This window comes from Macrobrachium nipponense, chromosome 15 (assembly GCF_015104395.2).
Source record: "Macrobrachium nipponense isolate FS-2020 chromosome 15, ASM1510439v2, whole genome shotgun sequence".
NCBI classification, from domain to species: Eukaryota; Metazoa; Arthropoda; class Malacostraca; order Decapoda; family Palaemonidae; genus Macrobrachium; species Macrobrachium nipponense.
Window position 1 is genome coordinate 70,177,084 of NC_087208.1, and position 54,188 is coordinate 70,231,271.

Sequence of the window (54,188 nt, forward strand, 5' to 3'; positions counted from 1 at the left end):
GACGAACGTGGGTGAATTTGTTGATAATCTTAGAGGAAAAACTTTCTATCGCCTGGAAGTTTGCTTGAGAAAATTTGCTAGCTCGCGGCTGCTATGAAGATTAATTATGACAAGAAAACTCGAGCACGGTTGTTTGAGCCTGGGGAATTAGTTTTGGTGGGTTGGGTACTGATTCGGATAACTTCCTTGAACCAAGGTATAGGGGCCTTGGAAGGTGTTGAGGAAGTTATCCGATCTTAATTATGAAATAGAAGCTCCCGGGACCAAACGAAATGTCCGAATGTTTTTCACATTAACAGCTGAAACCTTATGTGTCTAGTAGATCTGATCCTTTGGAAACAGGGTATGAATCGGTTTCTTTGGTGGCAGAGGTGCTTCCTGATGGGTCTGAGGAAATAATTAATCAAATACCTTCAGATGCTCTATCCAAGAATGTGCAATGTTTGGATGGGTTAGATGAGCATCTGAAGCATCTTGATCTAAATCAAAGAAGGGAAATGGAAGGCTTAATTAATTCTTTTTCAGATTTGGTTAGAGACTCTCCCGGATTGACTAGTTTAATTGAACATGATGTGGTAGTAGGAGAAGCTTCACCAATTAAACAAAGCCCTTATAGACTAAATCCCACTAAAATGGATATAGTCAATAAGGAAATAGAATATATGTTGAAGCATGATTTAATACAACCTTCTGTTAGTCCTTGGAGCTCCCCTATAGTATTGGTGAAGAAATCCGATGGACAGTACCGGATGTGTGTGTACTATCATAAAGTTAATACACTTACTAAAAATGATTCCTTTCCTCTTCCTACAATTGACGACTGCATAGACCGCATTGGTTCAGCAAAGTATATTACAAAGTTGGATTTGCTCAGGGCTATGGCAAGTCCTTTGTCGGATCGAGCAAGAGAAATTTCAGCATTTGTCACCCCATTCGGCTTGTATGAATGCAAGGTCATGCCTTTTGGGATGAGGAATGCTGCTTGTACTTTTCAAAGATTAATGAACCGTGTGGTCTGTGGATTAGAAGGTACCGAGATCTACATAGATGATCTTGTTGTTCACAGTAATGATTGGAAAACTCATTTACTCAGGTTGGGTAAGTTTTTTGAAGCTCTCCGTGCTACGGGCTTAGTCATTAACCTCGCTAAATGTGAATTTGGTAAGGCCACAGTTGTGTATCTGGGTCATGAGGTTGGTCTGGGTCATATAGCCCCGAAACAGGCTAATGTCGAGGCTATAACTAATCTAAAGAGACCGTGCAATGTCCGAGAAGTTCGAAGGGTGCTAGGTATGATGGGCTACTATAGGAGGTTCGTTAGGAACTTTTCTGACATTGCTCGTCCCTTGAATGATCTTTTGCTAAAAAATAGGACATTTATTTGGACTAGCGAGTGTGAAGAAGCATTCATTAAAATTAAGACTATTCTTATGTCTAAACCTATTTTGATTTCTCCGAATTTTCAAGCTCCCTTTATAATTGCTGTTGACGCTAGCGATGTAGGCATTGGAGGCGTTCTCTTTCAAAAGGGTGGGGACGAGGAGGTGTACCCAATATCCTACTACAGCAAAAAGTTGTTAATGGCAGAGCGTAAGTATTCAACTATTGAGAAAGAGGCTCTCGCCCTGATCCTTACCATATCTCTTTTTTTAAACCATACTTAACTAATCTTTCTTTTCCGTGGAGGTATGGACGGATCATAATCCGTTAGTGTTTATTGAACGGATGAAAGGGTCCTAACCAAAGGATTTTACGTTGGGCCTTGCAACTGCAAGAGCTCAACTTGGTAATTAAACATATTAAAGGATCTGATAATAAGATCCCGGACACCTTGTCTAGGATGTAAAGTGTTTATTTTTGTTGGTCTTTCACTGCCTCTTTCGCCTTGCTCGTTTCTCTTTGTGTTCATTTAGAGTGAAAGCAAGTGCTAACTTTATGGTTTGTTCCGACGTTGTTCAGTTGTTTCGTTTATTTATATGATAATTTTTTTTGCCAGTGTTGTTATTTAGTTTAAGTGTTAGTTGTAAGAAATATTCAGTTCTATATCAGTCATAGTTTCTTATTAGCTGATAGGTAGGTCTTTGTGCCATTTGCTATGACTTTAATTTTTAGCAAGAACTTTTGGAATTTCAGAACTTTATCATTTTCTGTGATTTAGTACATTTTGTTCTTGGCTTTAGAATTATGTTAGATTAATTTTTTTTTATTTCTTATTTCCAGGCTTTGTATTTAATTAGACTGTTTATATATTTGTATGTTTAATTGAGGTATATTTAATGCCGACCGTAATGCACAATTGTGTGTGCATGTTTACATTAAGGTTATCTTTACTTTTAAGATTGATGCTATTTTAAGATTTAATTGATTCTTTAGGTTATATAAAAAAATTTACTCTATTTGATAAAAAAAATTTTGTAGGGGGAGAAAGGTATTAGATTAAAGTAAATTCATTATAATTTTATTATAAGTTGTTAATACTTTTCCAACCTTTTGATCTTTTTTTTTTTTAAGTTTTAAGTTTATTAATAAGCTAGCGTCGTTTTTCGTATATTTAAGCTTTTCTTAGTTTGATGAACTCTGTAAGGGAGTCATATGACTTCGCAGTTTTGCTTTGTTTACCACCTTCTCCCCCAGTATTGGTGAACCACTGAAGTGCCTTATTAACGATCGTTGTTTTTCTCTCCTATGAGCTGTGTTGACTCGAGCTGAAGGCTTGATCGTAAGGGTGGTGATACGTGACAGGGTTAGTTCGAGTTCCTCCTCACAGCCTGACGCTTTGCCACTTAATCTTTGGTCACTTCTGCAGTTTTGTACGGAGATTTGGAGATTTGGATCACGGCTTCTTTAATCCTTCGCTGCCTTGTGTGTGGTCGCTGGTGTTTGTCACCCGCGGCATTCATCAGCCACGCCCCTTCCCTCGTTCGTCGGAAGGATTCCGAACGAGTTGGCCCGTATCTACTGGGAACGGTGCAGTTTGTGGCGTGCGAGATCCGTTGACGTCCCGGATTCTCGGAGGCTACCACCCTTAGTATTCCCGTGTTATTTTGGATTGCCTGCAGGCATTGCAGTTTGACCCAGTTGACCTGCTCATCGGCGTCAGTGAGTTCTTGGAACTCGTGGAGACAAGTAGGGCAGCTTTCTACAGGTATGAGATATTTTTATAACTATTAAGGACGAGCGTGGATCACTGGGTACCTGTAGATTTGCACGGCCCTGTTTGCAGCACGGTCTTCTGGATCTTGTATGACCTGAGGAGATGATTCTCTAAGCCTCTTGTGATTATTACTTTGCATCAATTTGTAAGATTATTTTTTCGTAATTCATTGTTTATTTACTTAAGTTCAGTTTAGCATTTAAGTTAGTTTGTCTGTGTTCGGTAGACATAATATTAAGTTTCCCATTTATTTTCTCTTGCTTCCTTCTACCTAACTTAGTTTATTAGGTTAGATTTTTCTGGCCAGTAATTTGACAGGTACCTGCCTGAAGTGTCACATTTAAAATTTCCTATTTCTTATGTTGGGGTTTAATTTAGCTGTAGGTGATCTTTTAAAGATCTTAAGGTTGGTTTTCCCTTGATTTATACATTCATTTATTTTGGTTATTATCGTTACCAACCATTACCTTTTTTTGTGTGTTTGTAAATAAATATTGTAACTTTTGTTGAGGTGTTTGTTCTTTTGTTCCTAAGTTGCTGTGTTACATTTTTACTGACCGCAAATTCTGAGTAGAGACAAGAACCCTTGAAATTACGGCCGTAAATAAGGTCGTAACATACATATATTTGTATATATATATATATATATATATATATATATATATATATATATATATATATATATATATATATAATCTAAGATCTTTTGCATTCATGTCAACTGTGGAGTCTCCATGCCCTCCTGTCTTTACCAAAATGGATTCATCCCCGAATTCTGTAGCTTTTTGTGTATAGAATGCTGCATATGAAAAGAACTTATTAAGACAGGTGCATGCTTACCTTTTGAATCACGACTCTTTCCACAAATAAAACAGCAAGTTTTACTTTAACGATGTTGGTAAGGTTGTGCGACTCGTTACACAACCAGACTTATTCTATGAAACACTACTGCTGGGTTCTCCTTCTTCTTGTTCATGTCTGCCTTTAAGAGCTTAATCTTATTTCTGTCTGTAAATACACTTTAACATTCTTTGTAACATTTAGGACCAGTGTTGAGGAAATCCTGTTCACCATCAATGTTTTAAAATAAACTATGGTAAGCATCATCCTACCTGGTAAGCAGCGCAGATCTAAAACTTGGAAATCCTCTTGCTGTTAGTTTTCTGAGAGGTTTTGTAGAAATGTGAAGTTCATACTAGTTTGACGTGTTTCAGCTTTTCAAAGAGGATCCATTTCTAAATGCCTTCTCTTCTTCTATCGTGAACTTGATTTGTTCATTTAGTTTATTTATGTTTTCTAGGAACTTGCGCAGTCCTTCCCTTTTTCCTTTATAAATATTCAAGATGTCATCCACGTATCTTACCCATTTGATGATGTTTAAGTTCCCTTTATATAATTTACTTACCTCTTCCACTTCATACCATTCCATAAAAATGTTAGCCAAGATCGGTGAAAGACTCGAATTCACAGCCACGCCATTTTAGGTTTTTGGACCACTTAAACACATTGACATTGAGGGCCGCTGACAAAAATTGTAGCAAAACGTCATGATCTAAGTTACATGTGTAAACACCTTCATCTAAGTTATTTTTTATTACTTCCATTGTCTGCTTGACAAGTACATTGGTAAACAGGCAAGTTACATTGAAACTTTTAAATTGACAATCTTTTATATTAATTTTAGATAATTCATCTATAAAGTTTTATATTTGAGGATACCCTTCAAATACTAAACCCACCCATTTTTCCTTTGTGTTGGAAAGAAATTTTTCCAGCCACCTCTACCGTGATCTAGTTACCACGATCGCTCTTAGCGGGTACCCCTCCTTGTGTATCTTTGGCTTATCATAAATATATGGGATCTCTGCGCTTTCACCTGATTGTACTCTGTTCTAAATCTTTTCTTTTAAGTTTTGTCCTGGATTTTTGTCAAAGCATCCCTTAATTTTTTTTTATTAAAATTGCATTGTACCCCCCCATACGTCCATTTTTATATCAGTTCCTGACAACTATATGCGGTTCCCATGCAAAAGTCCACAGCAGTGTTTTGCAAGGGCTGCAGGATTCCGAAGATTCGCGAGAACTCGTCTACATCATTGCCTTTGGAAGGATCGCAGTTGTATGATGGAAGATGCAAAAAAGTTTCTACACAGTTTACAGTTCTTATCAGAGGGATTTGTAATTCAATGACAGTCTCGTTTTCAAAACACACTCATCTTCGTCATGGATTGGTGGAATTACCGGATGCAGAAGAGATTACCAGCGTTGAAAGAAGAGGAAGAAATTAACTATATAGACCTCATTAATAAGTATGAGTTGGTGTTACCAGGTTTTCTACCTGTGTTGCTGATGATTCTTGTAATAATGAGTGTTGACATATTTCTGAGGTGGGCTCATTTGTGTTGCTTCAGGTGGAAGCAGTCTCCAAGTGTGGAGATGAGTGACACATGGGATGGCAGAATGAATGTGAATAGCATAATTTGTGTCTGGGTCGACACCAGGTGATGGCTGACCTATGTTTTATAAACGTTATAATGTAGTTGCTTGTGACATTCAGTGCAGAGGTGAAGGGTTGGTCCTTTTCAGATTCAGTGCTACTCAGCGCACTTCAGAACATTCAGCGCAATTCAGCATCGGCCGCTTGATCGAAAGTCCCTTGGATTACTGGCCGGAATATGGGTGTGCCGTGGGCGTGGTCCGAAAGTTCCACGCACGAAAATTCCACCCATGGAGAATTCCACCCACGAAAATTCCACCCTTCGAAAATTCTATTTAATAAAATTTTCTCTTCCTCAGTCTCTTTCCCCCTCTTTCTGTTTAATTAACTTAAACAACCATCATCGTTAAACAACCACCATCTTTACATAATGGTAATTACTTTAAAGAACCATCTTCATTAAAAAACCACTATCTTTACAGAAATGCAATTGAAATTTTGTTTACTTAATTTAAATACTTGTCTTCATTAAGGTTTTCCTTGGTGAGACCTTCATAAAATAACTAGAGCCATTTCTTGTTTAGTATATTTATTGAAGCCATTTTATGTTTTGAATATTTACAATGGCCTTAAATTTATTACAAGTGAAAAGAGAAAGAAGAAATGTGTGACGAGGAAAACTATGTTACGAGAAGCACCGAGATAATCCCGCATAAACGGAAACATATTGGCGATGCGAACTATTTTATCAAGGCTGCAAGGCTCGTATTCACGCGCCTTGCAATTGTAATGAGCCTACATTGCTGTATAGTTCGGGTAAACATACTCATGCCGCTTCACAAGCAGCTTCAATTTGAAGCACGAGTTGCTGTGAGTGCAATGCGTGATACAGTTGATGGAGAATGTGGATCATCTACCACAAATATAATGGCAGGTGCCACTCAGCCACTAGACGAGAATGGAAAATCACGGCTCCAAAATGTGTACTGCCTTTCCGTAATATTCAGAACTGGAGACAAACTACTTTAGGGATTCCTGCTCCTCCGACATCTCGCACAGGATATAAAATTCCAGATTCTTATAAATATCTTCTTGATGGATCACTTTCTTTAGCGTAGTATTTTAATATTTGCAATGGAACCGGGATTGGATGATCTATCAGCAAATAACATATGGTTCTGTGATGTAATATTTAAAGCTTCTCCAAGTCTCTGAAACCAGCTATTCACGATCCATTTCGTTGTTAAAGGAAGGTGTTTCCCTCGGGTTTTAGTAGTGCTCTAAGAGCGTCGCTAACAAGCATCCATCCAAATTTGTGGGCACTTTGCTCTTCACTCCAAAAAGAGGAGGTTCTTACCCAAACTAAAATTATTCATTCAAGACGTGGAGACGCGACTAAAAAAAGAAAAAAATACAAGTCTGTAGAAAATGATGAACCATCACGCATTATCGAATTTCAAAAGGTATAGCATATAACTTGCATGAATAAAATTTTATGTTTGTGTTTCTTTATATTATCATCTGATATAGGTTGAATTAAGAACTGATTTTAACTCATTAAAATGCATTAATATGTTTAAATATAATTTTGTGTTTTTTATATTTTCAACTCATTCAAAGATTAAAAATGTTTTATTTACATTGTGTTTTTATATTTTAACCAGATTCAAAGATAATTTTTTTACATTATCTGTTTTCTATTTCCCATATTTCCCATTTATAAAATAAATCTGTTTTTGGGGGGTGGAAATTTCGTGGGTGGAATTTTACATGGGTAAAATTTTCGTGGGTGGAATTTTACATGGGTAAAATTTTCGTAGGTGGAATTTTCTGGGAGACATTTTCGTGGGCGGAATTTACATGGCACCGCCGTGGGAACGGCGTTCGTAATTTTGTGTGCAGTGTAAGCGGCTTGTAAGACAAGTGTTAAGAGCTTTTGAGAAATGTGCTCTATTGCTGTTGAGGAAGCTGAAGTGAATAGACAACAGAAATTCCAAGTTCTAATTTCCTGCTGTATGGGTGAGTTAAGACATTAATTAACATTTAGTAACTTGCCATTTCTTTTAAAATTTTGAGGGATTTATTATTTGTTGTCATTTTTATTATCAGATTTTTAATACTAATGAGAGGTGTTTTACTCTCAACAGATGTTTCATGGGTAAGCATGTGTAGTCTGGTTAGACATCTGTTAGAAAATACGGCTTCTTAATTGAACTGGTGACATTTAGACATATCCTATAATGAGGGTTATGTAAGCTTTCTTGCGCGAAATTGGAAATATCTCTCTTATAGTTTTTGTGACTACTAAAATGTTCGGGAGACAGTCATTTACCCTTTTTATCTCTCTCTTTGGAATTTTGCTTCATTACCATTATTTTATACCTGTAATGTTAGGCTTGCACAATAGATTATTTTTTGTAAACAGTTTGATTTCCACACACTGGGTTAAGGTGTTTCAGTCGATGTGAGAGAGAGAGAGAGAGAGAGAGACCTCGGCCAACGCTACCAGACACTGTGGCTTTTTGGGTCAATCATATGCAAACATCAAGCTATAAATGTCGTTTAATATCTAATTTCACTACTTCGAGAATAGCTTAATGGTTAGCGACGTCCTCTAGAGGTCGTTACTTGTACAGTCCAGAGTTCGAGTCGTTTAAGGACCAAACCATTTATCACTTATTATTCCCCTTCAGTGATATTCCCGAAGTAGCGCGAATTGGATATTGAGTGGACATTTGTAGCTCAATGTTTGTATGTAAATCACGGTGATGTGTATATATACATACATACCTCTATATATATATATATATATATATATATATATATATATATATATATATATATATATATAATATATATATAAACGAATTTTGTCACATAAGTTGTGACATTCATAAATGACACGCTGCATATGTCGTTCAATATCCAATTAACTGTCTCGGAAATATCAGTTATTATTCCCTTTGGATGTGTGCTATTCTCGACGCATAGTATACTGGTTATCAAACGAATTATGTGTCTTAATATTTATGAATGATATATATATAAGATATTATATATATAATATATCTGTTTACTGTGATACAGCGGTGTAATATGAAGATAAAAGGCCCATAAAACACTATTTTAACGTTCTAACCATATATTTCGAGCACTTCCTTCTGTGCTCATGATCACTGGTAAAATATGGACATAGGATGTCTTACAACAGTATACATACAAAAACATGTTGGTGTAGTATCTGCTGGTGACCCAGGAAGGATGGAAATTAAACTATCCCCTGGTGATTTCTGGTCTCGTTAACTCCCGGCTGGCGACTCGTCGGTGGTTGGATGTTCTTGGAACACCTGCTTGAGGAGGGGCCTAACGAATAGTTGGTCGATGTCGTCTGATTTCCATTGTCCTCCTGACAGGTTCATATTGTTAGTTTGATTGATGATAGCAGATTCCAGCATTCTCCTTTTATATGGACAGCTACTTTTGGAAATCAGCTCCGCCCCACTCCAGTAAATATTAGGCCTTTGTCCCTGAATTTTAACCAAATGATTTTTGAAAGCCACTCCTACCTTAACACCTCCCTGAGGGTGGATCTGCAGTCTCAAACAGTTGTGTGTATGTTCGTCAGGACTTGTTTCAGTGTGGCATCTAATACTGTCTCAGTCCTACGTCAATGACTTGGAAATAAAGTTGAAACCGGTCATGACCTGCACCCTGCCTCTTATTTTTCCCCTGTGGATATATATATATATATAGATATATATTATATATATTATATATATATATATATATATATATATATATATATATATATATCCACAGGGGAAAAATAAGAAGCAGGGTGTAGGTCATGACCGGTTTCAATTTTATTTCCAAGCCATTGATAAAGGACTGAGGCATAGTGTCAGAAGTCACAAATATATATATTACAGAAACAGTACAGACGAACATACAGACAACCGTTTGAGACTGCAGATCCACCCACAGGCAGGTGTCAAGGTAGGAATGGCTTTCAAAAATCATTTGGCTAAAATTCACAATAAATTCTCAAGGGACGCTACCGCTTGATAAACGTACCCACCGTAGGAGACAACAACTCCAAACCTGACAGGTGTCAGGGAGGCGGGGTTGGAAATCTCATTACCACTACTGCCCCCTTACTGTGTTTACAAATATAATAATCCTAGTTCCATACATCTCTACTCCCACCTTAAAATTTTAACAATTTACAAATTTCTTTTGATATTAAAGGACCAAGTTTATATATTCCTTGACTGATGTTCATATTATTGTTGTAACTTTCTTTTATAAAGCTAGTCTCAATGGCATTCCTTTCCATTACATTATTAGAACACACAATCTATTTTGCCCCTTCCCAAGTAATAGCATGATTATTTTAACTAACATGTACAGTAAGTTCCAAAACTGAAGCGACAAATTTCAGAGAATTTCGTTCGAAATTCACTAACTAGCAACAACAACTCGTAGCTGAAAAATATATTTTTTTTCTACAGTGAAAGCTCTATCAAGCAAAATAAAGCTAACATATGATGCACAAATATCAAATCTATGATATTTATAACAATCATAAGAAAAAATTACGGTAATAGTAATTATTTTAAAGTATAGCAATTACTTCAAACTATAGAAACGAAACAATTTGAAATTCTCGTTCAACACAGGATTACCAACATTACCAATGTATATTTCGAGCAATGTGGAAACAAATATTTAATATTATAGTGTATTATCAATTATTTTAGCGAAGATGCATAAAACCACACAAGTATCAATAGAATGTGAAGGGAAAATCTCCGCGACGTTAAACATAATCAACCATGAATGCACCTAGATTCAAGGGAGAAGTTGGGGATGGTTGGTAGTTCTGATTCTAGCTTCTAGGACCGAGCATAAAACACCATCTTCGAGAAAGGCTCTAACCTCTGCTGCTACCTTCAGGTGACTAGGCCTAGTTCCGGGGATTGCAAGGCTTACAATGCAGGGCCACTGTCTGTTATTTAGGCAAAGATAGAACCTTCAGGACCGACACCAGGACCTGTCCTTGCACCTGGGAAACAGACTCGCTATATAAAAAATAAGAAAGTCGGTCGCAAGCAACCAGAACACCCGTAAAATCACCATCTGGTTAAGTAGGGAGACACAGACCCCAACCACCCCTTCCCCCCTCTAACTCTACCTCTACCTACAATACTAACTCCACCTTTTTCACTTCAACCTATTACCTCGAATCTTCGAATCATATCCCAACCGTGAAATTTAAGACTGAATTTGCGTAAGTGGGCGTATCATAAGGGAGTGATATCACCCAAATTCATATTTCCACTGACAACCAGTAATCAGTTCGATCCAGTCAAGTATTATTTCATAACAGAAATTTATGAGCTTTTTGAGGATATATATATATATACATATATATATATATATATATATATATATATATTATATATATATATACACATATATATATATATAAAGAAGCACCCGAGCATGACCAATAGGCCTAGTGCTCGATTCTTAAAACAGACCTCTGGTTATTCCTGATAGATAAAAACGTCCTGAGAGAGAGAGAGAGAGAGAGAGAGAGAGAGAGAGCAGACAGATACGTATAGTATTAAAATAATGCTCGCCAAGCATATTCACACTCCGGATCGTATGGACAAGAATAGTCTCACTTATGCACTGAAAAAAAAAAAAGGTGGAAACCTACGAAAATACTTGTTAGGTGTGACCCTGAACGCAATTCCGCATGAAAAAATTTGCACAATCGAGAAATTCCATGAAATTATTAACTAACAAGCTGGAAATATATTTCCTTGATTCTTGAAATAGGCTAAACGCGCACATAACTTGGATTTCGTTTTTTTTTTTTTTTTTTTTTTTTTTTACACCAACTTGTCTTATTTATATTTCATTTAATCAGATACTAAACTTCTCTGTGCTTTATCAAAAGAAATCATAATAACTTTCGATATAACGCTATAAAAGTAGACAGTTAATTTACAAATATTAGGCCAATTCTTATGCACACGGTTCCTACTGCCACCCTATGGTGAACACTTCATATCACACTTTGAAAGCCCCAGATGTTTCTTTGGGGAAATTTTTTTTTTTCTATTAATAAACAATTACTGAACTAACATTGATCATTCACTGGGGAAATACTTTGTGCGATTATACAGTTAATCACTGATACGTATTATCAGATAAATAGGATGACAATAATTGGAATAGAATATACTAACTGGCAACCCCATGAGTTTCTATAGAAGTACGATCAATTCTGAGATTTGTCGCTTCACTTCTGGAACTTACTGTACAAAGATACCACTATTTCCCTGTGCATATCTCACACATTTTTTATGTTGTTCTATTCTCTTTTCCAGTGCTCTACCCGTTTCACCAACGTAAAAGTTGTCACAAGACTTACATATAATTTTATATACACATCCTTTAGTATTGTCGGGGGAGTTCTTGATAAGTACATGTTTCATTGGTTTATTGTTTTTAAAAGCGATATTAACACCAAAATTCTTCAAGAGATGGGGGATATTTTTCATATTATTATTAGAAGGTGGTACGGGTAAATTTTCTGTGTTGTAAGGTTCTTTCTGGTTTTGATACATGTATATATATTTGTGACTTCTAACTATGTCTCAGTCCTTCGTCAATGGCTTGTAAATAAAGTCGAAACCGGTCATGACCTATTATCTCTTGTAACTTCTTTCAAAAGCTGAACATCAAATAGGCTTGTTCCACATGAATAGGGGTTCATTTTCAGAATATTCATAATAATAACAAAAGTAATACGTCTTTGCCACAAGTCGACATTAACTGATGATATAATTATTCAAGAGCTTGGTTGCGAGTCAACACCGAAAGACCACACTGGAGAACATAGCTCCAAACATTTCTGCAAGATACAAACTTTTTTAGAAACAGAGGAAGCAGTTTTGCGTATTTGCTTCTCAAGAGTCAATTTCTTATCGAAAGTTATGCCTAAAATCTGAAGATTCGTGACATTTAAAACCATACTATTTCAATATAAATTATGATGTAAAGGCAAAAGTGTTTTGCATCGACTACCATACTTTGAGATTTAAAAGGGTTAAGCTTCATTCCTCAAAGCCGACTCAACCTGTGAATACGTGCCAAATCTTTATGCAAAGATTCTGTAACCACAAACCTAAGGCGCGGAGAAGGAAAAACAACTAGAAAAGTAGCATCATTGGTGTATGCAGTGTTTTTGTTCCCCAAACCTTGCCACAAGTCACTCGTGTAGATAATAAATAGCACATGCCCAAAAACAATATCTTAAGGGACCCCTAATATGGCATTACTAAAGCTACTATACTGGCCATCAACAAACAAAAAAGTCATTCAAAATGTTGATAAAAGATCCACTAATAATCTTAGTTTGTAGATAAGTGCTTCATGATTCGGTGTTTGAAGCAAGTTGGCAATTATATTCAATTTTTTGTTAATTTAAGAAAACTAACAGTAAATTTTTTATCAGTGAAACATTACCCGTTAAGCAATCAAGAGGTCAGTGCAATCTATTCATATTCCCAGACTTCTCAAATTATTTGATAATATTCGGTCTTCCTCCTCGTCATATAGTATTTGTAACGGCTCTTTACTATTATGTGTTTTTCTCGTGCAGTTGAAGTCTTTAATCTTTGAAATTTGTCATCGTTTTGTAATGGGAAAAATATTCCTTTAATTATTAGTGATTTATTTAGGAACTGATTCATCATCCTCCTCTAATATCTTTACACTGCTATAGTAAGTGATTGGAACTGTGAAATGTTTTCGTTTTTGTTGTGGACACGAGTGTGTGGCAGTGTAGCCAGTCCCTTGTTTTGTTTGTCTTTCACTTTGAGTATGGGAACGCTGCCCTGAATCTTTCGTCTGTATTTTGGTAACACTAGCAACACATGTAAGAATCACGAATGCTTTCATGTGAGAACGACGTCAGCCGGTCCATTCTTCATTTTGGCTATTTTACCAAATTAATAATGCAAATTATTATCTATCCCTTGCAAGGTAAGCTTTTAAAGTTGTAATATTACCATTAGTTCATTATTTGGAACAGGTCACTATCCTGGAAGAACAGTAGTAGACGAGAATTCAAATGCAGAGTTGCCTGCCCAGTCAAACATGTTGCAATGCCTTAATGAGGAAAATTTTCATTATCATGAAAGATACTTCACGTTCATTAGTTGTCATGAAATTTTGCTGTGTTAGTTTGAGTTGTAACTTAGCGTTTGATGGTGTTGTAAAACGTTTAAAAAAAGTAGTTATAAGTTTTGTTTTGTATAAAGTTTTTGCAAATACCAGTGCCAAAGGGTACCACAACATGGCCATCCTGCAGGGCATCTTGGGGTTACCCCTACTTCTCTCATGGAAAATTCCACGCCGATCATGATCTTAGACTAGGCTATACAGTAATTTAAGGCGGCCTACCCTAGACTAATCCTGTTTGAATGAGGAATTATGACTATTTTTGATAAATATAGTTAGGCTATAGGGTAGAATATCACAGCAGGCCAAGCAGGCCACCTACAATCAACGCTAGCCACCCTCCGAAAAAGTACATTATAACGCGTCCTGACACCCGAGATGGGCATCAGTCGCGACTTGTTGTTGGTGAGAAACGGAGCTAAAGACCTCTACTCTCCTTTCGAAGTAAGTATTTTCTCCAAAGTTAGAAATTAAGGCCAAATTTTAAGATTTAAACAAGAGGGTACTGAAATGGCGCCCACGGCAATGGAAATCTCACCAAACACGCTTTAGAAATTTTTACTTACAACTAAAAATGTTTCGAAGATTGACGCCATCTCGATGTTTACGGAGTCGCTTGTGTCAACAAAACTTTCCATTTCCTGTGATAAATCCGCACACCACTTGTACCCACAGACGCTGGAGCACTTTTATCACAACAATCGAAACACGATTTCTCACCAACAACAAGCCAGGAGTAAACAGCTGTTTTGGTAGAAGATGACGAGAAGCGTGCTCTTAGCTAATTTTTAAATAGTAGTAAAACATCAATATTTTACATATTTATGATGATTAATTTGAAAATATTCGTTATTGAAAAAGTAACTCGACTCTGACTCAAATTTAAGTAATTATTTTTCTGAATTAGAACGTATTTAAGTTCTGTATTATGACGTCATGACATCTTGACTTTCGTACCTATTGTAAATAATTGCTATACTCAACTGTCATTGCAGAACAGTTTACCAGTTATTCATGCAGATTGTTATCAGCTATACATGTAATTGTTATAATCGTAATGCGCATATATATCTTTATTATTTACTTTTTGGATATAAGATGTTTTACTGCTGGATTATCGCCGTAGTGTGACGCAATCGTTTTCGGTCCATGGGCCTTTGTCTGTTTTCGCACCATAAGAAATTATGGGGCCGGGAATTTGCAATGACCAGAAAGTCGTTAAAAGAGGAAAGTTAGCATTGAGGGGCATATGTTTTGACTGAGAAAAATAAAAATTTATTCAATAGCTAGCTTGTAAAAATACCTTGGTTATAAACAAAAACTTGATTGACAACTAAGCAGCATGTCTACTATGGGTTTCAGAGACAGTGCAAGCACGTTTTTTGGGCTATACCTATTTCTGTAACGAACACTCGTAACAGAACGAGATTTTGCTATAGTGCATTACACCCAGTGCAGTAATTTATAAGGGTATCGTGAATCACTAATCGTAAAGAAGAACGCCACTTGGTTCCTTGTACCAAGAGACAAAAAAAATAAAACTCCATATGCGAAATGGATAGACCATCTGTATAAAGCTCCACCTACCCTCTCCCACTCCACCGCCATCCCTTTTCTTCGTTCGTTCCTCCGCCTTCCTTTCTCTCTCTCGTCTTCTCCTCTTCGCTCTCTCTCTCTCTCTCTCTCTCTCTGTTGCCATTCGGTATGTGTTGACCCTCCAAACTGGGTATAAGACTACACACAAAACGTTGAAATTGGTGAAATTAGGCTATGTATTGGAAGTATATATACATAAATATTAAAGCAATTTTATCATTATTGCATTACTATGACAACTAGAATTCATGGAAACAGTTTATAATAATGGAACGGCGTATGTGTGAAGCCTCCACTAATGTGGCAATGATGATTTTGCCATTCTTAGCATGCAAACATTAAAGCATGCAAACATTAAAGGTTACATTTATTTCTGGCATACGATTATTAAAGAAATTCAAAATACTAATAAAGACTGAAATCAATGAAAAGTGCTAGCAAAAACAAAAAAGCAAAAAAAAAAAAACGTAGTCGTTCCTCTGCACTTTTCCGTATTCGTTCCTCTATGGTTTTCGGCAGCCAGATGTACGAAAACGTTAGAAACATTTGATTTTATCTACTTTAGAAATATCTGTATTTTTCGGGGTAATTTGGTTGCAAAAAAGGGATAATATACATGAATTAAATCAAAATTTTTAAATAACAAAGTAAATTTAAACTAAATAACGAGTAAAGTAAACAGTTTAGGGAATAAAACTTTGCAGTTTCGTCGTCTGTCGTCGTCTGCTGTTCGTAATTGTGTTTATGGCGCGCACACTTAGAAACCAGAAACAGCAATGGGTTTAAAGTGCAATGTGGAGTGAACTGAGACCAAAATGTGTATAATAACAATCAAATAAGCACTGTGGAGTTTCAGTTGTGATGGCAGTAAGGATAAAAACCGCCGATTACAAGGTAAGAATGAATTCAGTTCAAACCATAACCCCGGGAATAACAAGTTTCATACTTTCACTGATATAGGCAACAAAATGTTGTTTTATTGTGCTGATTTCAACTGCAATCTTGAGTAAGATCAATAAACGTTACATACATATGCTAACATTGTTCAAATGAGTGCTGGGAAGGCTGGGGAAAGATGGTGGCCGTCACTGATGAGAACCGTCCATGCAAAACGTAGCCGCCATATTGGATTTCAAAACTGCCTTGAAAACATATTTTATGAAGAGCTCACATGCTTATTTTAGTTCGTATGGGGCTTTCATATATCACAATATGTTGACGAAACTTCAGTCTTTTAAATGGTATGCTTAGAGTTGCAATTGTATTCATGTTTCACCAATTAAATATCGAGTGAATAAGACCCGTCCACCGTGATGAGGGTTGGCCTGTCGTGATATTCTACCCTATGTATATAAATGCATGGAAAACTTAATTACATAGAACTTAGCCTGTACCCTCATTAAACTAACCTAACTTTGTGGCCTATTGTAACCTAGTCAAAAATCAGCCATGTAAACTTTGCATAGGCTATCCTTAACGATTTCTGAAGAAGCCTAGGCTAGACTATATCCTGTTAAAAGGCACCTTTGCCTAATTTTACCTCATTTTAGTCAGTTTTACTCAGAAATCTTTCAGATAACCGTACCCCTTGTCATATGTTGTATAGAAACATTTAGTACTATGTGGAGTTGGGAATCAAGTGATTTACAACTTATTGTAAATTAATTGATTCCAGGGTTGCTCCATGTTTGATACTTAAACATTATGAAGGAAAAGCAATTCCCATAATCTGTAGTTGATACATTTTATTGAAGTCTCAATATAAAGAGTTATTTTGTTGTTGTTTTAAACTACTCTCTTGTATTGATTTCTGGAAATCAAAAGTTAAATAAAATGAATATTTCCAGAGATCTAGTCCAGGGGATCTAGTCCAGAGATCTAGTCCAGGAGTTCTGAAGACTAGGTAAATTAACCCTGAAGACTAGGTAAATTAACCAAGTCCAGGAGACTAGGCCTGGGAGAAATTTGGCATGATGTAATGAGTAATAAAGAAACAAGCTGAATACCAGGAATTTTCTTCAATACCCCTAAAATGGAAATCAGCACTTCAACTGCCTCCTAGTGGGAAGACATCACCTGGCCTCCTCAGTAGTAAGACCCATACACACAAGGAATATCATGTAATAGCAGGTAGGACAGGCCTACCCTATTTTCCAGGGAGCGTAAACGTTAGTCTTCATACTCACAGTGTCAACTATGACACAGTACCATTCTCCGACCTGTGTCTCCAGGCAAGAAGACTGACAACAATTTATATGTATACTAATAGTAGTCTTATTATTCTCGTAGCTTAATGTCGTGGCGGGGAAAATCTTCTCGCGACATTTGGTGGCAGCGGTGGGATCTGTAGCCCAGTGCTATTGATCCAGACTTACTGTGCCTATATGGTATGTAGGTCACTTATAATGTTTTGTCGTATTGTATGCATTTCTTTATACAATATTGTTGATTTTTGTCTGGTTAAGGTCATGACTTATTTACATGCATATTCATTATTTCTATAGTGACGGATTGTATGGTATTGTCTCTTAATGTAGTTTACATTTTTATTTGATTGTATATAAATGTTTGAAATATAGTAATAGTGGCGACTGATACTGATGAATCATATATTGATCTAATTCAGTTAGAACAAGAAACACAACAAACATTAAAAACAGTTAAGAGCTTCACTCAATCCTACCAGGATGTGTGGTCTCAAGTGGGAGATTTATCAAATCTAATCAAGGACTTGGACCAGGAATTGGTTGACATACAGGGGACAATACAACACTTAACACCCAAAAGTAATAACACTCAACCATCCATAATGTCTACACCACATACGTCTCACATTCCAAGTAATGAACAAAGGAATAATGTAAAACATTTTGTACAAGAATTCACATAGTGCCCTGGTTGGGAGTGTGATTGTGGTCTTATGGGTCTTGTCTTATAGGAAATTGTCAGAGTTTTGCTCTTGTAGTACTGGTTTGGTACATCTTAGAGGATAGAGGACACCACTTTCCAAACCCCTTTGAGATTCAAGTTTAAGAGTCGTTTCTAGCCAATAGCTCTGGTGAGTTTGATAATCATTAGGACGCCTCAATAGGAGTAAATTCTGTCTTCACATGTGAGGAAATCTTTTGTTGCAGAGTGATGTGACATCCTGTGTAAGTGGAGTCAATCTAACCCCAGTATTAGGCTAGGCAAAGCTATTAGGAACGCTGTATTGAACGCACACCTATAGGGTAGTGTCCCCATTTAGTACTCAAGTATATCCTTGTGTCATGTTGTTGCAAGAGCCCCTTTAGTCTCTAGTTGAGATCGTTGCATGTTTCTACTGTACAAGACCTGTTTTTCTGCAGTCGCAGACCCATCTAAGGAGCTGTTTGGTTCTGTTGGGAAAAGTTGTCCTTGATATTAGAGTGGACATGAATCAATTCTTCCCCGAGGGAAAAGCTTTGTAATTGGAAAAATATTCCTTTAATTATTAGTGATTTATTTAGGAATTGATTCATCATCCTCCTCTAATATCTTTACACTGCTATTGTAAGTGATTGGAACTGTGAAATGTTTTTGTTGTGGACACGAGTGTGGCAGTGTGGCCAGTCCCTTGTTTTATTTTTCTTTCGCTCTGAGTATGGGAATGCTGCCCTGAATCTTTCGTCTGCAATTTGGTAACACTAGCAACACATGTAAGAATCACGAATGCTTTCATGTGAGAACGACGTCAGCCGGTCCATTCTTCATTTTGGCTATTTTACCAAATTGTTAATACAAATGGTTATCTATCCCTTGCAAGGTAAGCTTTTAAAGTCATAATATTACCATTAGTTCATGAGTTAGAACAGATCAGTGTCATGAATGAACAGTAGCAGACGAGAATTCAAGTGCAGAGTTGCCTGCCCAGTCAACCATGTTGCAATGTCTTAACGAGGAAAATTTTCATTGTCGTGAAAAATACTTTACATTCATTAGTTGTCATGAAATTTTGCTGTGTTAGTTTGAGTTGTAACTTAGCGTTTGATGGTGTTGTAAAACGTTAAAAAAGTAGTTATAAGAGTTTTGTTTGTATACAGTTTTTGCAAATACCAGTGCCAAAGGGTACCGTAAAATGGAAATTTCCACTGCCGATCATGATCTTAGACTAGGCTATACAGTAATTTAAGGCGGCCTACCCTAGACTAATCCTGTTTGAATGAGGAATTATGAATATTTTTGATAAATATAGTTAGGCTATATGTATATAAATTCATGGAAAACTTAAATTACATAGAACTTAGCCTGTACCCTCATTAAACTAACCTAACTTTGTGGCCTATTGTAACCTAGTCAAAAATCAGCCATGTAAACTTTGCATAGGCTATCCTTAACGATTTCTGAAGAAGCCTAGGCTAGACTATATCCTGTTAAAAGGCACCTTAGCCTAATTTTACCTCATTTTAGTCAGTTTTACTCAGAAATCTTTCAGGTAACCTTACCCCTTGTCATATGTTGTGTAGAAACATTTAGTACTATGTGGAGTTGGGTATCAAGTGATTTACAACTTATTGTAAATTAATTGATTCCAGGGTTGCTCCATGTTTGATACTTATCCATTATGAAGGAAAAGCAATTCCCATAATCTGTAGTTGATATATTTTTTTGAAGTCTCAATATAAAGTTATTTATTTTTTTTTAAACTACTCTCTTGTATTGATTTCTGGAAATCAAAAGTTAAATAAAATGAATATTTCCAGGGATCTAGTCCAGGGGATCTAGTCCAGAGATCTAGTCCAGGAGTTCTGAAGACTAGGTAAATTAACCAAGTCCAGGAGACTAGGCCTGGGAGAAATTTGGCATGATGTAATGAGTAATAAAGAAACAAGCTGAATACCAGGAATTTTCTTCAATGCCCCTAAAATGGAAATCAGCACTTCAACTGCCTCCCAGTGGGTAAGACATCACCTGGCCTCCTCAGTAGTAAGACCCATACACACGAGGAATATCATGTAATAGCAGGTAGGACAGGCCTACCCTATTTTCCAGGGAGCGTAAACGTTAGTCTTCATACCCACAGTGTCAACTATGACACAGTACCATTCTCTGACCTGTGTCTCCAGGCAAGAAGACTGACAACAATTTATATGTATACTAATAGTAGTCTCATAATTCTCGTATCTTAATGTCGTGGCGGGGAAAATCTTCTCGCGACAGTTTCGTGGTTATTCCTTTTCAATTTTTGAGCCTCACTATTTAGCCAGGATAATGTCTTTAGCTGTTGTACATTTTTTCGATCAACAGATACTTTTCTTACTCGCTTATCATCATCGGATTATAAACATTCATAAGCACAGTCCACTCTTGATAAATCGAAGTTACCGTGGCTATGAGGAATATTTACGTATGCCTTGATTTATTTTCCCAGTACCTAAAGAATACTACCGGGTAATTTCATTGTTAATTTTTTTTGGTTTGTAAAAACTATCTGTATGTACAATATTACATATAATGTCAATAACACCGATAACTTATACAAAGTTAAGGAAGTTCTTTAGAAATTTTTTTTTTCATCATATGCGTACATAAGAGAATTTTGATAACATTTAAGTACAATTATGTAAAAATTCATCCAAACAAATGCTAACACATGTTACACAAAAATAGATACACATTAATGAAAAAGTGCGAAGGAAAATTCCAACTACTCCTAAATTTGTTTTTTCTTTTTATCTCTCACGTGGTTCCTAGAATTGTCAGTTTCAGTGGTTTCTTTAAGCGGCGATTGACCCGGAATGAGTCTGTTGATTTCCATGGCAGAACTATACGAATAGAGACTTATTGTCACGCAAAATACGGGCCTAAATTGACTGTAAATGACGTATCAATTTCCAAACTACTGTAAAGATGACAAGACGTATGTGTTTATCCCATCTTCAGTATATCCCATTATTTGGTTTATATGAATGATCAATGAGACCTTTTTTATGAAGTGCTATACATGCACTTTTAGCAAATACGAATTTTAGCGTTGATTCCAATAGTTGTTTAGACGTTACGTTAATATAACCCGATCAGTGCACCAAGCTGCTTGTAGTTATCTGCTGTTTGTAGTAACCTCTTGGTTTATAAGGGATAAGGAAGGTTTTGGGATTCTTACAATCTGTTTTTAAGGGCAATATATTATAAAACCAGTTTCACTCAATAGCATCAAAGATAATAGGATGAAATTGATAGTTATACTAACATGAAATTACAAACATTCCCGTGGCCATAACTAAAAAAAATAAATAAAAACAAAAAACCGCAGTTTACTGTCACAATTATAACTTATATATGCTGCATCACTCCTTTCTTATCATTATCCACTGAATGAAACAGCATTAGTAGTTGATAATGTTTATTCACTTATTGACTGTCGTTGCTCCTTAGTCTATTTGCGCTTATCTTACCATATGTCAGCCACTGAACCTTGGTATTGACTGACGTTGCTTCTTAGTCTAATATGCTTATAAGTAGCTTACTATATGCCAGCCACTGAACCTTGGTCTGCCGGCCTGGTAGTCAGGAAGTGTCTGTCCTTGATTTGTGTAATCTACCGAGCTTTCTCTTTCATATAGTAAGGTACAGATCATGTCGAGATAAGGGTACTGAATCTAAGATTAAGTGATGATGCAATAATAATGTGGCGTTCACCTTTTGTAGTTGTGGATGACTATTTTATTTTTGTAGAGGAAAGGTTTTTATAATGATTAAATGTTAATATGTAACAGTATACTATGAGGTTCAATAATAACGATTATTAAAGCAATAGAATATAACTTTTTAGTCGTTATTATGTAATGATCGTAATTGTGTATGCGTAGGTACGGAAATAACACGATTATTTAATTTTCCTACAAAGTCATTGTCTGTGATCCTCTTAAAGAACTCGAAATGTTAATAGCGCAGAGTTTGTGAGAAGCGGCTTTCTATCTTCGGTATTATTATTATTATTATTATTATTATTATTATTATTATTATTATTATTATTATTATTACTTAAAGACGTTCATAAGGAACAAACCCCCCCCCCCCCACAAAAAAAAAAAACATTCAGTAACTTGCGAAGTAACTTCTTAGAATCCAGAGTAAAAATAAGCAAAGTGTGAGGATTTAATGAACCTACACAAAACAAAGGCTAACTGGTATGGTATGTAAAAGTAAACATTATAAACAGTACTGTCTTGAATACAAATTAAGATTTAAATGTACATTATGCCTTCTAAGATTTTGAAACAGTGGATTTGAAAAACAAAACAGAATTTTCATGAAGGCCTGTTAGCTCAGTTGGTTAGAGCGCCGTGCTAATAACGCGGATGTCGTGGGTTCGATCCCCATATGGGCCAGAGGTTAAGTTTTTCCCTTCCCAACCCTTGTAAGGAGAAAAGATTCCAGAATTTGCTGAAGACTAAAGTTTCATAAAACATGAAGGCCTGTTAGCTCAGTTGGTTAGAGCGCCGTGCTAATAACGCGGATGTCGTGGGTTCGATCCCCATATGGGCCAGAGATTAAGTTTTTCCCTTTCCGACCCTTGTGAAGAGAAAAGATTCCAGAATTTGCTGGAGGCTAAAGTTTCAGGTAGTATGAAGGCCTGTTAGCTCAGTTGGTTAGAGCGCCGTGCTAATAACGCGGATGTCGTGGGTTCGATCCCCATACGGGCCAGAGGTTAAGTTTTTCCCTTTCCAACCCTTGTCAGGAGAAAAGAATCCAGAATTTGCTGGAGACTAAAGTTTCAGGTAATACGAAGGCCTGTTAGCTCAGTTGGTTAGAGCGCCGTGCTAATATCGCGGATGTCGTGGGTTAGATCCCTATATGGGCCAAAGGTTAAGTTTTTCCCTTTCCAACCCTTGTGAGGAGAAAAGATTCCAGAATTTGTTGGAGGCTAAAGTTTCAGGTAATACGAAGGCCTGTTAGCTCAGATGGTTAGAGTGCCGTTCTAATAACGCGGATGTCGTGGGTTCGATCCCCATACGGGCCAGAGGTTAAGTTTTTCCCTTTCCAACCCTTGTGAGGAGAAAAGCTTTGAGAATTTGCTGGAGGCTAAAGTTTTAGGTAATACAAAGGCCTGTTAGCTCAGTTGGTTAGAGCGCTGTGCTAATAACGCGGATGTCGTGGTTTGATCCCCATACGGGCCAGAGGTTAAGTTTTTCCCTTTCCAACCCTTGTGAGGAGAAAAGATTCCAGAATTTGTTGGAAACTAAAGTTTCAGGTAATACGAAGGCCTGTTAGCTCAGTTGGTTAGAGTGCCGTGCTAATAACGCGGATGTCGTGGGTTCGATCCCCATACGGGCCAGAGGTTAAGTTTTTCCCTTTCCGACCCTTGTTAAGAGAATAGATTCCAGAATTTGCTGGAAACTAAAGTTTCAGGTAATACGAAGGCCTGTTAGCTCAGTTGGTTAGAGCGCCGTGCTAATAACGCGGATGTCGTGGGTTCGATCCCCATACGGGCCAGAGGTTAAGTTTTTCCTTTCCCAAACCTTGTGAGGAAAAAAGATTCCAGAATTTGCTGGAGACTAATGTTTCAGGTAATACGAAGGCCTGTTAGCTCAGTTGGTTAGAGCGCTGTGCTAATATCGCTGATATCGTGGGTTAGATCCCTATACGGGCCAGAGGTTAAGTTTTTCCCTTTCCAACCCTTGTGAGGAGAAAGGATTCCAGAATTTGCTGGAGACTAAAGTTTCAGGTAATACGATGGCCTGTTAGCTCAGATGGTTAGAGCGCAGGGCTAATAACGAAGATGTCGTGGGTTCCATCCCCATACGGGCCAGAGGTCAAGTTTTTCCTTTTTCAACCCTTGTGAGGAGAAAGATTCCAGAATTTGCTGGAGGCTAAAGTTTGAGGTAATAGGAAGGCTTGTTAGCTCAGTTAGTTAGAGTGTCGTGCTAATAACACGGATGTCGTGGGTTCGATCCCCATACAGGCCAGAGGTTAAGTTTTTCCCTTGCCAACCCTTGTGAGGAGAAAAGATTCCAGAATTTGATGGAGACTAAAGTTTCAGGTAATACGAAGGCCTGTTAGCTCAGTTGGTTAGAGCGCCGTGCTAATATCGTGGATGTCGTGGGTTAGATCCCTATACGGGCCAGAGGTTAAAGTTTTTCCCTTTCCAACCCTTGTGAGGAGAAAAGATTCCAGAATTTGATGGAGACTAAAGTTTCAGGTAATACGAAGGCCTGTTAGCTCAGTTCGTTAGAGCGCCGTGCTAATATCGCTGATGTCGTGGGTTAGATCCCTATACGGGCCAGAGGTTAAGTTTTTCCCTTCCCAACCCTTGTAAGGAGAAAAGATTCCAGAATTTGCTGAAGACTAAAGTTTCAGAAAACATGAAGGCCTGTTAGCTCAGTTGGTTAGAGCGCCGTGCTAATAATGCGGATGTCGTGGGTTCGATCCCCATATGGGCCAGAGATTAAGTTTTTCCCTTTCCGACCCTTGTGAAGAGAAAAGATTCCAGAATTTGCTGGAGGCTAAAGTTTCAGGTAGTATGAAGGCCTGTTAGCTCAGTTGGTTAGAGCGCCGTGCTAATAACGCGGATGTCGTGGGTTCGATCCCCATACGGGCCAGAGGTTAAGTTTTCCCTTTCCAACCCTTGTCAGGAGAAAAGAATCCAGAATTTGCTGGAGACTAAAGTTTCAGGTAATACGATGGCCTGTTAGCTCAGATGGTTAGAGCGCAGGGCTAATAACAAAGATGTCGTGGGTTCCATCCCCATACGGGCCAGAGGTTGAGTTTTTCCCTTTTCAACCCTTGTGAGGAGAAAAGATTCCAGAATTTGATGGAGACTAAAGTTTCAGGTAATACGAAGGCCTGTTAGCTCAGTTGGTTAGAGCGCCGTGCTAATATCGCTGATGTCGTGGGTTAGATCCCTATACGGGCCAGAGGTTAAGTTTTTCCCTTTCCAACCCTTGTGAGGAGAAAAGATTCCAGAATTTGCTGGAGACTAAAGTTTCAGGTAATACGATGGCCTGTTAGCTCAGATGGTTAGAGCGCAGGGCTAATAACAAAGATGTCGTGGGTTCCATCCCCATACGGGCCAGAGGTTAAGTTTTTCCCTTTTCAACCCTTGTGAGGAGAAAAGATTCCAGAATTTGATGGAGACTAAAGTTTCAGGTAATACGAAGGCCTGTTAGCTCAGTTGGTTAGAGCGCCATGCTAATATCGCGGATGTCGTGGGTTAGATCCCTATACGGGCCAGAGGTTAAGTTTTTCCCTTTCCAACCCTTGTGAGGAGAAAAGATTCCAGAATTTGCTGAAGGCTAAAGTTTCAGGTAATACGAAGGCCTTTTAGCTGAGTTGGTTAGAGCGGCATGCTAATAACGTGGATGTCGTGGGTTCGATCCCCATACGGGCCAGAGGTTAAGTTTTTCCCTTTCCAACCCTTGTGAGGAGAAAAGATTCCAGAATTTGCTGCAGACGAAAGTTTCATGAAATATGAAGGCCTGTTAGCTCAGTTGATTAGAGCGCCGTGCTAATAACGTGGATGTCGTGAGTTCGATCCCCATATGGGCCAGAGGTTAAGTTTTTCCCTTTCCAACCCTTGTCAGGAGAAAAGATTCCAGAATTTGCTGAAGACTAAAGTTTCAGGTAATACGAAGGCCTGTTAGCTCAGATGGTTAGAGCGCCGTGCTAATACCGCGGATGTCGTGGGTTTGATCCCCATATGGGCTAGAGGTTAAATTTTTCCCTTTCCAACCCTTGTGAGGAGAAAAGATTCCAGAATTTGCCGGAGACTAAAGTTTCAGGTAATATGAAGGCCTGTTAGCTCAGTTGGTTAGAGCGCCGTGCTAATAACGCGGATGTCGTGGGTTCGATCCCCATACAGGCCAGAGGTTAAGTTTTTCCCTTTCCAACCCTTGTGAGGAGAAAAGATTCCAGAATTTGCTGGAGGCTAAAGTTTCAGGTAATACGAAGGCCTGTTAGCTCAGTTGGTTGGAGCGCCATGCTAATAATGCGGATGTTGTGGATTGGATCCCCATACGAGCCAGAGGTTAAGTTTTTCCCTCTCCAACCCTTGTGAGGAGAAAAGATTCCAGAATTTGCTGCAGACAAAAGTTTCAGGAAATATGAAGGCCTGTTAGCTCAGTTCGTTAGAGCTCCGTGCTAATAATGCGGATGTCGTGAGTTCGATCCCCATACGGGCCAGAGGTTAAGTTTTTCCCTTTCCAACCCATGTGAGGAGAAAAGATTCCAGAATTTGCTGAAGACTAAAGTTTCTTGAAATATGAAGGCCTGTTAGCTCAGTTGGTTAGAGCGCCGTGCTAATAACGCGGATGTTGTGGGTTCGATCCCCATACGGGCCAGAGGTTAAGTTTTTCCCTTTCCAACCCTTGTGAGGAGAAAAGATTCCAGAATTTGCTGGAGACTAAAGTTTCATGTATTGCAAAGACCTGTTAGCTCAGTTGGTTAGAGCGCTGTGCTAATAACGCGGATGTCGTGGGTTCGATCCCCATACGGGCCAGAGGTTAAGTTTTTCCCTTTCCAACCCTTGTGAGGAGAAAAGATTCCAGAATTTGCTGGACACTAAAGTTTCAAGTAATAGGAAGGCCTGTTAGCTCAGTTGGTTAGAGCGCCGTGCTAATAACGCGGATGTCGTGGGTTCGATCCCCATACGGGCCAGAGGTTAAGTTTTTCCCTTTCCAACCCTTGTGAGGAGAAAAGATTCCAGAATTTGCTGAAGACTAAAGTTTCTTGAAATATGAAGGCCTGTTAGCTCAGTTGGTTAGAGCGCAGGGCTAATTACGCGGATGTCGTTGGTTCGATCCCCATACGGGCCAGAGGTTAAGTTTTTCCTTTTCCAACCCATGTGAGGAGAAAAGATTCCAGAATTTGCTGGAGACTAAAGTTTCAGGTAATATGAAGGCCTGTTAGCTCAGTTGGTTAGAGCGCAGGGCTAATAACGCGGATGTCGTGGGTTCGATCCCCATACAGGCCAGAGGTTAAGTTTTTCCCTTTCCAACCCATGTGAGGAGAAAAGATTCCAGAATTTGCTAGAGACTGAAGTTTCAGGTAATACGATGGCCTGTTAGCTCAGTTGGTTAGAACGCAGGGCTAATAACGCGGATGTCGTGGGTTCGATCCCCATACGGGCCAGAGGTTAAGTTTTTCCCTTTCCAACCCTTGTGAGGAGAAAAGATTCCAGAATTTGCTGGAGGCTAAAGTTTCGGGTAATACGAAGGCCTGTTAGCTCAGTTGGTTAGAGTGCCGCACTAATAACGCGGATGTCGTATGTTCGATCCCAATACGGGCCAGAGGATAAGTTTTTTCCTTTCCAACCCTTGTGAGGAGAGAAGATTCCAGAATTTGCTGCAGACGAAAGTTTCAGGAATTATGAAGGCCTGTTAGCTCAGATGGTTAGAGCTCTGCGCTAATAATGCGGATGTCGTGGGTTCGATCCCCATATGGGCTAGAGGTTAAATTTTTCACTTTCCAACCCTTGTGAAGAGAAAAGATTCCAGAATTTGCTGAAGACTAAAGTTTCTTGAAATATGAAGGCCTGTTAGCTCAGTTGGTTAGAACGCAGGGCTAATAACGCGGATGTCGTGGGTTCGATCCCCATACGGGCCAGAGGTTAAGTTTTTCCCTTTCCAACCCTTGTGAGGAGAAAAGATTCCAGAATTTGTTGGAGGCTAAAGTTTCGGGTAATACGAAGGCCTGTTAGCTCAGTTGGTTAGAGCGCCGCACTAATAACGCGGATGTCGTATGTTCGATCCCCATACGGGCCAGAGGTTAAGTTTTTCCCTTTCCAACCCTTGTGAGGAGGAAAGATTCCAGAATTTGCTGGAGGCTAAAGTTTCGGGTAATACGAAGGCCTGTTAGCTCAGTTGGTTAGAGCGCCGTGCTAATAACGTGGATGTCGTGAGTTCGATCCCCTTACGGGCCAGAGGTTAAGTTTTTCCCTTTCAAACCCTTGTGAGGAGAAAAGATTCCAGAATTTGCTGAAGACTAAAGTTTCAGGTAATACGAAGGCCTGTTAGCTCAGATGGTTAGAGCTCTGTGTTAATAATGCGGATGTCGTGGGTTCGATCCCCATATGGGCTAGAGGTTAAATTTTTCACTTTCCAACCCTTGTGAAGAGAAAAGATTCCAGAATTTGCTGGAGACTAAAGTTTCAGGTAATATGAAGGCCTGTTAGCTCAGTTGGTTAGAGCGCCGTGCTAATAACGCGGATGTCGTGGGTTCGATCCCCATACGGGCCAGAGGTTAAGTTTTTCCCTTTCCATCCCTTGTGAGGAGAAAAGATTCCAGAATTTGCTGGAGGATAAAGTTTCAGGTAATACGAAGGCCTGTTAGCTCAGTTGGTTAGAGCGCCGTGCTAATAACGCGGATGTCGTGGGTTCGATCCCCATACGGGCCAGAGGTTAAGTATTTTCCCTTTCCAACCCTTGTGAGGAGAAAAGATTCCAGAATTTGCTGCAGACTAAAGTTTCAGGAAATATGAAGGCCTGTTAGCTCAGTTGGTTAGAGCGCCGTGCTGATAACGCGGATGTCGTGACTTCGATCCCCATACGGGCCAGAGGTTAAGTTTTTCCCTTTCCAACCCTTGTGAGGAGAAAAGATTCCAGAATTTGCTGAAGACTAAAGTCTCTTGAAATATGAAGGCCTGTTAGCTCAGTTGGTTAGAGCGCCGTGCTAATAACGCGGATGTCGTGGGTTCGATCCCCATACGGGCCAGAGGTTAAGTTTTTCCCTTTCCAACCCTTGTGACGAGAAAGGATTCCAGAATTTGCTGAAGACTAAAGTTTCAGGAAATATGAAGGCCTGTTAGCTCAGTTGGTTAGAGCGCTGTGCTAATGACGTGGATGTCGTGAGTTCGATCCCCATACGGGCCAGAGGTTAAGTTTTTCCCTTGCCAACCCTTGTGAGGAGAAAAGATTCCAGAATTTGCTGAAGACTAAAGTTTCTTGAAATATGAAGGCCTGTTAGCTCAGTTGGTTAGAGCGCCGTGCTAATAACGCGGATGTCGTGGGTTCGATCCCCATACGGGCCAGAGGTTAAGTTTTTCCCTTTCCAACCCTTGTGAGGAAAAAAGATTCCAGAATTTGTTGGAGACTAAAGTTTCAGGTAATACGAAGGCCTGTTAGCTCAGTTTGTTAGAGCGCCGTGCTAATATCGCGGATGTCGTGGGTTAGATCCCTATACGGGCCAGAGGTTAAGTTTTTCCCTTTCCAACCCTTGTGAGGAGAAAAGATTCCAGAATTTGCTGGAGACTAAAGTTTCAGGTAATACAAAGGCCTGTTAGCTCAGTTGGTTAGAGCGCCGTGCTAATATCGCAGATGTCGTGGGTTAGATCCCTATACGTGCCAGAGGTTAAGTTTTCCCTTTCCAACCCTTGTGAGGAGAAAAGATTCCAGAATTTGCTGGAGACTAAAGTTTCAGGTAATACGATGGCCTGTTTGCTCGGATGGTTAGAGCGCAGGGCTAATAACGAAGATGTCGTGGGTTCCATCCCCATACGGGCCAGAGGTCAAGTTTTTCCCATTTCAACCCTTGTTAGGAGAAAAGATTCCAGAATTTGCTGGAAGCTAAAGTTTGAGGTAATAGGAAGGCTTGTTAGCTCAGTTGGTTAGTGTGTCGTGCTAATAACGCGGATGTCGTGGGTTCAATCCCCATACGGGCCAGAGGTTAAGTTTTTCCCTTTCCAACCCTTGTGAGGAGAAAAGATTCCAGAATTTGTTGGAGGCTAAAGTTTCAAGTAATACGATGGCCTGTTAGCTCAGTTGGTAAGAGCGCAGGGCTAATAACGCGGATGTCGTGGGTTCGATCCCCATACGACCCAGAGGTTAAGTTTTTCCCTTTCCAACCATTGTGAGGAGAAAAGATTCCAGAATTTGCTGCAGACGAAAGTTTCAGGAAATATGAAGGCCTGTTAGCTCAGTTGGTTAGAGCGCCGTGCTAATAACGTGGATGTCGTGAGTTCGACCCCCATACGGGCCAGAGGTTAAGTTTTTCCCTTTCCAACCCTTGTGCGGAGAAAAGATTCCAGAATTTGCTGAAGACTAAAGTTTCAGGAAATATGAAGGCCTGTTAGCTCAGTTGGTTAGAGCGCCGTGCTAATAACGCGGATGTCGTGGGTTCGATCCCCATACGGGCCAGAGGTTAAGTTTTTCCCTTTCCAACCCTTGTGAGGAGAAAAGATTCCAGAATTTGATAAAGACTAAAGTTTCAGGTAATACGAAGGCCTGTTAGCTCAGATGGTAAGAGCGCCGTGCTAATAACACGGATGTCGTGGGTTCGATCCCCATATGGGATAGAGGTTAAATTTTTCCCTTTCCAACCCTTGTGAGGAGAAAAGATTCCAGAATTCGCTGGAGACTAAAGTTTCAGGTAATATGAAGGCCTTTTAGCTCAGTTGGTTAGAGTGCCGTGCTAATAACGCGGATGTCGTGGGTTCGATCCCCATACGGGCCGGAGGTTAAGTTTTCCCTTTCCAACCCTTGTGAGGAGAGAAGATTCCAGAATTTGCTGGAGGCTAAAATTTCAGGAAATAGGAAGGCCTGTTAGCTCAGTTGGTTAGGGCGCCGTGCTAATAACGCGGATGTCGTGAGTTCGACCCCCATACGGGCCAGAGGTTAAGTTTTTCCCTTTCCAACCCTTGTGCGGAGAAAAGATTCCAGAATTTGCTGAAGACTAAAGTTTCAGGAAATATGAAGGCCTGTTAGCTCAGTTGGTTAGAGCGCCGTGCTAATAACGCGGATGTCGTGGGTTCGATCCCCATACGGGCCAGAGGTTAAGTTTTTCCCTTTCCAACCCTTGTGAGGAGAAAAGATTCCAGAATTTGCTGAAGACTAAAGTTTTTTGAAATATGAAGGCTGTTAGCTCAGTTGATTAGAGCGCCGTGCTAATAAACGCGGATGTCGTTGGTTCGATCCCCATACGGGCCAGAGGTTAAGTTTTTCCCTTTCCAACCCTTGTGAGGAGAAAAAGATTCCAGAATTTGCTGGAGACTAAAGTTTCAGGTAATAGGGAAGGCCTGTTAGCTCAGTGGTTAGAGCGCCGTGCTAATAACGTGGATGTCGTGGGTTTGATCCCCATACGTGCCAGAGGTTAAGTTTTTCCCTTTCCAACCCTTGTGAGGAGAAAAGATTCTAGAATTTGCTGAAGACTAAAGTTTTTTGAAATATGAAGGCCTGTTAGCTCAGTTGGTTAGAGCGCCGTGCTAATAACGCGGATGTCGTGGGTTCGATCCCCATACGGGCCAGAGGTTAAGTTTTTCCCTTTCCAACCCTTGTGAGGAGAAAAGATTCCAGAATTTGCTGGAGACTAAAGTTTCAGGTAATAGGAAGGCCTGTTAGCTCAGTTGGTTAGAGCGCCGTGCTAATAACGCGGATGTCGTGGGTTCGATCCCCATACGGGCCAGAGGTTAAGTTTTTCCCTTTCCAACCCTTGTGAGGAGAAAAGATTCTTGAATTTGAAATTTGGCTGGAGACTAAAGTTTCTTCAGGTAATAGGAAAGGGCCTGTTATCTCAGTTGGTTAGAGCTCCGTGCTAATAATGCGGATGTCGTGGGTTCTATCCCCATACGGGCCAGAGGTTAAGTTTTTCCCTTTCCCAACCCTGTGAGAGAAAAGATTCCAGAATTTGTTGAAGACTAAAGTTTCTTGAAATATGAAGGGCCTGTTAGCTCAGTTGTTAGAGCCCCGTGCTAATAACGCGGATGTCGTGGGTTCGATCCCCATACTGGCCAGAGGTTAAGTTTTTCCCTTTCCAACCCTTGTGAGGAGAAAAGATTCTAGAATTTGCTGAAGACTAAAGTTTTTTTAAATATGAAGGCCTGTTAGCTCAGTTGGTTAGAGCGCCGTGCTAATAACGCGGATGTCGTGGGTTCGATCCCCATACGGGCCAGAGGTTAAGTTTTTCCCTTTCCAACCCTTGTGACGAGAAAAGATTCCAGAATTTGCTGGAGACTAAAGTTTCAGGTAATAGGAAGGCCTGTTAGCTCAGTTGGTTAGAGCGCCGTGCTAATAACGCGGATGTCGTGGGTTCGATCCCCATACGGGCCAGAGGTTAAGTTTTTTCCTTTCCAACCCTTGTGAGGAGAAAAGATTCCAGAATTTGCTGGAGACTAAAGTTTCAGGTAATATGAAGGCCTGTTAGCTCAGTTGGTTAGAGCGCAGGGCTAATTACGCGGATGTCGTTGGTTCGATCCCCATACGGGCCAGAGGTTAAGTTTTTCCCTTTCCAACCCATGTGAGGAGAAAAGATTCCAGAATTTGCTAGAGATTAAAGTTTCAGGTAATACGATGACCTGTTAGCTCAGTTGGTTAGAACGCAGGGCTAGTAACGCGGATGTCGCGGGTTCGATTCCTATACGAGCCAGAGGTTAAGTTTTTCACTTTCCAACCCTTGTGAGGAGAAAAGATTCCAGAATTTGCTGGAAGCTAAAGTTTCGGGTAATACGATGGCCTGTTAGCTCAGTTGGTTAGAGCACCGTGCTAATAACGCGGATGTCGTATGTTCGATCCCCATACGGGCCAGAGGTTAAGTTTTTCCCTTTCCAACCCTTGTGAGGAAATAAGATTCCAGAATTTGCTGCAGACGAAAGTTTCAGGAAATATGAAGGCCTGTTAGCTCAGTTGGTTAGAGCGCCGTGCTAATAACGTGGATGTCGTGAGTTCGATCCCCATACGGGCCAGAGGTTAAGTTTTTCCTTTTCCAACCCTTGTGAAGAGAAAAGATTCCAGAATTTGCTGAAGACTAAAGTTTCAGGTAATACGAATGCCTGTTAGCTCAGATGGTTAGAGCGCCGTGCTAATAACGCGGATGTCGTGGGTTCGATCCCCATATGGGCTAGAGGTTAAATTTTTCCCTTTCCAACCCTTGTGAGGAGAAAAGATTCCAGAATTTGCTGGAGACTAAAGTTTCAGGTAATATGAAGGCCTGTTAGCTCAGTTGGTTAGAGCGCCGTGCTAATAACGCGGATGTCGTGGGTTCGATCCCCATACGGGCCAGAGGTTAAGTTTTTCCCTTTCCAACCCTTGTGAGGAGAAAAGATTCCAGAATTTGCTGGAGGCTAAAGTTTCAGGTAATAGGAAGGCCTGTTAGCTCAGTTGGTTAGAGCGCCGTGCTAATAACGCGGATGTCGTGAGTTCGATCCCCATACGACCCAGAGGTTAAGTTTTTCCCTTTCCAACCCTTGTGAGGAGAAAAGATTCCAGAATTTGCTGCAGACGAAAGTTTCAGGAAATATGAAGGCCTGTTAGCTCATTTGGTTAGAGCGCCGCACAGTGGTCCAGGATCACGAATTCGTGGCCAAAAATCAATTTCCACTGATAGAAGGATTAATTATGTTTTTCGGTATTTCATATTCAAGTGATGTTAATGCAACAAGAGAGGACGAATTTTCAAGTTTAAGTGGGTCATAAACTGATGGAAAAATATTGAGGTATATATTTGTGAGCTTCATATTCTTTAATATGTGAGGAAATTTTACCTCAAGTTAGTAGGAATACCTTTAATGACATAGCTACAATACATACATGGCGACAATATATTCTGAAACTAACAACGCACATAGAAATTAATAGGTAAAGTTGTTGCAGATTTTGAAAGGTATTCCCACTGTATCCACCAATGTATTTGCCATCTGGGCAATGTTTAGTACATAAACTTTCATAATCAGCAAAAATTTCTTGCGACCAGCTGCGACCACGAGGATTACAACATAAAAAAAGGACTTGTTTATCACCCGAAGTCCTTTCCCTTCTTGAAGCATCACCTATTTTCATGAGTGATCCCACTACCGAACAGTCTGGAAATGGTGGTCGGGAAAGTGACAGTGATAATGATATTGCCAGTGACACTGACAGTAATGGTTGGTAACATGACTGATGATAGTGATTGTGATTTTGACTGTGATTGTGAAAGTAGTATGGGACACTAAAGCACTAGTTTTTATTTCTTTTAATTATACTTGTTAATTCCTCTCATAGTCAAAATAATATCGTGCTCTTGTATTTCTTTATTTTTTTCATGAAATATCGTGCTCTTGTATTTCTTTTATTTTTTTCATGAATTGTTATTGTATATATAGTTTTAATATTTTTTTACTAATACTCTAAAAATCCCGTTCTTATGACTAGTGTTATCATTTTCGTGATTTAAGAAGGTCCAATAGTATATACAAAATCTTTATGTAACGTTAGAATAAACTTTTTATTTGTTTAATTCTGCATTTTATTAATTTGAATAGATGTTCAAGACACTTGGTTTCAAGTTGGGATCTTTTCACCTTAGAGTTTTGTCCACGATTTGGCAATTCTGGACCACTGTGCGCCGTGCTAATAACGCGGATGTCGTGAGTTCGATCCCCATACGGGCCAGAGGTTAAGTTTTTCCCTTTCCAACCCTTGTGAGGAGAAAAGATTCCAGAATTTGCTGAAGACTAAAGTTTCAGGAAATATGAAGGCCTGTTAGCTCAGTTGGTTAGAGCGCCGTGCTAATAACGCGGATGTCGTGGGTTCGATCCCCATACGGGCCAGAGGTTAAGTTTTTCCCTTTCCAACCCTTGTGACGAGAAAAGATTCCAGAATTTGCTGGAGACTAAAGTTTCATGTATTGCAAAGCCCTGTTAGCTCAGTTGGTTAGAGCGCCGTGCTAATAACGCGGATGTCGTGGGTTCGATCCCCATACGGGCCAGAGGTTAAGTTTTTCCCTTTCCAACCCTTGTGAGGAGAAAAGATTCCAGAATTTGCTGGAGACTAAAGTTTCAGGTAATAGGAAGGCCTGTTAGCTCAGTTGGTTAGAGCGCCGTGCTAATAACGCGGATGTCGTGGGTTCGATCCCCATACAGGCCAGAGGTTAAGTTTTTCCCTTTCCAACCCTTGTAAGGAGAAAAGATTCCAGAATTTGCTGGAGACTAAAGTTTCAGGTAATATGAAGGCCTGTTAGCTCAGTTGGTTAGAGCGCAGGGCTAATAACGCGGATGTCGTGGGTTCGATCCCCATACGGGCCAGAGGTTAAGTTTTCCCTTTCCAACCCATGTGAGGAGAAAAGATTCCAGAATTTGCTAGAGACTAAAGTTTCAGGTAATATGATGGCCTGTTAGCTCAGTTGGTTAGAACGCAGAGCTAATAACGCGGATGTCGCGGGTTCGATCCCCATACGGGCCAGAGGTTAAGTTTTTCCCTTTCCATCCCTTGTGAGGAGAAAAGATTCCAGAATTTGCTGGAGGCTAAAGTTTCGGGTAATACGAAGGCCTGTTAGCTCAGTTGGTTAGAGCGCCGTGCTAATAACGCGGATGTCGTATGTTCAATCCCCATACGGGCCAGAGGTTAAGTTTTTCCCTTTCCAACCCTTGTTAGGAGAGAAGATTCCAGAATTTACTGGAGACTAAAGGTTCATGTAATATGAAGGCCTGTTAGCTCAGTTGGTTCGAGCGCCGTGCTAATAATGCAGATGTTGTGGGTTCGATCCCCATACGGGCCAGAGGTTAAGTTTTTCCCTTTCCAACCCTTGTGAGGAGAAAAGATTCCAGAATTTGCTGGAGACTAAAGTTTCATGTATTACAAAGCCCTGTTAGCTCAGTTGGTTAGAGCACCGTGCCAATAACGTGGATGTCGAGGGTTCGATCTCCATACGGGCCAGAGGTTAAGTTTTTCCCTTTCCAACCCTGTTAGCTCAGTTGGTTTGAGCGCTGTGCTAACAATATTGATGTTGTTGGTTTGATCCCCATATGGGCCAGAGGCTAGATTTTTTCCCATTCCAACCCTTGCAAGCTGAAAAGATTTGAGAATTTGCTGAAGAATAACGTTTCAAGTATTGTGTAGTGCCTGTTAGCTCAGTTAGTTAGAGCGCTGTGCTAATAATGCGGATGTTGTGGGTTTGATCCCATTATGGGGCAGAGGTTAGATTTTTCCCCCTTTCCAACCCTTGCATGCAGAAAAGATTTGAGAATTTGCTGAAGATTAAAATTTCAGGCATTATGAAAACCTGTTAGATCATTTGGTTAGATCGCTGCGCCGCTGTGCTAATAATGCAGATGTCGTGGGTTCGATCCCCATACAGGCCAGAGGCTAGGTTTTATCCCTTTCCAACTCCTTGTGTAGCAGAAAAGAGTTGAGAATTTGTTGGAGACCAAAGTTTCAGTTAATACAAAGACCTGATTGCATAGTTGATTAGTAGACTATACAGATAACGCTGATGTTGGTTCAATCCCCGTACAGGCCAGGAGCTGAGTCTTTTCCTTTCCCTTGGAGAGAGGACAATATTCCAACCCTTATGATCAGAAAAGATTTGATAGTTTGTTGAGGACCAAAGTTAGTCCAGCTGGGCTTCAAAAAATTTTGAATTTAGGTGCATTTTGGGATAAAAGTGGTGAAGAGGATTTTTTCATATAAGTGAGGCATGTTGGAATTAATAAACCCTGTTCTAAACCGAATTTTGAGTTTTTCACCTAATTGGCTTAGCCCTGAATAGGTGTGACGGGTCGAGCACGACCTGAGGAGTGTTTAAAATAACGTGTTTTTCCCATAAATCATTAGTTATCTCGAATCTGGGTGTGACCGACCTGCAAGAGGCTACCAGAACACACACTACCGTCATATCAAAACCTGCGTTTACCTTGCCTTTGTCCTTTTCCCTTTTCTGAGTAATTGTTTGTTTTGAACATGTGTGGGATACAAAGGCAAAGTTATCAAGTAGGGATTTCCTGTCTAACACTGTTGACTCTGGGATAGTTTTGTATTATGTTTCGTTCCATTCTGAGGTCCTGGAAATACCAAAGATCTTATGCATGTAATGGCATGATGACAGTAAACTGTCAAATGTGTCACTGAGGCTTGCAGTTGCAAAAGGTTGGTACTGAAGTGTGTCAACTCGTATGAGTGTGGGGGATTTTTGTCTTACAAAATGTAGGCTGTGTTCCCTGAATATGATGGCACTCAATAGTGCACAGTTATGTCCCGAGGGACATAAGGCTCAAGTTAACAAAGATTAGTGGCATCTTCAGGTGCATGCGTGTGTCTCACAAGACATAAGTTTAACCAAGCTTAGGCAAAGGGCTTAAAGATGTTCCAAAAACTGCACGTCGTACTCAAAGGGTGCAGAAAAGTAGTCCCTGAAGGACGTAGAGGGATTGCAAACAAAAGTGGCACTCATAGATAAGATGTTCTGGAGAATGTAGTGAGGGGAATGCCAATAGTGGTGGCACTTGTAGTTAGCATAAAACAAATGACAACATGTGCCAATCGAAGTCCAGGAAAGCTGTGTTTATAACTGTCATGAGACAGGTAACTGGCACACCTATAGTACAGTATTCTCAAATAACATGCCCCATGTGAGGCACTCTGTGGCACTCAACAGGATTCAGCAAAGAAATCAGGCAACAGCCTACTTCAAGGTTTGGTATGCTCGGAGTTCACAAACGTCTAGAAATGGAACCGTTGCAAAACCCTTAAATACAATACTGGAACAGTAAGGCATTGCCTCCAGTTTCTTGCTCACAAAATTAATCAGGAATTTGATACTTGTAGCTAGAACACGCTTACTATCTTGGCGCAAAAGCGAGAATGTACAATGTAACAAGTGAACTTGTCAGCTTCATCGCCCGCCCCATATCCTTGACCTACTCTGACATCCTGTGCATGCCATCCCACTTGCCAATTTAATGATAGCAGTTATTTTACAAATTCACCTCACTGACAAACAAAGCCTTAACCCTTAATGGACAGATTGATCGTCGGGAGTGGTAATAACAGGTTTGGGGTGGTGGACGGATTGATCCTGTAGTTAAACAATATTACGCGCCATTGATTTGGAAAGAATCGGGCAGGAAAGATATGCTTTTAGCCCATAAATTTACTCAGGGCAACTTTTATACTGACTAAGATCACGAGTGTGGGGTCTCAGGACTTCAGTGGTGCTTGTGACTTGAAGGGAGAATTTTCTGTCTCACTTGATGTCTTTTTGTAAAGTTGCGCATAAATATACCAGGAGGTTGCTGTTTTTTTTCTTGTCTTTTACGAAAGAATGTCGGTTGTAAATGTTATTTTACATTGTAAATTGCAAAGAAATAAAAAAAAAAAAAAAAAAAACTTAAAAGTTACTGAATCTTCATTCTCAGTAAATTTACCTATATATCTTTCAACAAATGTGCTAAGAATTTGTTACTGCTTTTATTCTCTGTTTTGATATTGTGTGCGCAGTAATTATAAATTTATAAAATAAAATAAATTTATTTATTGGAAAAGAACATGGCGTATATCCAGGTGAGCGTCCCAGGGCAGTTACCACTGTGTAACAGTATTTTCTCCTCCCCCAGTTGGGCCTCCCTGGTGAGAGGGACCTCATCCTGGACGAAATTTACCCTTTATATTATATGGAAAATTTAAAAAATATCCCTACGACTTCTGGCACGGATTTGGACCATTCTAAAGGAAGCTCAAGTCACAAAGACCAGGTTGGTATTAAAACGTTAATACTATATACTAAACCTAGGAAACATCAGTACCGTCACGACCCAATCTTGACTCACTTTGACTCCGTCTTTGGGAGTGGAAGTTGGTCAAGGTTTCTAACCATGGAAGCTGAACAAAATATTTCAGCCTAGAAATTAGAAATTTTTTTTTACTAAATAGACATACAACAACAGAAATGTTCAGAAAAATAAAAGAGAAGACTTGGCTTATAGAAGCCACAACAAAAAGCCAGTCAGAAGACTATTTGTCTTTAAAAATTATAGATTCCATTAATGTTAAAGTGGAAAAATATGATAATATGAACAGCATTCAGGGTACCATTGTACTTCCTGACAATTACGACGAACCAATTAATAAGAAAATACTTTTAGACTCTCAAAAAGAGATACCCAAGGCTGAGGATTGTGAGGTGTATGATATGACAAGTAAAAAAGGCAGTAAACAAGTAGTAAGAATAGCAAAAATAAAATTTGAGGGTTCAGATCTACTGCAAAAAATTAATTTTTAGGCCAAAATAGAGAGTTAAGACCATATATTCCAAAGCTACTGCAGTTTCAAAATTGCAGTAAGTATGGACACACAAAGAGAAATTGCAGGAATGAACCGGTATGCGCTTAGTGTGGATCTACAGAACACACCACACAGTGGAAGTGCGGTGAACCTAAATGTGTAAACTGTGATGAGAATCATCATGCAAGATCCAAAGAATGCACGCATTACATATACAACACGGAATTAAAAATGTTAAAAGAAAGAACAGGCATGTCTATAGCAGAGGCTAAATTAGAATTGAAAGTGAGAGGAATTCAAGATTCTGCTAAGAAACGTATATATTCTTCTATAACTGGAACCAGTAATGAAACAAAAAAATCATACAGATAGAAGTAACAAGATGCGGCAAAGTGGGTCTCAAGAAGAAGTCAGTAATATGCAGGAAAAAACTAAGATAGTAAAGAATCGGGAAACAGGTACAAATGAATTGGATAATATTCTATCAGATTCATTTGAAATATTAATACATATAGAAGCACAAGAAGATACTACCACAGAGGTGGAAGGAGGAAGTTGTGATGTACCAAAAATTAAAGAAAACAAAAGACCTTTAGAGAGAACACCACCCAAAACAAAGAAACCAACTTTATTTAGAGAAACATCAAACCAAAAACCAAAGATATGAAGAAAGAACAAAAACAAAATGAGAACATACCCTTTTCTCCTAGAATAATAATAAAACTTATAGATGCAGAGATCCAAAACACCGAAGAAGTGGAGGAGAGCCATACCATGGACGATGGTGACTATGTCATGGGTGATGAGATTGCTCCATCACCAATAATCTGTACAACAAGAACAAATAAAGCAGTAGATATACATGACAACACATGTGGTTGCAATGATTGCTTAGTTGCATTGTGCATTAGTAACAAAAATATAACAAAAGATTGCTTAACAAAAATTATAAAAATGAAATATAGAAAGAAAGAGGCCACCGATTTAAACACCCATGAAAAAGGATGTGTGTGTGTTTGTATAGAGCACTTAAAATATTATAAAGATAAACAACTGAATGTGGTAAATAAAATTTTAGAAAAAATCCAAGTTGAGAATGATACAAAAAAAAAGAAAGAAACACGACTGATATAACATAATATTTTCAATAGTTATATTATACAATGGAACGTAAATGGTCTACAGACCAGAATGCACCTGGGAGAAGTACAAAGGTTATTAAAGTAATATGAACCAATGATATTACATTTACAACATATCAATAATACAATACCAACAATAGGTAAATACACCTTAATATCAACATCACAGGAAGAAGAAGGAAATTTAGGTACAGCCATATATGTACATAAAGTATGTTACGACCAAGTACCTGTAAACATTGCTGACCTCCAAATATCGGTTATTAAAATTCGAATTAAAAATTATCATTATATCATTTATAATTTATACAACCAACCAAATAAAAATTACGATATTGATAAACTTGGAGAATTAATTAAAAATGCCAAAGAACCTATATTAATATTAGGGGATTTTAATGCTCGCAACCCAATATGGGATTATAACTGTTCAAACTCAAATAGAGCAGGAAGTAAAGTAGAAGAACTTATAAATTCAAATGACATGTGCTGTATAAATGATGATGAAGTTAGTACATATTATTAAAAAAACATATGGAACATTTTCCTCTGTAGATTTAACCCTATGTTCAACAAGTATAGTTAACAGATTAGATTGGAACACAGTTGATGAATTGTACACCAGTGATCATTTCCCAATATTAATTTCATTTTTACAAAATAATCCAGCAAAACATGTTCCTCACTATAACATTTATAAAGCAGATTGGGAGTGATATGAAATGCATACTAGAAGTATACCACCATTTGAATATCTAAAAGACCATAATGAAACTAATAAGTTTCTTGTTAATTTCATCAAAAATGCTGCTGATAAAGCAATACCAAACTCAAAACCCCATCCAACAAAACACAAATTTCCACGGTGGCCCGATAAGCTAACGGGATTAACCCTCTTACGCCGATTGGACGTATTAAACGTTGTGTCAAAATGTCTCCCGTATGCCGATTGGACGTATCATACGTCGGCTCAAAAAAGTTTTTTTAAAAATTCGCGGAAAAATACTTATAGGCCTTCCAGCCTAAAACTTTTGTATCACGCGCCTTGGGGGATGCTGGGAGTTCACGGATCAAGGCGTTGTTTTGTTTACAATCGCTACGCAGGCGCGCAAGCGCGAATTTCTTTCTTTTCGCACTAAAAAGTATCAGTGACACATCTCAAAAATTATTTCGTCACGTTGACATAATTTTTGCACCATTTTAAAATATCCTTTACATGAAGTATTATATATGAAAATATGCGCAATTTCATGTAAAATACAACAAAAAAATACTCATGATTGTAGCTGTTATCAGTTTTGAAATATTTTCAAATAAATAACGATAAGTGCAAAAATTTCAACCTTCGGTTAACTTTGACTCTACAGAAATGGTCTTTTATTATAATAATATTCAATCATTTGCCTTCATTTTGCAACAAATTGGACGTCTCTAGCACAATATTTCGATTTATTGTTAATTTATGAAAAAACTTTTTCCTCACGTTCGTGCGATAACTCTTCCGATAAATTTTTTTGTGCGATTGTCCTAATGTTTGCACCCTTTTAGATTTGCCGTTACATAAAGTTTTATATATGGAATGTGCGCAATTTCATGCAAAATACAACAAAAAACAACCCATGGTTGTAGCTTTTATCAGTTTCGAAATATTTTCATATAAATAACGTTAAGTGCAAAAATTTCAACTTTCGGTCAACTTTGACTCTACCGAAATGGTCGAAAAACGCAATTGTAAGCTAAAACTCTTATATTCTAGTAATATTCAATCATTTAACTTCATTTTGCAACGACTTGGAAGTCTCTAGCACAATATTTCGATTTACGGTGAATTTATGAAAAAAAAAAAACATTTTCCTTACGTTCGCGCGGTAACTCTTCCGAAAAAATCAGAATTTTTTTGTGCGATTGTCGAAATGTTTGCACCATTTAAAATTAGCTGTTACATAAAGTTTTATATATGAAAATGTGCGCAATTTCATGTAGAATACAACTAAAAATGATTGAAGGTTGTATTTTTTCGAAATATTTGCATATAAATCACGATAAATAGAAAAAAAACCACGTTCGTTCAAATTTGACTCTACCGAAATAGTTGAAAAACGCAATTGTAAGCTAAAACTCTTACGGCCTAGTAATATTCCGTCATTTTTCTTCATTTTGAAACAAATTTGAAGTCTCTAAAACTATATTGTGATTTATGGTGAATTTTTGAAAAATATATTTACCTTCACTCCGCGCGCCGATTCGCGGCCGCAAGTCTCCGAAATACGTACATCGCATTATCCTAATATTTGCTCCTTTTCATATTAGCCTTTTTATAGAGTTTCATATATCAAAATGTGCACAAATTCATGAAGAATACAATACAAAATAATTGAAGGTTGTAGCTTTTTCCATCTCCGAAATATGTGCATATAAAAAAATATATATATAAAAATTTCGACATTCGGTCAAATTTAACTCGTCCGAAATGGTCGAAATCTGCAATTCTAATCTAAAACTCTTACAGTATCGTAATATTCAATCATTTGTCTTAATTTTGAAACAAATTGGAAGTCTCTAGAACAATATTTAGAATTACGGTGAATTTTTGAAAAATAACATTTTTTTACGTCCGCGCGTTACGAATTCGTACATCATTTTGTGATAATATTTTTCCGGTGTTGCTTTTATTGTTTTACTATGTATTATATATCAAAAGGATTGCAATTTAGTGTACAATACAACGGAAAAAAAATTAACTCGTTAGCTTTGACCGTTTTTTGCACAGCGTGATTTGAATACAATTATCTATGAATTTTTTTTTTTCGCTACCATATATCACATTATTTACATATGATAATGATATTATTTTTCCTTTCTGATGATTGCATACTAAACTTCAGGCAATTAAAAAAAATGAGCCAAAAATAAACTCTTAATCTCCAAAACTAAGCGCGCTGTGATTTTTTGAAAAAATTATTTTTTCCGCTTCTGCGCTCACTCCAAACCGGCGCCGGCATACAGGAGAGGTTTGATTTTTAGGGCTTTGGCGTAAGAGGGTTAATAAATATAAAACACTCAATAGGGAGACAATTGGAAAATTTGAATAGAAAGTCCAGTAAACTAAATAAAACATTGCCAATATTAGAAGGTACTTTACAGAAAATTACTATATTGTTGCTAGAAATTGATGCATTAAAGCTTCTATACAACAAAATATCTGCAAAATTTAAAAAGGAAGTAATTCAAGGAAGAATAATTTCATGGAGGTAATATGTATCAGATCACTCTAATAATACTCCCATACAAAAAATATGGGAAAAAATCAGGAAAATAAATAGTACCATTGTGAAACCACCCAGACATGCCATATTAAAAGACGGAAAATGAATACTCGATCGAAAAGAAATAAGTAATATAATAGGAGAAAACCTAGCTAATGTAAGTAGTGATAGAAATTTAGATGACCAATTCCGCACAAAGAAACGTAATATAGAACTAATAACAATAAATTTTGGAACAATAGAAGACATATATTATAATAGAACATTTAATATGGAAGAGTTAGAATATACTCTCACAAACAGCAATACATCTGCTCCTGGAGGTAACAATATTTGTTTTGAGATGATCTGCCACTTAGCACCTCTGGCGAAGACATACTTGTTGCAATTTTATAATCATTTATGGCTTAGAAATTTATTTCCTGTTGAATGGCATAAAACAATAATAATTCCTATCCCCAAACCTGGAAAAGATCCAAGTAATGCAAATAACCATAGACCAATTTCTCTAACAAGTTGCTTATGCAAATTACTAGAAAAAATGGTAAATGCTCGATTAACATGGCACATGCGAGAATATAAAATCTTGACTCCCGCTCAATTTGGGTCACAGTGCAACAGATCTACGTTAGGTTCTCTCTCTAACCTCGAAGACCATATAGTAGAGGATCTGAGCGAAAACAAATAACTGTAGCAGTCTTTTTTGACATAGAAAAGGCTTATAATACTACACGGAGGTACCATATATTAAAAACTTTACAAAATAACAACATCCGTGGACATTTGCCAAGATTCATCCAAAACTTCTTAACAAATTGTAGTTTTCAAGTGAGAATTGATTATGTATTGTCCAGAACCTTTCCACTTGAAAATGGTGTTCCACAGGAAAGTATCCTTAGTGACACACTGTTTACCCTAGCAATTAATGATATTAATAAAAATCTACCTACTGGAATTAAAAGCAAACAATACATTGATGATTTTGCCATATATTATTCAGCCTCTTGTATTAAAAATGCAGAATGCATCATTAATAAAAGTATAATAAAAATAAATGAATAGACTTCATCTGTATGATTTTAGTTGAAGATAAAAGGTGGATGAATGGTGAAGTAATAGACTTAAAAATCAGAAATCATAGTATAACAATTAGACAAACTGCAAAATTTTTAGGTTTAGTGTTTGATACTCACTTAAACTGGAAACCCCACATAACATACTTGAAATCAAAATGTAAAAAAAGCATTAAATCTAATTAGAAAATTATCAAACACTACTTGGGGAGCCGATAGACAAACCCTTACATTACTATATAAAGCAACAGTCCTGTCTATCATTGATTACGGTAGCGAAATATATGGCTCGGCGTCAGACGCAGCACTGAAAACGTTGGACCCAGTTCATAATGAGGGTCTTAGAATATGTTCAGGAGCCTTTAAATCATCAACGGCCTCTTCTTTATAGGTTGAATGTGGTGAACTACCTCTCTCTCTCCATAGAGAGCTTGTAATAATGAAGAGTGCTCTGAGAATTAGGACAAGCGATTCTCCAACAACAAAATTATATGAACTTAGATATATATATATATTTATATATCTATATATCTATATATATATATATATATATATATATATTATATATATATATATCCGATATAGATATGATATAGATAGAGATTAGATAGATAGATACAGATATATATATATATATATAGATATAGATATATATATATATATAATATATAGCTGTATCTATATCTATATCTATATCATATTTATATCTATATCTATATATATATATATATATATATATATATATATATATATGTATATATATATATTTTTTTTAAGCTCCACCGCCTTAGATTAAAAAAAAGATCTGGGAAAAGTATGGGCAGCAAGAGGCAAAGGAGAGGTACTGCCAAAGGCATACGAAACATAAGAAAGCCAGTTGCACAAGGAAAGGCAAGAGCATTACATGCCATGTACAAACAGCTGGAAACACTTGATGGGGAGAGAAAAATTCACAGAATTGCAAAGTCGAGGGACAAGAACACCAAAGACTATTCCCATATAAAACAGATTAAGGATGAGAATGAAGTGGTTCTATGCAACATGGATATAATAAGATAAAGAAGAGGTGGAAAGAGTATTATGAACACCTCTTAATTGAAGAAAATCTTGGAAAATTCTTTGACGATGGATTCCAGAACCTTGGTATGACACATAGGAGGTAAAGAGGGCGCTAAAGATGATAAATAATTTTAAAGCAATAGGACCATATGGAATTCCTGCAGAATTGTGGAAGAACCTGGGAGAAAAAGGAACAGACATGCTCTGGGACCTAGCAAAGAAAATACACAGCCAGGAAAACCAAAAGAATGGAGAGAAAGTCTTTTTTGTGACTATCTATAAAGAGAAGGGTGACATTCAGGCTTGTGCAAACTACAGATGAATAAATCTAATGTCTCACACCATGAAAATCTGCGAAAGAATAATAGATCAAAGGATCAGCTGTGGGTGAAGAAGAGTTTGGTTTCATGATTGGGAGTGGAACAACAGATGCAGTGTTTGCACTCTTGACAGATGATGGAAAGACACTGGGAAAAGCAGAATGAATTGCACATAGTATTCATAGATCTGGAATTCTTTTAAACTTTTTCTGTAGCGAGCGGGGAAGTTATTTTCAAGGTAGGCCTGCGTAGCACTATATGTCATGCCTTTGATAATGTCCAAATGATTTTGTGGTAGGTCACAGTATTTTTCAAACTTATATAGAGATGTCGCTATTGATAAAGCTGAGGGTTTGTTACAAATGAAGAAAGACAGCCCAAAGCCTAATGTGCGCACTGCATTATCACTGTATTGAAGAATGATAATAGCTTACACATTACCAAGGCTGATAAATCCAATAGTTTAGTGGTTCTTGACCAAACTGACTACATATCACGCATGAATACTTTACTAGAGGATGAAATAACTTACAAAAACCTCGCAAAAACAAATTCTTAAAGATAAAAAAGAACTTTTGTGTAAGTTAACTGTAAAGTGTCCCTCATTACCTTATTTATATGGCCTAGTCAAAACTCATAAGGAAAACAAACCTATGCACCCAATTATTAGTACTGTAGGATCAATTGCCTATAAACTATCTAAATATCTTACTAAACTGTTATCCCCGCTACTAGGAACTGTATCTAATTCACACATCCGGAATTCTCTTGATCATGTGGAAAAATTAAATAACATTGTACTAAACCCCAGCGATATTTTTGTCAGTTTTGATGTATGTTCTTTGTTTACAAAAGTCCCTATTGACTCTGTGCTAGAATATTTAAGTAATGAACTTGTACTGCATGAATTGCCTATGTCTGTTAGTCACATAATTTCCTTAATTAAGTTATGTATTTGTGATTGCAGATTTATTTTTAATGGAGAATATTGCCAACAAATATTTGGTATGGCCATGGGTAACCCTTTATCACCTCTCCTTTCAAACTTATATATGGAATTTTTTGAGAGACAACACCTCCCGAATATCACACTTATCCCCTTAAAATGGTACCGATATGTCGATGATATCTTAGTAGTCTTACCTGGTGGTATCGAGGTAAATGAATTACTGTCTAAATTGAATAATTTAGTGCCATCCATAAAATTAACTGTTGAAATTGAAAATAACAATGTCATCCCTTTTCTAGATGTATTAATACATAGAGAATCTTTCCAATGCAAATTCAGTATTTATAGAAAACCCACAAATAATTTAACATATGTACATTTTTATTCTGGCCACCACCTTAATATTTAAATTTCTATTTTTTTTTCTATGTTCCTACGCGCTTTGCGTATCATGAGTCCACAATATCTGGACCAAGAAATAGAATACATAAAAAAGATAGGGAACGATCTCTGCTACCCACCTCATTTAATTGATTTATGTTATCAAAAAGCTCACAAAAAGTTTTATAATGTTGCTATTAATGAAAAAGAAATGCCTAAAAATGTACGTAGCTTACCTTATTTTCGTGGATTTGAAACCATAAAATCAATATTTAAATCATTTAATGTTAATGTAGTGTTCTCTTATAACAATACCATTAAAGATATGCTAATTAAGAATAGTCCCGTAACAAATAACAACATCATTTACAAAATTCCTTGTAAGGATTGCCCATCATTTTACGTTGGTCAGTCAAGTAAAAATTTATGTGTTAGGATTAAGCAGCATATGTATTCAGTTAGAACAGCCCAGACTGTTTATCCATCTGAGTGAAAAATCTCATTGTATTAATTGGGGTGATACCTCGGTAATTGCTAGATCTAATGATTATGTTTCAAGAAATTTACCGGAATCGGCAATTATACAAATCACTAATAAAAACAACCTAAATCTTAGTCTGGGAATGTATCATTTGGACCCATATATTTGTAAGATGTTTATGAAGGATCTCAAAATAAATGAACAACTAATAAATTAGTCCCACATGTATACAGTTATTAATTCTCTCTCTCTCTCTCTCTTTCTCTCTCTCTCTCTCTCTCTCTCTCTCTCACTCTGGTTCGATATTCTCTCTCCCTCTTTCTCTTGCTCGATCTATATATATTTATATTTTCTTTCGTCTTTTCATTAATAATAATTTTTGGGGGGAAACTTTGTGTAAAAATTCATGATATTAAATTGTATATGCTCCAGTGTTTTTCAAAATGTACTGTTTTCTGAAAGAATCACTTGTTTACTGCGGGTATCCTTCAAGGTGTGGCTAGCCTCTGGGGGCTCCTCCTTTCTGTAGAGTGAATGAAAATCGCCCTTATGGCTAATCTGGTAGTGTCAGTTTGTATATTAAGCCTTCTTTTGACTATGTTGTTCTTTGTAAAATCAGTTTGCCTCAGTAAAGGGTCCAAACAGGACCGAAAGTACTTGGCTATCTCGCTTTTTCATTTTTTCCTTCGTGGCAAAAAAAAACTTTATTTATACATAGCATCACGTTTTATATACTTCGTGATCAAGTTATTCATATAATATATATATATATATATATATATATATGTATATATATATATATATATATATATATATATATATATATATATATATATATATATATAATGTGTGTGTGTGTGTGTGTCGTGTGAGTGTATGTACATAATAATTTTTAACTGATTTTGGTATTATTATTATTATTATTATTATTATTATTATTATTATTATTATTATTATTACTTTTGAAACTAGTGGTCATTACTGAACAGTTTCATTTGCATACGAGGAAATATTATACTCCCTGGTGTAGAGTCATTTATCTAACCTCTCCCATGTAATGTGTCCTTGCGGACACTGTGTTTAATGATTCTCTCTCTCTCTCTCTCTCTCTCTCTCTCTCTCTCTCTCTTTACACCAATAGATAGATTCTGTAATTTTTCGCTCTCTTCTGCTCTCTTGCACGCGTTTACCAAACCCCACGTGCATATTCGAGCACATGCATCAGATATTCAGCTCATATGAACATTCTCACTCTGTTTTTATTTTTGTATGTATATGTAGCTTTACAACTGCCCTGTTGAGAATTCAGGGAGAATTTAAGTAATTGATGAAACCCTCTGCGTCTTGTACTGCCTTCTCCTTAAAAACTGTGATTTTCCTCAATATACATAGGTTGCCCATCCTTTGTAAGATAACGGTTTATATTGTGAGTTTAAAGTTTTTGATATGTTTATTTTTGTTTTCGTTTACCCAATTCCTCGCAGAAATGCAAGTGCCCAATAAGAATCAACCTGTCTCGGTCTGTTCCTCAACATTTTTTTTTTTTTATCCACCGCGTTATTTTTACTTGCAAGCTTGGCACTTTTATCAACTTTTTTTCTTTTTGTTAAACCAGCATTCGGTAAGACGTCTTTTATTCCAGAGTGAACATTTTTGGTCTTGTGTCTTTAAATCGGGAACGTTGTTCCAGAATTAATTCAGACTTTTAATGATATTCATAGTTACAGAGATTTTGCTGACGGATCAGTTTTCAAGGTCATCTCGTCATGTATGTAGGTTTGCAATGTTTTATTATCAAATGAATCCATTGCCTTTTTACTGTAAGTTTCTCTTTTATTGTATGCTTTCGGACCGTTATTGAGATAAACATCGCTGTGAGACATCCAAAACTAAGATTGCTTTAGCTGGGTTACTATACTGTACTTGTATTGATTGCAAAAATTTTTAATCATGTAAACTACATTAACTATAATGCACCCAGTCCTGTGTCTGTATTTTTGTCTTTTACCTTTTTTCTTTTAAACGCAACCAAACATTCCCTTCTATCTCAAGCTAAAAGAATAATAAATTAATAAATTAATTAAAATAATGGAAAATGGTGGTTGGTAAATGTAGGCAGCTTATTGCTATTTTTATGGCAGAAAGAGTGGACTCTTACAATCTTCTCTTTACTGAAAGAGTTTGCTTCAGCTCTGGCAACTTGTAATGATACAGCTCTAGGTCCCGACGAGACTCCCTATTCTATGATAAAGCATGCATCTCTGAACACTAAAGGGTTTTATATTAAGTATAATCAACAGAATATGGCGTGATACCAGCTACCCTATAGTTTGGGAATTGCCCGTTTTCTTAGCATTTTTAAAACCTGGAAAAAATAAATTTTTAGCAAAAAATTAGTGGCCAACTGGTCTGACGGCCTGTGTATGTAAAATCATGGAGAAGATGGTAAGTACAAGACTGGGATGGTACTTAGAAAAAGGAGGTATTTCATCACCTATCCACTGAGGGTATCATAGAATGCACTCAACCACTGATGCTCTGATCTGTCTTGAGTCTTCCATTTGCATCTAAGCGGCATTATGTGATTGTATTTTTTCCTTTAAAAGGCTTATGCCAATGGCAAATTGTTCCAAATCAGAGTAAGGGAAACCCTATCTGAGAGAAAATGCCAGCAAGAAGGATTTCTCCTGGGTAGTGTGCGGAGTGTGACAGTATTTGCCTTAGCCATCAATGGGATATCCTCTGTTATCCCCCTTGACATTTTGTCCACACTATTTTGTAGATGACATGTCCATATCATTTGCTGGAAAACGAATGGCAACGGATGAGAGGAGACTTCAACTGATAGTGGCTAAAATTATTCGATGGGCAGAACTGAACGGTTTTCGATTTTCCCATAGCAAAACTGAATGGCTTTCAATTTTCTCCTAGCAAAACTGAATGATTTTAAACATTCCCATAGCAAAACTGAATGGTTTTCAATTTTCCCATAGCAAAACTGAACGGTTTTAAACTTTCCCATAGCAAAACTGAATGGTTTTAAACTTTCCCTTAGCAAAACTGAATGGTTTTAAACTTTCCCATAGCAAAACTGAATGGTTTTAAATTTTCCCATAGCAAAACTGAATGATTTTAAACTTTCCCATAGCAAAACTGAATGGTTTTCAATTTTCCCCTAGGAAAACTGAATGATTTTAAACTTTCCCATAGCAAAACTGAATGGTTTTCAATTTTCCCCTAGGAAAACTGAATGATTTTAAACTTTCCCCTAGCAAAACTGAATGATTTTAAACTTTCCCATAGCAATTCTGAATGGTTTTAAATTTTCAATTAGCAAAACTGAATGGTTTTAAATTTTCCCTTAGCAAAACTATTTTACTGCACGTTTGTTGTATTAGTGGAATACATACAGTCCCAGATATATGCACCAAAGGCCAGTTAACCCCATGTGTAGAATCACCCCGGTTTTTAGGATTAAGTTTTGAGCATAGGATGACAAGTGTTCATTTCTTAAAGACCTAAAAGTTCGATGTCTTTATGCTTGAAGTATTTTGAAAGTACTGACATAGACATCATGGGGTGCTGATCGCAAAATACTCTTAAAATTGTATAAAGCACTTAAGGGAATGGATATAATTTGATTTTATACTGAAAGAGGTCCTGCCACTTTCAGAAATTCAGGTTGAAATATCGGAAATGCCTGATGCTCATGCTCTTCAAATCTTATTACTATCGACTCGGATGATTTGTGAGCGAGAAAAATAATTTTGATTAATTTTGTGGGCTGTTAATTAAAATTGATTTTATGGAGGTTGCATTTTACCAAGACGATTAATTGAGATGATAGATATTTGTTCTTCTAAGCATCTGGTTTTTATTTGGATTCCCAGATACGTGCCCTGTATAAAAAAAAAAGGTTCCCAAGAATATGAGATAGTTTATAGCAGTGAAAACCAACTAACAGCAGTTTGTCTTTTCACATACAATGCTTAGTATGCGTTATTAATTATCAGTTGCGAATCAAATTGTGTTTTCAATTATTGGGAAAACAGAAAACCATCTCCCAAACTTTTTTGGAATATTTGTTGTTAATTTTCATGCTTGCAACAAATATAGCTTCCTGTTAAAAAAGAAACATATATGAAGTTTTCAATTGGCACCAGTATAGTATGTAGATTGAATTTATAGAGGTAAAAAACTTTAGGATATTGTTTAGCCAGCGGCTGAATGTTATTTATCTTTTTCTAAGTCACATTAATGGGCAACCCAGCGACCGTATCTAGTTCAAGTGCGAAGAAAACGAGAAAGAAAGGTAAAGGAAATGATTGACCACTCTCGCAGAGCAGAGAGGATTATAACTGCCAGGGTGCATAGGAGTAGGCAGCGAGTTCCAAAATTAGGTCGCAGTTTGAATGGAACTTTCACTGAATATGCAAATGTGAGACACTTGGATCGACAAATATTATGACTCAGACTTTAACTGAGACGAACTCTTTCCTTGATCTCATGTGAATAACGATCATAGACTTGTCACGAGAGTCTGGCACTTGATTATTCCATTTTCCATTCCATTTTTAGTATCTGACGGTTTGACTAGGCCTTTAATTCCGAGAGTCCTGTTAAGATTGCACACATTAAACGCTAATTAGTCTTCCTCGATTTTTTTAGGGGAAAAATGGAAATCCGAGCAATACCCTTGCTTTTTCTCTTATGCAAAAGTCCAAGCAAAGCAAGTCTCAGATCTTTCATATTTTTGCCTTGTAAGAAAAGATGGTTAGCATTCTAAGGGTTTGGGTATGGTGTCCTTCGTTACCGGAGGTAAAGTATTTTAGTTTTCCTTTCAGTGAATCAGAAAAGGCTTTGACAAATGTTTTCAAGGAATGAAATAGTTTTAGCAACGTAGGTTACAAAGTCTTGCCTTATTTGGTAAAAGATTTCCTGTTATCTCACCCAGTAATACATTTTTCTCAAAACAATTCATGCAATATTAGAAGGTGTTTTCCCAGTTGGTTTAAATCCAAGGCATAAAGTGAACATTTTCAAGTCTGGAAAGAAATGGGAATATTTTACAAAATCTTTAACCATAATTATTCTAGATTGAGTGAAGGTCTGTTAGCTTAGTTGGGTAGAGATAACACTGGACCTGTGGGCCATGTTGCCCCAAGTGTTCAAAGTGTTATCCACAAAATCAAAAGTAAATGTAGGCTTGTTTGATTAGCTGGATAGACGGCTTCGCGAATAATTTGGACGTCTCAGGTCCACGTGAGATTTTAGCTTCGCTCTGCTGTCGTACATGCTTGGGTTTTATAATAACGTTTGCCTAGACATCATTTGCAATACAATGTTTATAACAGTCATGCGACCCATTTATTTCTGTGCTGTACTGTTGAAGTGAGGTCCCATGTTATTTGTGATGTATGAATGAAGATTCAACGTGAATATATGAATATGGATTCAACTTTAGTGATGCATTTACTTTGCTATTGTTTTATATGGATTAAATTCTAGGCGAGGATGAATAACCATATATTTAATTGGGTAAATAAATATTATAAGCATAATAGAGATTGTGAAATTTATTTATCACAGCGTTGTTTTTTCTTGGTTAAAAATAAGTGCTTATTATAAGGTTATGGAAATGATCTTCTTAATTCGTTGAAATTATAACATTTTATATAATAAAACCATACACACTTAGGGAAAATGAGTTTTCCAATTGAAAAGAGACTCGCGAAAGCTAAACAATTCCTAGGCATCTTGGGTGATGACGAGTTCAACTAAAATGAAAGAGTTCGTACGTAGTGAGTGATGCCGATGAATCCATTGGATTGCTGACATATAGCCACTAGCAATTATACTCCGCATCAAAGAGTGACGTTAGATTATCGCAGGTAGATTTTCACTATATTTCCGGACTTTTCTATTTATATATAATATATATATATAATATATATATAGATATATATATATTATATATATATATATATATATATATATATATATATATATATATATATATATCCCAACGTTGTGCACAAGCCTTGGCTTATCCATGTTTACTGTGTGAGGCTAGTAAACTCACCCTGTACAAACTTGCAGAAAACTGAAAGCAAAACATCTTCTGGCATCACGCTTACTAAAGGGAAAAGG

General features: G+C 37.6%; 25 non-coding genes across 25 annotated transcripts; all 25 read left to right on the plus strand.

Moving 5' to 3' along the window:
- Positions 1-22,721: 22,721 nt before the first annotated feature.
- Positions 22,722-22,795, plus strand: Trnai-aau (transfer RNA isoleucine (anticodon AAU)). Its single transcript has one exon. It is a non-coding gene; the product is annotated as a tRNA-Ile (tRNA).
- An 84-nt stretch (positions 22,796-22,879) lies between these two features.
- Positions 22,880-22,953, plus strand: Trnai-aau (transfer RNA isoleucine (anticodon AAU)). The gene has a single exon. It is a non-coding gene; the product is annotated as a tRNA-Ile (tRNA).
- Positions 22,954-23,037: 84 nt separating this feature from the next.
- Trnai-aau (transfer RNA isoleucine (anticodon AAU)) lies at positions 23,038-23,111 on the plus strand. The gene has a single exon. It is a non-coding gene; the product is annotated as a tRNA-Ile (tRNA).
- Positions 23,112-23,668: 557 nt separating this feature from the next.
- Trnai-aau (transfer RNA isoleucine (anticodon AAU)) lies at positions 23,669-23,742 on the plus strand. Its single transcript has one exon. It is a non-coding gene; the product is annotated as a tRNA-Ile (tRNA).
- An 84-nt stretch (positions 23,743-23,826) lies between these two features.
- Trnai-aau (transfer RNA isoleucine (anticodon AAU)) lies at positions 23,827-23,900 on the plus strand. The gene has a single exon. It is a non-coding gene; the product is annotated as a tRNA-Ile (tRNA).
- An 874-nt stretch (positions 23,901-24,774) lies between these two features.
- On the plus strand, positions 24,775-24,848 carry Trnai-aau (transfer RNA isoleucine (anticodon AAU)). Its single transcript has one exon. It is a non-coding gene; the product is annotated as a tRNA-Ile (tRNA).
- Positions 24,849-24,932: 84 nt separating this feature from the next.
- On the plus strand, positions 24,933-25,006 carry Trnai-aau (transfer RNA isoleucine (anticodon AAU)). Its single transcript has one exon. It is a non-coding gene; the product is annotated as a tRNA-Ile (tRNA).
- Positions 25,007-26,195: 1,189 nt separating this feature from the next.
- On the plus strand, positions 26,196-26,269 carry Trnai-aau (transfer RNA isoleucine (anticodon AAU)). Its single transcript has one exon. It is a non-coding gene; the product is annotated as a tRNA-Ile (tRNA).
- A 400-nt stretch (positions 26,270-26,669) lies between these two features.
- Trnai-aau (transfer RNA isoleucine (anticodon AAU)) lies at positions 26,670-26,743 on the plus strand. Its single transcript has one exon. It is a non-coding gene; the product is annotated as a tRNA-Ile (tRNA).
- A 242-nt stretch (positions 26,744-26,985) lies between these two features.
- Positions 26,986-27,059, plus strand: Trnai-aau (transfer RNA isoleucine (anticodon AAU)). The gene has a single exon. It is a non-coding gene; the product is annotated as a tRNA-Ile (tRNA).
- A 1,506-nt stretch (positions 27,060-28,565) lies between these two features.
- Trnai-aau (transfer RNA isoleucine (anticodon AAU)) lies at positions 28,566-28,639 on the plus strand. Its single transcript has one exon. It is a non-coding gene; the product is annotated as a tRNA-Ile (tRNA).
- An 84-nt stretch (positions 28,640-28,723) lies between these two features.
- Trnai-aau (transfer RNA isoleucine (anticodon AAU)) lies at positions 28,724-28,797 on the plus strand. Its single transcript has one exon. It is a non-coding gene; the product is annotated as a tRNA-Ile (tRNA).
- Positions 28,798-28,882: 85 nt separating this feature from the next.
- On the plus strand, positions 28,883-28,956 carry Trnai-gau (transfer RNA isoleucine (anticodon GAU)). Its single transcript has one exon. It is a non-coding gene; the product is annotated as a tRNA-Ile (tRNA).
- Positions 28,957-29,040: 84 nt separating this feature from the next.
- On the plus strand, positions 29,041-29,114 carry Trnai-aau (transfer RNA isoleucine (anticodon AAU)). Its single transcript has one exon. It is a non-coding gene; the product is annotated as a tRNA-Ile (tRNA).
- A 242-nt stretch (positions 29,115-29,356) lies between these two features.
- Positions 29,357-29,430, plus strand: Trnai-aau (transfer RNA isoleucine (anticodon AAU)). Its single transcript has one exon. It is a non-coding gene; the product is annotated as a tRNA-Ile (tRNA).
- Positions 29,431-30,461: 1,031 nt separating this feature from the next.
- On the plus strand, positions 30,462-30,535 carry Trnai-aau (transfer RNA isoleucine (anticodon AAU)). Its single transcript has one exon. It is a non-coding gene; the product is annotated as a tRNA-Ile (tRNA).
- Positions 30,536-31,092: 557 nt separating this feature from the next.
- On the plus strand, positions 31,093-31,166 carry Trnai-aau (transfer RNA isoleucine (anticodon AAU)). The gene has a single exon. It is a non-coding gene; the product is annotated as a tRNA-Ile (tRNA).
- A 401-nt stretch (positions 31,167-31,567) lies between these two features.
- Positions 31,568-31,641, plus strand: Trnai-aau (transfer RNA isoleucine (anticodon AAU)). The gene has a single exon. It is a non-coding gene; the product is annotated as a tRNA-Ile (tRNA).
- Positions 31,642-31,725: 84 nt separating this feature from the next.
- On the plus strand, positions 31,726-31,799 carry Trnai-aau (transfer RNA isoleucine (anticodon AAU)). The gene has a single exon. It is a non-coding gene; the product is annotated as a tRNA-Ile (tRNA).
- Positions 31,800-32,211: 412 nt separating this feature from the next.
- On the plus strand, positions 32,212-32,285 carry Trnai-aau (transfer RNA isoleucine (anticodon AAU)). Its single transcript has one exon. It is a non-coding gene; the product is annotated as a tRNA-Ile (tRNA).
- Positions 32,286-32,369: 84 nt separating this feature from the next.
- On the plus strand, positions 32,370-32,443 carry Trnai-aau (transfer RNA isoleucine (anticodon AAU)). The gene has a single exon. It is a non-coding gene; the product is annotated as a tRNA-Ile (tRNA).
- An 874-nt stretch (positions 32,444-33,317) lies between these two features.
- Positions 33,318-33,391, plus strand: Trnai-aau (transfer RNA isoleucine (anticodon AAU)). Its single transcript has one exon. It is a non-coding gene; the product is annotated as a tRNA-Ile (tRNA).
- A 1,455-nt stretch (positions 33,392-34,846) lies between these two features.
- On the plus strand, positions 34,847-34,920 carry Trnai-aau (transfer RNA isoleucine (anticodon AAU)). Its single transcript has one exon. It is a non-coding gene; the product is annotated as a tRNA-Ile (tRNA).
- An 84-nt stretch (positions 34,921-35,004) lies between these two features.
- Trnai-aau (transfer RNA isoleucine (anticodon AAU)) lies at positions 35,005-35,078 on the plus strand. Its single transcript has one exon. It is a non-coding gene; the product is annotated as a tRNA-Ile (tRNA).
- An 84-nt stretch (positions 35,079-35,162) lies between these two features.
- Trnai-aau (transfer RNA isoleucine (anticodon AAU)) lies at positions 35,163-35,236 on the plus strand. Its single transcript has one exon. It is a non-coding gene; the product is annotated as a tRNA-Ile (tRNA).
- Positions 35,237-54,188: the final 18,952 nt, after the last annotated feature.